This window comes from Triticum urartu, chromosome 6, assembly GCF_003073215.2.
Source record: "Triticum urartu cultivar G1812 chromosome 6, Tu2.1, whole genome shotgun sequence".
Taxonomy (NCBI): domain Eukaryota; kingdom Viridiplantae; phylum Streptophyta; class Magnoliopsida; order Poales; family Poaceae; genus Triticum; species Triticum urartu.
In genome coordinates this window covers 64,484,881-64,556,969 of record NC_053027.1, presented here as the reverse complement: position 1 = coordinate 64,556,969, position 72,089 = coordinate 64,484,881, and the positions used below count along the sequence as shown (strand labels likewise).

The window sequence follows — 72,089 nt, the reverse complement described above, 5'->3', positions numbered from 1 at the left end:
GAAAAAACAGCGCATGACAAATCTTGTTTCATGTCGCTGAAAAAATAGCTCACGATACTGAATATGATTCAAGCTGTCGCAGCGTAGACACTACATATTAGACACGCCCCCACTGGCGTCAACGATTTAGGGAGAATATTCCGACACAAACTCACTGTAGTTTTCTTGGTCCAGGAACCGGATTCATAATGGAGTTGTGGCTAGAGCAACCCCGAGCAAACTAAGCTCGATTGAAAGATGTCTCCTAATCTCTGAAGGGAAGCACGCATCTGACACTTTGGCTCCCATAGAAGGCATGTCGTTTGATTCATGCCAAGAAGCGTATGAACAATATAACCTATTCCCTTGGGAGAATGGTTTCGGAATTCGTCATGGAAAATCCAGACGGGGAGATGGGCGGCGTTACCAGCTGATGCACGAAATTGTTTGCAACTGCCGGGTCAGCTACATAGCGTTATGCTTGAAGGTTCAGTAGAATTACATACCTCTTGTTGCCCCATTTCGTGATGAGAAAATTCAGATGGTCCGAGTTAATATGAGCCATCAATTTTTCCCAATCCAATGGGTCTAATATGTATTACCTCTTGGGAGGTAAGAATCTATTATTTCCTTTATTACAAGGTCAATATAGACTTTGCATACACACATGTAAACCGGATAGCATATTTGTCAAATTACTAATAATCTTTACTGGGTTTCTCAACCTTTTTCAATGATCGTTTATTGAGCTGATACAAATAATATATTATAATGTAAACTGAAAATAATTTTCTGTATACGATGGTTCCAGAGAATGACAATTAACTAAACCTTTCAAGAAATAAGAGTTCTCCATGGAAGAGTATATTTTCTTCAAAAAAGAAAAAGACAAGTCTGCAGTATGTGATCAATAGTGAGAATTTATACAGATATGGGCGAAAGAATGATTGATCCATTCAAAAGATTTCCTTTTAGCAAGTAACTTGCCATAGTTGAGAAATTTTACAAGACCGTCACACGATGCAAGGAGGACAGCGAATGTACTAGTGGTGTTCAAGGCTTACAAATAACTTAAAATAATTAATTGTAGTTAGATGGGATTGTTCATTGTTTTGTATTCGGCTCTTTTTTTCTTCTTCACCAGCTTCTTAATAGCATTAGCGTACGCGACGTGGCGGAGTATGTCCATCTGCATGCGGCGCCATGCATAAGCCATCACATGCGTTCACCCCTCCACCCAGCTATAACAGACATATTTAGTCTGAATGCGTGGCATACACAGCGATATGATTATATGAACTTTACCTTATGCAATTTTTGGCACCTCGTGGCTTGACCGGACTTGGCTGTATCAAGAATCCTTAGTCTGGAATCTCTCCGCTGGAGTGACAAAGAAAACCATTTATCAGAGCTCTGCGGTGTCTCATATTGTTGTCGAGATGACCCATATAAGCCCGTGCAAGGATGCATGTTCTCGTGTATCTATATGTTGGAATCTATGTTATTTACTGTAATAAGGAGAAGGATGACTGTCATATGTACCTCGCTCAACATGCATCATGTATCTTTTTTTAGAGTCACGCACTTTCATGTGTGACACACATACCTGGCCCACATGTTCATGGCTCAGATATGTTGAGCATCATGTATCTTTTTTAGAATCACACATTTTCATGTGTGACACACGTACCCGGTCCACATGTTAATGGCTCAGATAAAGCGTGCTATCCGGCGAGCGCGGCCAAATGGACGTGGTACATGTTTCCTGACGGACGTGGTTCAGATGATATTCAATCATCTATGAATCTATATATTACGGTTGGGGCTTATAAGTCATGAATCACATAGACATTTGACCCGTACATGAATCTTTAATGTGCATGCTACATATAAAAACTGCCGCCGAACTGAAATGCCTAGGACCCGTGAAGCCGTGATGATCTAACCAGACTTAGAGCCACGTTCCCGTATATGATCTACTCCCTCCCTCTCGAATTACTTGTCGCATAAATGAATAAAAATGATGTATCTAAAACTAAATTACGTCTAAATACATCTATTTCTGCTACTGTCCTACCCGTGACCTACTAGCATGCCTACACTGACTGCCACAGCCTAGCACCGGCCCTATTTGCCTCTGCAAATTGTCCATGTTATTACCATGACACAGCAAGTGAACTACTGCTAACAATTCCACGTCACGAATCTTGGAATCATTGAATGCATTGGATAAGGGGGTGTCGGGGCACCTAGGTTCTATCCATGGTTTTGGGTACCGCCCGAGAAAACCGGTTACCGGGCGGTTACCGCGTTTCCCAGTACCCCACGAGAAATCAACTTGCGAGGCGAAAAATTCTGAAATTTACAATTTGAATGAATTTTGAATGGATTTTTGACGAATTTTGTTTGGATTAAAAAAATCAAAAAAAATTGTCCGAAATTTGCTCGGAATTTCTCGGTAACCATGGTAACCAAGTTTCTCGGTGACCCACGAGAAAAAAAGTGCCCCTTGGTAGCCAATGTTAGAGTTATAATATAAGTCATGTACCCCTTTGTATTTATCCCGTTGTATAAGGGGTTTCCTGCATATGTTCCACACCTGTACATGTATATATATATATCGGCCTATGTGTAACACCCCGGATGTAACTTTCCCAATTTGTACTCCAACTCTTGCCGTTTCCGGCGTTAAGTTATATTTATTTCTCGGGTTCGGGTTTTTGTCTCCGTGTGTTGTTGTCGTTGTCATGCATCTCATATCATGTCATCATGTGCATTGCATTTGCATACGTGTTCGTCTCGTGCATTCGAGTTTTTTCCCCGTTGTCCGTTTTGCATTCCGGCGCTTCGTTCTCCTCCGATGGTCATTTCTAGCTTTCTTTCGTGTGTGGGGATTAAACATTTCCGGATTGGACCGAGACTTGCCATGCGGCCTTGGTTTACTACCGGTAGACCGCCTGTCAAGTTTCGTATCATTTGGACTTCGTTTGATACTCCAACGGTTAACCGAGGGACCGAAAAGGTCTCGTGTGTGTTGCAGCCCAACACCCCTCAAATTTGGCCCAAAACCCACCAAACTCTGCTCCATGTCCTAGAGCGTTCGATCATGATCGCGTGGCCGAAAAGCGCACCTCATTTGGACTCTCCTAGCTCCACTTATGCCTATATATACACCCCCCGTTTTTCGGATCTTCCCCTACCTCCGAACCCTAAAAAAATCATCCCCGCCAGATCCGCCGCCGACGGACGTGTCCGGCCGCACCGGACAACGTCCGACTTACCCCGCCGCCGCCACGTGTCCGCCTCCCGTTGGCCCGCGCCTCAGGCCCACTTCGCCGCCACCGCCAGCCCGTGGAGCCCGGGGCGGGCCCTCCCGGCCCGCGTCATCGCCCCGCCGCCTCACGCCCGCAGCCGCCGCCGCCCGTCCCCGGCTGCTCGCCGCCGCCTGCGTCGCCGGCGCCCCGCCACCGCACCAGCCACCGCCTCCCCGAGCGTCCCTCGCCGCGCCGCCCCGCGAGCCGAGCCGGAGCTCGCGCCGCCCGGGCCGGCCACCGCCGCCAACGCCGCCCCGTCCTCCTCCGGCCCCGGCGAGCCTCCACGCCGGCCAGCCCAGCCCGGCCTCTCCTCCATCTCCGGCCACCTCCCTCGACGCCGGCGTCCTCGACTTCCGTGCCCTGGCGTGAACAGTGTCGCGCCGATCCAGATCTGACCCGGGATGAACAGTAAACCCTAGGTGAAATTCTTCCAAGTCCTAGGATTTTTAGTCCAAGTTGCTACGTTCGAGGCCCCGTAACTTTGCATCCGTAGCTCCGTTTTGGGCATATAATATATCAAAATGTTCGCCTCGACGAGTACATCATTTCATTACATTGCATCATTTTCATTTGAGCTCATCTTGATGCCCTAAACACTGTTAGAAGGAGGCTTCATGAGTTAATTGTCAGATCTGCTAGTTCATCTTAGACTTTTGTCATTTTTGCCATGATTCTTGTGTGCATGCTATGCCTGTGAGTCCTCATATGTTTTGTTAAGCATTTTGTCTTCTTTCCAGAGGTGCAACCCATGCATTTTTAGGATGTGTGTGGTGACTTGTGCAAGCTTGCAAAGTGAGGCACCCGGGAAATCTGTTTTCAGGGACTTAGTTGTTTTCAGTAAGTCTGGGATATTTTAGTTCATGATGCCATATGTTCAGCTTGTTTCCTACTGATCCGTGCCTATTTTGAGGATGATCAGTAAGGGACTTTTGTTATTCATGTTATGATCTATCCATCCATGTCTTTGTTTGCAATTATGGAGCACCATAGCTTGAGTCAATCGAGCTCTACTTTTGCTTCAGGGTGAATCTGGGCAGATCGTCAACTCGTTTGCGATTTTGCCGGCGTTGTTGTAGTTGATCCGTGCATGCTATGCCATTGTTATTGCCATGTCTAGCTTGTATTTTGTGCCTTCTTAATGGATGTATGCTTGCCTTGCTGTGACTTGCACCATGGTGAGTGCATCAAGCTCGTTTACATGCCTTCGTGAGTTATATTTCAGCATGTCTCAGTTTTCACTAAGTCTGAAAACTGATTGTGTTTTAGCTATGTTCGTGTGCCCGTTAATATATTTTGTGATCCCTTATGGCCCCAGGTCACTTTGGGACTTTTGTTAAGCTTGTTGAGTAGCTCCATACCATGTTCTTACTTGTCATGTTCAGGTAATTTATCATGTTGTTTTGCTGCTCCGAAGAGGGCTTCGTGATCTGAAATTTCAGACTAGTGTTAATTTCACTAAGTCTGGAATCTGTTTTGCATTTGCGTTTTTGCCATGCTTGTTTGAACCTCTTAATGGATGAATTGGCCGTGGCTCAGTGCTAGTCTTTTGATAAGCATCTTGTGTGCATCCCTGCCATGTATTTTTTTGTCATGTTTGGTGGCTGTAGCATGTTCATTTCGTTGCGTTTAGATGCCTACTTGCTGTAAATCGCAGACCGGTGTCATATCTTAAAACGCTTGCCATTTCCAAACCGTAACTCCGATTCCAGTGATCTTTATATCGTTTTCAAGCAATTTCATCCCCTCTATCCAGTGGCACACTTGGAATTCCAAGATGAGGCCAGGTTCATGCTTTTCCTGTTATATCTTGCATTTTGCATCCCGCATCGCATCCCGCATAGCATATCATCATTTCATCATATTGCTTGGTCTTGCACGTGGTTGATTGTATCCTTGTTGCTTGTTTGTCTTTTTTGGTAGAGCCGGGAGACGAGTTCGCTACCGAGGAGCCCGTTGAGTTTGCTTGTGAGGATCCAGTCAACTCTGACAACTGTGCAGGCAAGATGATCATACCCTCGAAATCACTACTATCTTTGCTATGCTAGTTTGCTCGCTCTTGCTATGCCAATGCTACGATGCCTACCATTTGCTTGTCAGCCTCCCAATTGCCATGTCAACCTCTAACCCACCATGTCCTAGCAAACCGTTGATTGGCTATGTTACCGCTTTGCTCAGCCCTTCTTATACGTTGCTAGTTGCAGGTGAAGTTTGGAGGCCGTTCCTTGTTGGAACGTCATTTATTTTTCTTGTTGGGGATATCATTATATTGCTATGTTATCTTAATGCATCTATACACTTGGTGAAGGGTGGAAGGCTCGGCCTCTCGCCTAGTATTTTGTTCCACTCTTGCCGCCCTAGTTTCCGTCATATCGGTGTCATGTTCCCGGATTTTGTGTTCCTTACGCGGTTGGGTTATAATGGGAACCCCTTGATAGTTCGCCTTGATTAAAGCTTTTCCAGCAATGCCCAACCTTGGTTTTACCATTTGCCACCTAGCCTTTTCTTTCTCTTGGGTTCTGCAGACTCAAGGGTCATCTTATTTTAACCCCCCCGGGCCAGTGCTCCTCTGAGTGTTGGTCCAAACTGTCAGCCGCCGGTGGCTACCAGGGGCAACTCTGGGCTGGCCTACCGGAAGTTTAGACAATCTGAGTGTGCCCTGAGAAAGAGATATGTGCAGCTCCTATCGGGATTTGTCGGCACATTCGGGCGGTGTTGCTGGTCTTGTTTTAACCTGTCGAAGTGTCTTGAGTTACCGAGATACCGAGTCTGATCGGAACGTCTTGGGAGGAGGTCTATGTTGGGGAACGTAGCAGAAAACAAAAAATTTCCTACGGTTACACCAAGATCCATCTAGGAGTTCATCTAGCAACGAGTGATTAGATGCATCTACGTACCTTGTAGATGGCGAGCGGAAGCGTTCAAAGAACGGGGATGATGTAGTCGAACACGACGTGATTCAAATCACCGATGATCTTAGCACCGAACGGACGGTGCCTCCGCGTTCAACACACGTACGGAACGGATGACGTCTCCTCCTTTCTTGATCCAGCAAGGGGGGAAGAGAGGTTGATGAAGATCCAGTAGCACGACGGCGTGGTGGTGGATGCAGGGCGTCACAGTAGCAGGGCTTCGCCTATACTACGAGAGAGAGACGTAACGGGGAGAGAGGGAAGCACCAAAGGCTGAGGTATGAAGTCCTCCCTCTCCCCCACTATATATAGGAGGGCCAAGGGGGGGTGGTGCGCAGCCTAGGAGATCTGATCTCCTAGGTGCGGCGGCCAGGGGAGGGTTTCCCTCCCCCCCAAGGCACCTCGGGGTGCCTTCCACCACTTGGACTCCTCCTTGGTGGAAACCCTAGGCGCATGGGCCTAGTAGGGCTGGTGCCCTTGGCCCATGTAGGCCAAGGCGCACCCCCTACAGCCCATGTGGCCCCCCGGGACAGGTGGCCCGACCCGGTGGGCCCACGGGACCCCTCCGGTGGTCCCGGTACAATACCGATAACCCCGAAACATGTCCCGATGGCCGAAACAGCACTTCCTATATATAATTCTTTACCTCCGGACCATTCCGGAACTCCTCGTGACGTCCGGGATCTCATCCGGGACTCCGAACAACATTCGGGTTACTGCATACACATATCTTCATAACCCTAGCGTCACCGAACCTTAAGTGTGTAGACCCTACGGGTTCGGGAGACAAGCAGACATGACCGAGACGACTCTCCGGTCAATAACCAACAGCGGGATCTGGATACCCATGATGGCTCCCACATGCTCCACGATGATCTCATCGGATGAACCACGATGTTGAGGATTAATCAACCCCGTAAACAATTCCCTTTGTCAATCGGTATGTTACTTGCCCGAGACTCGATCGTTGGTATCCCAATACCTTGTTCAATCTCGTTACCGGCAAGTCACTTTACTCGTACCGCAATACATGATCCCGTGATCAACCACTTGGTCACCTTGAGCTCATAATGATGATGCATTACCGAGTGGGCCCAGTGATACCTCTCCGTTATCCGGAGTGACAAATCCCAGTCTCGATCCGTGTCAACCCAACAGACACTTTCGGAGATACCTGTAATGCACCTTTATAGTCACCCAGTTACGTTGTGACGTTTGATACACCCAAAGCACTCCTACGGTATCCGGGAGTTACACGATCTCATGGTCAAAGGAAAAGATACTTGACATTGGAAAAGCTCTAGCAAACGAACTACACGATCTTTGTACTATGCTTAGGATTGGGTCTTGTCCATCACATCATTCTCCTAATGATGTGATCCCGTTATCAATGACATCCAATGTCCATAGCCAGGAAATCATGACTATCTGTTGATCAACGAGCTAGTCAACTAGAGGCTTACTAGGGACATATTATGGTATATGTATTCACACGTGTATTACGATTTCCGGATAATACAGTTATAGCATGAATAAAGACAATTATCATGAACAAAGAAATATAATAATAATACTTTTATTATTGCCTCTAGGGCATATTTCCAACAGTCTCCCACTTGCACTAGAGTCAATAATCTAGTTACATTGTGATGAATCGAACACCCATGGAATTCTGGTGTTGATCATGTTTTGCCCTAGGGAGAGGTTTAGTCAACGGATCTGCTATATTCAGGTCCGTATGTACTTTACAAATCTCTATGTCTCCATTTTGAACATTTTCACGAATGGAGTTGAAGCGACGCTTGATGTGCCTTGTCTTTTTGTGAAACCTGGGCTCCTTGGCAAGTGCAATAGCCCCAATGTTGTCACAAAAGAGTTTGATTGGCCCCGACGCATTGGGTATGACTCCTAGGTCGGTGATGAACTCCTTCACCCATATTGCTTCATGTGCTGCCTCCGAGGCTGCCATGTACTCCACTTCGCATGTAGATCCCGCCACGACGCTCTGCTTGCAGCTGCACCAGCTCACTGCTCCACCATTCAACATATACACGTATCCGGTTTGTGACTTAGAGTCATCCAGATCTGTGTCGAAGCTAGCGTCGACGTAACCCTTTACGACGAGCTCTTCGTCACCTCCATAAACGAGAAACATTTCCTTAGTCCTTTTCAGGTACTTCAGGATATTCTTGACCGCTGTCCAGTGTTCCTTGCCGGGATTACTTTGGTACCTTCCTACCAAACTTACGGCAAGGTTTACATCAGGTCTGGTACACAGCATGGCATACATAATAGAACCTATGGCTGAGGCATAGGGGATGACACTCATCTCTTCTATCTCTTCTGCCGTGGTCGGACATTGAGCTGAGCTCAATTTCATACCTTGCAAAACAGGCAAGAACCCTTTCTTGGACTGATCCATTTTGAACTTCTTCAAAATCTTATCAAGGTATGTGCTTTGTGAAAGTCCAATTAAGCGTCTTGATCTATCTCTATAGATCTTGATGCCCAATATATAAGCAGCTTCAACGAGGTCTTTCATTGAAAAATTCTTATTCAAGTATCCTTTTATGCCATTCAGAAATTCAGTATCATTTCCAATCAACAATATGTCATCTACATATAATATCAGAAATTCTACAGAGCTCCCACTCACTTTCTTGTAAACGCAGGCTTCTCCATAAGTCTGCGTAAACCCAAACGCTTTGATCATCTCATCAAAGCGAATGTTCCAACTCCGAGATGCTTGCACTAGCCCATAAATCGAGCGTTGGAGCTTGCACACCTTGTCAGCATTCTTAGGATCGACAAAACCTTCCGGCTGCATCATATACAATTCTTCCTTAAGGAAACCATTAAGGAATGCCGTTTTGACGTCCATTTGCCATATTTCATAATCGTAGAATGCGGCAACTGCTAACATGATTCGGACGGACTTCAGCTTCGCTACCGGTGAGAAAGTCTCATCGTAGTCAACCCCTTGAACTTGTCGATAACCCTTAGCGACAAGTCGAGCTTTATAGATGGTCACATTACCATCCGCGTCTGTCTTCTTCTTAAAGATCCATTTATTTTCTATGGCTCGCCGTTCAATGGGCAAGTCAGTCAAAGTCCATACTTCGTTTTCATACATGGATCCTATCTCGGATTTCATGGCTTCTAGCCATTTGTCGGAATCCGGGCCCGCCATCGCTTCTTCATAGTTCGAAGGTTCACTGTTGTCTAACAACATGATTTCCAAGACAGGGTTGCCGTACCACTCTGGTGCGGAACGTGTCCTTGTGGACCTTCGAATTTCAGTAGGAGCTTGATCAGAAGTATCTTGATCATCATTAATAACTTCCTCTCTAGTCGGTGCAGGTGCCTCAGGAACATTTTTTTTGAGTTGCGCCATTTATCGGTTCAAGAGGCAATACTTCATCAAGTTCTACTTTCCTCCCACTTACTTCTTTCGAGAGAAACTCTTTCTCTAGAAAGGATCCATTCCTGGCAACAAAGATCTTGCCTTCGGATCTGAGGTAGAAGGTATACCCATAAGTTTCTTTAGGGTATCCTATGAAGACGCATTTTTCCGACTTGGGTTCGAGCTTTTCAGGTTGAAGTTTCTTGAAATAAGCATCGCATCCCCAAACTTTTAGAAACGACAGCTTAGGTTTCTTCCCAAACCATAATTCATACGGTGTCGTCTCAACGGATTTCGATGGTGCCCTATTTAAAGTGAATGCGGCAGTCTCTAAAGCATAGCCCCAAAAAGATAGCGGTAAATCGGCAAGAGACATCATAGATCACACTATATCTAATAAAGTGTGATTACGACGTTCGGACACACCATTACGCTGAGGTGTTCCAGGCGGCGTGAGTTGTGAAACTATTCCACATTTTCTTAAGTGTGTGCCAAATTCGTGACTCAAGTATTCTCCTCGACGATCTGATCGTAGAAACTTGATTTTCCTGTCACGTTAATTCTCAACTTCACTCTGAAATTCCTTGAACTTTTCAAAGGTTTCAGACTTGTGTTTCATTAAGTAGACATACCCATATCTACTTAAGTCATCAGTGAGGGTGAGAACATAATGATAGCCACCGCGAGCCTCAACACTCATTGGACCGCACACATCAGTATGTATGATTTCCAACAAGTTGGTTGCTCGCTCCATTGTTCCTGAGAACGGAGTCTTGGTCATTTTACCCATGAGGCATGGTTCTCACGTGTCAAATGATTCATAATCAAGAGACTCTAAAAGTCCATCTGCATGGAGCTTCTTCATGCGTTTGACACCTATGTGACCAAGGCGGCAGTGCCACAAGTATGTGGGACTATCATTATCAACTTTACATCTTTTGGTATTCACACTATGAATATGTGTAGTAATACGCTCGAGATTCATTAAGAATAAACCATTGACTATCGGAGCATGACCATAAAATATATCTCTCATATAAATAGAACAACCATTATTCTCGGATTTAAATGAGTAGCCATCTCGTATTAAACGAGATCCTGATACAATGTTCATGCTCAAACATGGCACTAAATAACAATTATTGAGGTTTATCACTAATCCCGTAGGTAAATGTAGAGGTAGCGTGCCGACGGCGATCACATCGACCTTGGAACCATTCCCGACGCGCATCGTCACCTCGTCCTTCTCCAGTTTTCGTTTATTCCGCAGCTCCTGCGGTGAGTTACAAATATGAGCAACAGCACCGGTATCAAATACCCAGGAGTTACTACGAGTACTGGTAAGGTACACATCAATCACATGTATATCAAATATACCTTTGGTGTTGCCGGCCTTCTTATCCGCTAAGTATTTGGGGCAGTTCCGCTTCCAGTGACCCTTCCCTTTGCAATAAAAGCACTCTGTCTCAGGCTTGGGTCCATTCTTTGACTTCTTCCCGACAGCTTGCTTGCCGGGCGCAGCAACTTCCTTGCCGTCCTTCTTGAAGTTCTTTTTACCCTTGCCCTTTTTGAACTTAGTGGTTTTATTCATCATCAACACTTGATGTTCCTTCTTGACTTCTACCTCTGCTGATTTCAGCATTGCAAATACTTCAGGAATGGTCTTTACCATCCCCTGCATATTGAAGTTCATCACAAAGCTCTTGTAGCTTGGTGGAAGCGACTGGAGGATTCTGTCAATGACCGCGTCATCCGGGAGATTAACTCCCAGCTGAGTCAAGCAGTTATGTAACCCAGACATAGTGAGTATGTGCTCACTGACAGAACTATTTTCCTCCATCTTACAGCTAAAGAACTTATCGGAGACTTCATATCTCTCGATCCGGGCATGAGCTTGAAAAACCATTTTTAGCTCTTCGAACATCTCATATGCTCCATGTCTCTCAAAACGCTTTTGGAGCCCCGGTTCTAAGCTGTAAAGCATGCCGCACTGAACGAGGGAGTAGTCATCAGTACGTGTCTGCCAAGCGTTCATAGCGTTTTGGTTTTGTGGGACGGGTGGATCACCTAGCGGTGCTTGTAGGACATAATGTTTCTTGGCAGCTATGAGGATGATCCTCAGGTTCCGGACCCAGTCCGTATAGTTGCTGCCATCGTCTTTCAGCTTGGTTTTCTCTAGGAACGCGTTGAAATTGAATAGAACGTTGGCCATTTGATCTACAAGACATATTGTAAAGGTTTTAGACTAAGTTCATGATAATTAAGTTCATCTAATCAAATTATTAATGAACTCCCACTCAGATTAGACATCCCTCTAGTCATCTAAGTGTTACACGATCCGAGTCGACTAGGCCATGTCCGATTAACACGTGAGACGGACTAGTCATCGCCGGTGAACATCTTCATGTTGATCGTATCTTCCATACGACTCGTGTTCAACCTTTCGGTCTCTGTGTTCCGAGGCCATGTCTTCACATGCTAGGCTCGTCAAGTTAACCCTAAGTGTTTTTGCATGTGTAAAACTTCTTACACCCGTTGTATGTGAACGTAAGGATCTATCACACCCGATTAACACGTGATGCTTCGAAACGACGAACTGTAGCAACGGTGCACAGTTAGGGGAGAACACTTCTTGAAATTGTTGTAAGGGATCATCTTATTTACTACCGTCGTACTAAGTAAACAAGATGCAAAACATGATAAACATCACATGCAATCAAATAATAATAGTGACATGATATGGCCAATATCACATAGCTCCTTTGATCTCCATCTTGGGGCTCTATGATCATCCTGTCACCGTCATACTCATCGACATGTAAGTTGTGATTCCTATTACAACAGTATGAACATCTCATACATCACATATGGATCATTCATCATTCATCACAACTTTGGCCATATCACATCACATAGCATACCCTGCAAAAACAAGTTAGACATCCTCTAATTGTTGTTTGCATGTTTTACGTGGCTGCTATGGGTTTCTAGCAAGAACGTTTCTTACCTACGCAAAGACCACAACGTGATATGCCAATTGCTATTTACCCTTCATAAGGACCCTTTTCATCGAATCCGATCCGACTAAAGTAGGAGAGACAGACACCCGCTGGCCACCTTATGCAACTAGTGCATGTCAGTCGGTGGAACCTGTCTCACGTAAGAGTACGTGTAAGGTCGGTCCGGGCCGCTTCATCCCACGATGCCGCCGAATCAAGATAAGACTAGTAACGGCAAGCATATTGAACAAAATCAACGCCCACAACTACTTTGTGTTCTACTCGCGCAAGAGAACTACGCATAGACCTAGCTCATGATGCCACTGTTGGGGAACGTTGCAGAAAACAAAAATTTTCCTACGGTTTCACCAAGATCCATCTAGGAGTTCATCTAGCAACGAGTGATTAGATGCATCTACGTACCTTGTAGATCGCGAGCGGAAGCGTTCAAAGAACGGGGATGATGTAGTCGAACACGACGTGATTCAAATCACCGATGATCTTAGCACCGAACGGACGGTGCCTCCGCGTTCAACACACGTACGGAACGGATGACGTCTCCTCCTTTCTTGATCCAGCAAGGGGGGAAGAGAGGTTGATGAAGATCCAGAGCACGACGGCGTGGTGGTGGATGCAGGGCGTCACAGTAGCAGGGCTTCGCCTATACTACGAGAGAGAGACGTAACGGGGAGAGAGGGAAGCACCAAAGGCTGAGGTATGAAGTCCTCCCTCTCCCCCACTATATATAGGAGGGCCAAGGGGGGGTGGTGCGCAGCCTAGGAGATCTGATCTCCTAGGTGCGGCGGCCAGGGGAGGGTTTCCCTCCCCCCCAAGGCACCTCGGGGTGCCTTCCACCACTTGGACTCCTCCTTGGTGGAAACCCTAGGCGCATGGGCCTAGTAGGGCTGGTGCCCTTGGCCCATGTAGGCCAAGGCGCACCCCCTACAGCCCATGTGGCCCCCCGGGACAGGTGGCCCCACCCGGTGGGCCCACGGGACCCCTCTGGTGGTCCCGGTACAATACTGATAACCCCGAAACTTGTCCCGATGGCCGAAACAGCACTTCCTATATATAATTCTTTACCTCCGGACCATTCCGGAACTCCTCGTGACGTCCGGGATCTCATCCGGGACTCCGAACAACATTCGGGTTACTGCATACACATATCTTCATAACCCTAGCGTCACCGAACCTTAAGTGTGTAGACCCTACGGGTTCGGGAGACAAGCAGACATGACCGAGATGACTCTCCGGTCAATAACCAACAGCGGGATCTGGATACCCATGATGGCTCCCACATGCTCCACGATGATCTCATCGGATGAACCACGATGTTGAGGATTAATCAACCCCGTAAACAATTCCCTTTGTCAATCGGTATGTTACTTGCCCGAGACTCGATCGTTGGTATCCCAATACCTTGTTCAATCTCGTTACCGGCAAGTCACTTTACTCGTACCGCAATACATGATCCCGTGATCAACCACTTGGTCACCTTGAGCTCATAATGATGATGCATTACCGAGTGGGCCCAGTGATACCTCTCCGTTATCCGGAGTGACAAATCCCAGTCTCGATCCGTGTCAACCCAACAGACACTTTCGGAGATACCTGTAATGCACCTTTATAGTCACCCAGTTACGTTGTGACGTTTGATACACCCAAAGCACTCCTACGGTATCCGGGAGTTACACGATCTCATGGTCAAAGGAAAAGATACTTGACATTGGAAAAGCTCTAGCAAACGAACTACACGATCTTTGTACTATGCTTAGGATTGGGTCTTGTCCATCACATCATTCTCCTAATGATGTGATCCCGTTATCAATGACATCCAATGTCCATAGCCAGGAAATCATGACTATCTGTTGATCAACGAGCTAGTCAACTAGAGGCTTACTAGGGACATATTATGGTATATGTATTCACACGTGTATTACGATTTCCGGATAATACAGTTATAGCATGAATAAAGACAATTATCATGAACAAAGAAATATAATAATAATACTTTTATTATTGCCTCTAGGGCATATTTCCAACAGTCTATTCCTTCGTTGACCGTGAGAGCTTGTCATGGGCTAAGTTGGGACCCCCCTGCAGGGATTGAACTTTCGAAAGCCGTGCCCGCGGTTATGGGCAGATGGGAATTTGTTAATGTCCGGTTGTAGATAACTTAAACCTTAATTGTTTTAAAATGAATCAACCGTGTGTGTTGCCGTGATGGTCTCTTCTCGGCGGAGTCCGGGAAGTGGACACGGTGTTGGAGTTATGTTTGCGCAGGTTGTTCCTTCTAGCTTCTCGCTCTCCTTTGCGAATAAGTTAGCCACCATATATGCTAGTCGCTTGCTGCAGCTCCACATATATTTGCCTTATCCATTCCTATAAGCTTAAATAGTCTTGATCGCGAGGGTGTGAGATTGCTGAGTCCCTGTGGCTCACAGATACTATAATTCCAGATGCAGGTCCAGGTGATTTCGCTCCAGGTGACGAGTACGAGCTCAAGTGGGAGTTCGACGAGGACTCTCAGCGTTATTATGTTTCCTTTCCCGATGATCAGTAGTGGTGCCTAGTTGGGGTTTGATTCAGGGCCTTGTCGCATGTTGGGTTCTTTTCCATTTTGGCGCCGTAGTCGGGCCTTGAGTGTTTGTCTGATGGATGTTATTTATGTACTTTGATGTGACGTGGCGAGTGTAAGCCAACTATGTTCTTCCCCCTTTTATTATATATTACATGGGTTGTTGTAATGATTGCCTGACTTGCGACATTGCTTTCAATGCGGTTATGTCTCTAAGTCGTGCCTCGACACGTGGGAGCTATAGCCGCATCGAGGGTGTTACACTATGGCCTCATGGGAATACAAGTTGCCTATTCCTAACATGGTATTAGAGCTAGGTTAATTTTTCGCACGCTGCAACTCGTGCGTTCGATCCCTCCTCTCCAGATCGATCTTCTCTCTCGATCTCTCACCTCTCCCGATCGGCGATCGAAGCAGCAGGCCGCAGGGGGCGATCTCTCTCCTCTCCCGATCGGTGATCAAGCTGCTGCTCCCGCTCGATCTCTGAATCACATCGCAGGACTCCATCGATCGCTCGAAGGCCGCCTCAGCATCGCTCGATCTCAGCATCGCTCGAAGGCCGCCTCTGCGTGATCGCTCCGCAGGCCCAGCAGGGGTTCGTCCCGCAGGAAGGATTCCCTCTCGCACTGCCACCTCCGCCTGATCGCTCGATCTCATCTCTCGCTCGCAGGCCCAACTTCGGATTCCTAAAAAAATGTCTGCTGCATCGGGCTATGTTGCTGTCGCTCGCTGTCCGGTGATCTTTGATGGTACTAACTACACCGAGTTTACTGGCTTCATGCGCATTCACATGCGTGGCATCCGTCTTTGGGGTGTTCTTTCTGGCGAGGTCTGCTGTCCGCCACGTCCAGTTCCTCCGGTGGCCCCTACTCCGCCAACTCCATCGGTTCTTCCTACGGATGCTAATCAGGCCGCCAAGGATGCGGCTAAGGTTGCTAATGAGGCTGCTGATCGTGCTTATGATGAGAGGGTTTTGGCTTATGAGGAGGCTCTTCAGACGTATCATGGTGCTCTGTCTGTTTACACCCAGTGGCTTGATGATGATGCTCGTGCTGCAGCTGTTCTCACTGCTAGTGTTCTGCCTCAGTTTGCTTCTGAATTTCTGGGTCTTTCTACTGTCTTTGAGATGTGGACCCGTCTTCGTGAGCGCTATCAGCCCTCTGGTGATGCCTTATACCTCTCTGTGATCCGTCAGGAGCATGCTCTTCAGCAGGGTGACTCTACTATTGATGACTTCTATGCACAGAGTTCTGCTATCTGGCGCCAGCTTGATTCTCTCCGTAGTGCTGGGTGTCGTACCTGCCCCTGTTGCCAGACTGTCCAGGCCAATTTGGAGTTTCATCGCGTCTATGAGTTCCTGTCTCGGCTCCGTAAGGAGTTTGAGCCCCGGCGTGCTCAGTTGTTTGCTCGTGGCCGTATTTCTCTCATGGAGGCGCTTTCTGAGATTCGTGCTGAGGAGACTCGCTTACGTGGTGCTGGTTTGCTGGAGGTTCCCTCTGTGCTCGCTACTCGTGCTCCTACGCCACCTGCTCCACCGACCCCTTCTCGCTCGAGTGCTCCGCCGCTCTTGCCCACTCCTTCTGGAGGCTCAGGTCGCCCCCGTCCACATTGCGCCTATTGCAACAATGATGGTCATCTTGAGTCTCAGTGCTACACGAAGAAGAAACACCTGCGCAAGGCTCGATCATCATCTTCAGGGACTTCGTCATCTACCTCGACAGCTTCAGCCATTGCTTTGACTGAGCAGGATATTCTGAGACTTAAGTGTCTGCTCGCGGCTTCAGGTTCTTCCTCGACGGGTACTGCCGGTTCTGTGACTGATGCTTCCCGCACTGAGCAATCACCCTCTACACAGTCAGGTACATCCCCATGGGTTCTGGACTTTGGAGCTTCTTTTCATATCTCTTCTCATTCTTCCACTTTGTCCTCTCTTCGATCACTGGATTCTCCTATTCATGTCTTCACTGCTGATGGTACTCCACTTTCTGTTGCTAGTAGAGGCAATCTTACTACTCCTTCTTATTCTGTTCCTGATGTTGCTCATGTTCCTCGACTTACCATGAATTTGTTTTCTGCTGGTCAACTTACGGATTCTGGTTGTCGCGTCATCCTTGACGTTGACTCTTGTTCTATCCAGGACCGTCACACGCACACTCTGGTTGGGGCTGGCCCTCGCCGCCGTGATTCTCAGGGTCTTTGGGAGTTGGACTGGGTTCATGTTCCTTCTGCTGCCACCACCATCGCCAGTTCTTCCGCTTCTGTCGCCTCCGTCACTGGTTCCTTCCAGCAGCGGCATCATCGACTTGGTCATCTGTGTGGTTCTCGGTTGTCTTCTTTAGTTCGTCGAGGTCTTCTGGGGTCTGTCTCAGGAGATGTCTCTTTAGAGTGTCAGGGTTGTCGTCTTGGCAAGCAGATTCAGTTACCATATTCACATAGTGAGTCAGTGTCTAAGCGTCCTTTCGATTTAGTCCATTCTGATGTATGGGGTCCGGCCCCTTTCGCTTCGAAAGGTGGTCATAAATACTATATTATTTTCATAGATGATTTCTCTCGTTACACATGGCTTTATTTCATGACTTCTCGTTCTGAGGTGTTGTCTATTTATAAGCGTTTTGCTGCCATGGTTCATACTTAGTTCTCTTCACCCATTCGTGTTTTTCGTGCTAACTCCGCTAGCGAGTATATCTCTAAGATGTTGCGTGGTGTTCTTGCTGAGCACAGGACTCTCTCTCAATTCTCTTGTCCTGGTGCTCATGCTCAGAATGGTGTGGCTGAGCGAAAGCATCGACATCTTCTTGAGACGGCTCGTGCATTGATGATTGCTGCCTCTCTCCCGCCTCATTTTTGGGCTGAGGCCATCTCCACATCCACCTATCTTATCAATATACAGCCTTCCGCTGCTCTACAGGGTGGTGTTCCTTTCGAGCGACTTTTTGATCGTTCTCCCGATTATTCGATGCTTCGCTCGTTTGGTTGTGTTTGCTATGTTCTTCTTGCCTCTCGCGAACGCACCAAACTGACCGCTCAGTCTGTTGAGTGTGTCTTCTTAGACTACAGTGATGAGCATAAGGGCTATCGTTGTTGGGATCCTATTGGTCGTCGGATGCGTGTCTCTCGAGATGTGACTTTTGAAGAGTCTCGTCCCTTCTACCCACGCCCATCTTCCTCGACTTTTTCAGTGCAGGATATCTCTTTCCTCACTTTTCCTCACTCACCTATCACCCCCGCCGAGACTGTACCTCCCCGTTCCACTTCCTCTCCTTCTCCACATCTAGTTGATTTGCAGCCACCATCCTCCCCGGTCTCCTCGCCTAGCATGTCACCGGGTTCTCCACCTTCATCTCCGGTGACTTCCTCCCCGGTCTCCTCTCCCAGCCTGTCACCGGATTCTACACCTTCATCTCCGGTGACTTCTTCGTCGCCACCCCTTGATTCTACCTTGCCGATTCCTCCTTCTATTATTCCATCTTTTCCTCAGCATTACACTCGTCGTCCACGACCAGTCGATGCCTCTGTGGATGGGTCGTCATCTTCCTCTCAGCCTACTTATGGCTTGCGTTCTCGTCCTCGTCCGCCTGTTGATCGCTTTGGATTTCCCACCGCTGGTGCTGCTGTTCTTGAGCCGACTTCTTACCGTCGGGCTGTTGTTCATCCTGAATGGCAGTTTGCGATGGCAGAGGAGATTGCTGCTCTTGAACGCACTGGTACCTGGGATCTTGTTTCTCTTCCTCCCGGAGTCCGTCCGATCACTTGTAAGTGGGTCTACAAGGTTAAGACTCGCTCCGATGGTTCTCTTGAGCATCACAAAGCTCGTCTTGTGGCTCGTGGTTTTCAGCAGGAGCATGGTCGTGATTATGACGAGACTTTTGCTCCTGTGGCTCATATGACCACTGTTCGTACACTTCTTGCTGTTGCCTCTGCACGCCACTGGTCTATATCTCAGCTTGATGTTAAGAATGCCTTTCTTAATGGTGAGCTGCGTGAGGAGGTGTACATGCAGCCACCACCTGGGTATTCTGTTCCTGATGGCATGGTATGTCGTCTTCGTCGCTCTCTCTATGGCCTTAAGCAAGCCCCCCGCGCCTGGTTTGAGCGCTTTGCCTCTATGATCACTGCTGCTGGTCTTTTAGCAAGTGCTCATGATCCAGCATTGTTTATTCACCTTTCTCCTCGTGGTCGGACTCTTCTTCTTCTTTATGTTGATGACATGGTCATCACGGGGGATGACCCCGAGTATATTGCCTTTGTAAAGGCCCGTCTTAGTGAGCAGTTTCTTATGTCTGATCTTGGACCTCTTCGCTACTTTCTTGGGATTGAAGTCTCTTCTACCTCTGATGGCTTTTTTATATCCCAGGAAAAGTATATCCAGGATCTTCTTGCTCGTGCTGCTCTTACTGACGAGCGCGTTGTTGAGACTCCTATGGAGCTCAATGTTCACCTCCGTGCTACTGATGGTGATCCTCTCCCTGACCCGACGCGTTATCGTCATCTTGTTGGCAGTCTTGTCTATCTAGCTGTCACTCGTCCGAACATCTCTTATCCGGTTCATATTCTGAGTCAGTTTGTCTCTGCCCCCACCTCGGTTCACTATAGTCATCTCATTCGTGTTCTTCGATATCTTCGAGGCACGATCTCTCACCGTCTATTCTTTCCTCGCTCCAGTTCTTCACAGCTCCAGGCCTATTCAGATGCTACGTGGGCTAGTGATCCTTCCGATCGCCGTTCACTTTCTGCTTACTGTGTTTTTCTTGGTGGTTCTCTCATTGCCTGGAAGACGAAGAAACAGCTTGCAGTTTCCCGTTCGAGTGCCGAGGCTGAGTTGCGAGCAATGGCTCTTTTGACGGCAGAGGTGACTTGGTTACGGTGGTTACTTCAGGATTTTGGTGTTTCTGTCACTACACCGACTCTGCTTTTATCTGATAGTACAGGTGCTATCAGCATTGCACGCGATCCTGTGAAGCATGAGCTCACCAAGCATATTGGTGTTGATGCTTTCTATGTGCGCGCTGGTGTGCAGGATCAGGTCATTGCTCTTCAGTATGTGCCTTCCGAGTTACAGTTCGCGGATTTCCTGACGAAGGCTCAGACTAGAGCACAACATGGCTTTTATCTCTCCAAACTCAGTGTTGTTCATCCACCATGAGTTTGAGGGGGGGTGTTAGAGTTATAATATGAGTCATGTACCCCTTTGTATTTATCCTGTTGTATAAGGGGTTTCCTGCATATGTTCCACACCTGTACATGTATATATATATCGGCCTATGGCCTCATGGGAATACAAGTTGCCTATTCCTAACAGCCAAAACCTTGGTTCTATCACACCTTTACTGGAAAATGGCTTTCGCCCCGCTTTATAAATAAAGCAAACCATCACTGCCAAAGGATACATCAAGGTTCACACCCACACACACAGAGAGAGTATCAACACGACAAAAAGTACGGATTTCTGCTGAGGGCATAGCTCAACAAGACGACAACGCGGACAAGCTGCGGCAAGACGAGATCTAATCCGGCTCAGGTGGTGGTGAAGGAAGCGGCGGCGCCAAGCGAAGAGCCATCGCACGCAGATCAACAATGATGTTGTTGATGGCGTCATGACCTGGGGGCGGCTAAGCGGCCGCCAAAGCTGCAAGTAACCACACATTTTAAATATTGTGTTAGTCGCACGCCGAAGGAGGGCACATTGGATCACAAGCTTATTGCGGACCATCCACAACGTCCAGGTAAGGACCCCAATCGCCAGCCACCTAATGTGGCGGCTAGAAGGGGGCGATGCCTGAATCTCGGCGGAGAGGTCCGGGAAGTTGGTGTTACACCAACGACTGCCGACCGCCTCGCGGAGGCAGCTCCAGAGGAACTGGGCTAGGACGCAGGAGAAGAAGATATGGTTGGAGTCCTCGACCGTCCCACGGAGAGGGCACATCCCGTCTTCGGGGCCATTTCGTTTTAACACTTCCACGCCAGACGACATTCGTCCATGGATCCATTGCCACAAGAAGATCCTGACCTTTAGAGGAAGTCTGACCGCCCAGACCGCCACAAGTGGCTCAGGGGCTGGAGTGGGGGCGATGGCCCGGTATAGGGATTTGGTGGAGAAGATGTCCGAAGGCTCTAAGCTCCAGGAAAGGAGATTGTGGGGGGCGCGCAAGGTGTGGCTCGTGAAGAGCAACGATGTCCAAGAGTTCATGTCACGCAATCGTTTCGGGGGGGGGGGGGGGGGGGGGGGGGGGGGGGCAAACGGTCGTCTGAACGCGAGGCGCCCTAAGTCAATAAGGGTCGTCTCCACGGACCTGAGGGTCTAAAGCAATGGCGAACAATTGCGGGAAGTGAGACGCAAAGGGAGATTCACCCGCCCATCTATCGAACCAAAATAATGTGGTTGATCCCGTTCCCACAGTGATGGAGAAGTCCCAATCCGGAGGACCGGGAGCAGCTGGATGATGAATTGCCAGAACTGGGAGCCTCCCGCCCTCTGACAAAAGGCTAGAGGTTGTCCGCGCAGGTATTTGTTCCAAATGATCTGTAGCCAAAGACCGCCCTCGCCATTGGCAATCCGCCATAGCCAACGCATCAGGAGGGCAATTAATGTTCATGCGTTTGGAGGACATAATACCGAGGCCGCCTTGGTTGCGAGGTTTGCAGATCTCAGGCCAGCGGACCATGTGATATTTCTGCTTGTCCCCCTCGCCTGCCCAGAAGAAGTGTGCCTGGATCGAACCAATCTCATGGTGCAGAGTCTCAGGCAGGATGTAGAAGCTCATGATGAACAGGAGGAGGCTGGATAGGGAGGAGTTGATGAGGATTGTCCGAGCCGCCTTAGAGAGCCATCTACCCTGCCAGGGCTCAATGCGATGCTGGAGCTTAAGCACCGAGGGTCGCAAATCCGCAACGGACAACCGAGAGTCACTGATGGGATCCCCAGACCCCAGGTAGGTAGTGGGAAATGAGCCTTTTTCGTTTCGTGAAGCAAATGAAGTGCCTCATGAATTATCACAAAATTCTTTTAGTCAAAAAACCTCCATGTTCTGGGAATCTACTATCCTTGGCTTTATTTCTCATGCTACTGTAAACTAGTAAATGTGCACGTGCAACGCACGTCTCAACTAAAATACATATAAAATATAATAACTCTATCACTATCACTATTTAACCATGGTACATAGATGTTCGTCTTGTATCAAAGACATCACTATCATTATTTGTTCTATATCACAGACATAACTTCATAGCATGTTCTGTCTAAGATTTGTCATCATTGTATCCAATTTTAACTAAATATGAGTTATATTATTTCTAATCAAAAAATATATCAAGCTTATTTCCTTCTATTTGGTTCCTATGAATGGGTCATTACAGTAGCCACTGGAAAATAAGTAAAAATTGATATGCAAGTGTGTGTATAAAGGTAATGGAAATAAGTGGTTTCCAACTAAGCTGATCTAATGACATAATTCATCAAAGTTCTAAGATATAAGCTTGTGCATCTAAGGAACACAAACATTGCTGTCATGACCTTTGACTTTTATGAAGGTGTCGTAGGCCGATGATCCTTGGTTATAAAGATGACAAAATATACATGAAAATATGTATATCATTTGAAACTTGCACTTTGTAATTGACTGGAGTTTCAAGTTGCGCTAGCATTGACTGAATTTTACCCATTGAAGGAAAAAAACTGGGACAATACTACATACCACGTTGTGTTGCCATTGTGAAGCAATCTTCAGTGGCATCACAGAAAATCCATCACTTCAACAAGGAGAAATAAAATCACAAAATGTAAGTATGTAGTATTACTATGGCCATGAGGTGAGGTGAGTCTTGTTGAGCAGCTAAAAGCAAATAATGCCGTCCTGCCTTGCAACCTCGAAGATCATCCTCCTCCACTTGGCCAACCGCTCGCCGTCCATGTCGTCGACATTGACCGCAGCTTCGCCTTCCACACACCCAATCAACTCTGGCAGCCATGAAGGCCGCGGCCGCGGCGCCGGCTTCTTCCTTGTGTGTTGTGTGTGGTACCAAGCCGAGTTGCATTCTTCCCCATCCATAAAGGCAACCACATGTTGCGGTGAATAATGGCCACTCTGCAATAAAACTAAGCAATAATAGTTCAAACCATAAACAAAAGAAGAATTATGAATAATGTTGGTACCAGGGCTGAAGATGTCAATCTGATGAACTATTTCACCATCAATTTGATAGGTCGTAATATCAACTATCAAGAACCATCAAGTAAATAGAGTCATGACTAACCTGAATACGTTTTCTTAACTCTAAGATGAGCATTGAACACAAGCTTTGGAAATGAATTGACTCTTCAAAATAAAAGCAACGTTGCCAATTATTGATATGACAATCATCTAGTTGATGTATACAACCAAAATTCAAAACAATTTGGTGTAGCCTATTCTACAGTATGCCAATAAAAGAGAAGACAAATTTCTATGTACACCAACAGAAGGTAGACATATGTTTATTCCATTTGAGATTACAACAGGGATGGTCTTTATAATCATGTCTCCACTTGAGAACAGTAGTTTATAAGAAAAGAAGTACAGCAAATATAGATTTAGTGAGGAAGCAATGCATTAGAACTGAATCAATTGATAACAACATATAGTGAATGCTTGGAAATGCATGTGGACATAACTATTGACAGGAACAAATCCAATTTTATGGCTTAAAATCTATTAAAATAAAAACACTCCCTTTGCTCTGGCAAGATACTCCAGATATCCATTAAAATAATCATATATCGACTATAAGTCGCCTACAAAGAGAAACATCCGGATAGCTATTAGAAAGAACAAAGTAGTCTTGAAACACAGGGTAGCTTACAACCACAAGCACTACAGATAAAAAATCTATTTGGTTTCTATGTCGGGGACAAATGGAAGGGATATATCTCATAGAATTTTGAATATATATATATATATATATATATATATATATATATATATTTGTAGCAAAATTCAGTACAGGTCAAATTTAGTAGCTTCAGAAAAATATACGATTGATACACATAATTTTTGCTTGTGCTTACAAACAATACAAATTGGCAATGTACGTCAGACTGCAAGTACATTACAGACAGGTAAAAGCATCTTACATAGTTGTGTATGTTAACAGGAACTTATTTTGTGAAGCGTTTGTCAAGCGCCCAAGAAAATAACATGAAAATAGATCGAAGCACACATATCATCGAGGCTGGGTGGAATCTTGTCAGTGATGAACACGACCGTCAACACACAATAGACTGTTCGAAGGACTTGAATATGTACAATATCCATAATACCTGAATCTTGCTGGAGATATACGACATGCCTCTAAAGTATCAAAATGTGTTTCTGGACAGAAATACAATGAGATAGCACGCAGATCAGGAAACATACATCATACTATCACCCAATCCGATGTAGATGAGTGATGAGTTCACTGGATCTTCTCGTCCGCCGACTTTGATGTAGTTTCCGCACAATAACACATTCTATGAAGAAATATATTTTGCACAATAAAAAACATTCTCTGAAGAAATATTCTGCACAATAACACATTTTCTGAAGAAATATTCTGCACAGTAGATTATAGTTTCTGCACGATAGCTAAAAAATGCACAGTGGCTAAAAACATCAGCACAACAACACATTCTCCACGATATCACTGCATATGTCGTGTGCATATATCAGGCCAATGGCCTTTTTTTTGTTGCGAACTGTATCAACCTTCTTTTCTTTGCAGAGTGCATCAAGTAGAACATCATCTTCTGTGTGCTTGTAATTGCCACTTGACTGTGCCCAGTGAGAGTCCAAATACACAAAGAAGGATTGAGAGGGAGAAAGATGGCATGGTCGCTACCTTCTAGGCACCGATGGATGGAGCGGCCCCTTTGCCGAGGAGATAGTGGTGGAGGAGGGCGGACTGGCAGCAGGGAGCATGACGACGGCGGTGAAGAGACCGGTGTGGATCTCGAACTGGCAGGGGCGCCGCACCGCGGGCACACACGTAGCGTACGTTGTTCGCTGGCGGCCACGCCGTGTGCGTCCATGTCCCCAGTGGCGGCCGACAACATGACGCGCCATTGCAGGTCCATCATGGACGCGAACGCCGGGTGGCCGACGATGGCCGGCCTCCACCGGCAGGCCGGACGCCGCGGAGCATGCCGAGGACATCGTCCCGCAGCTGCGGCTGCAACACGCCCCCGTGAAGCCGCATGGTGTTCGGCGTCGAGTCCGGGCCATGGCCGCGGAGGAGGCGACGTTGACAACGACCGTGCCCAGCCGGCGCGTCATTAGCGGGCCGTACCATTCGGCGAGGCGTCCTAGGGATCCGTGCAGCAGATGTCGAGGAGCTTGCCGATGAGCGGCCACACCCCAGGACACCAGATGGAAAGTGGCATCGGGATCAGAAACAAATCTGCGCAATGTTTGGACTCAAGGGCTGCATGCATATCTCCGTTAACGTCAAGGCTTTAATTGATTTTTTTTGAAGGGGCTTTAATTGATTTCCTTGCATGCAGGATCATCAGTTAATCACCGTCAATAGAAAAAGGAAACTGCTTGAAATTTGCTCCTGGGATGTAGAGATCGTGGGGGTTGGGTTGTCTGGCATGATGTGAGAGGGTAAGTCTGCTGGCAGAACATTCCATCCCAACCGTTGAACTCACCGATGTAACGTGGGCAGTTGGATGTGATTTAGCCTGCTAGATCGGACGTTCGTGGTTTCTCTGTGTGTACTTCGCGGTGTGTCTATAGGAAAACTCATGTTTGCTTTTTTAATAGTAGTAGAGATAGAGATGACCTGTCTATTATTTGAGGAATAAAGTCTTATTGGTTCAAAAGAAAAAACACACACATTCAAGGGCATTCAGGTAGGTAGTGATGGTTAATTCCCGGACATTGCATGTCAGGCGAGATTATCGCACTAGGCAGCATGCACGCTTGTGGGTGGGTGGGGGGGGGGGGGGGGGGGGGGGGGGGGGGGGGGTTAATCCGCTTATTATGGGCTGGTGATTAAAGCGCGTGATTTGGGGGATATTATTGCAGTTAAAAAAGGGTAAGGAGCATTCGTGGCGAGATATTATTCCAGCTAGAATATAACCATTTTCTATCCTTATGGTTTGTTTCCAAACCACAGCGTACATAGTAAATAAATAGAGAAAATTGCGGATTTTGTTTGCTACCACCGCTTTTTTTCCACTACAAATAGGCGCCTAGACCATCCCTTCTTCCTCGCCCAACGGAATTCAATTTCGTAGTTGATCTAAACATGACGACCAAGCTTACGGCAATAGCCTTTTTCCTGCTCCTGCTCACCTTTGGTGAGTCCAGCGACAGGGTTGAACCTCCATCTTCTCGTAAGTACCAGTGCTAGATTTACCAAGTTGAGACTGTTTCATGTCTGAATCACCTCATATAGTTTGTTATTTCCTGCAGAAGAGAACGCTTTTGATACGAGTGCTTATGCGGTTCATTGGGACCCAGATCATGCACCATCTGGTAATTAAGGACGACTTGAGCTACCTTATCAAGTAGCAGAATGTGCTAATTCTCAGTCGAACTCACGTTTTGTTATTTCCTGTAGAAGAAAAAGGTTTCGGTGAAAGTTCTTATGCGGTACACTGGGATCCAGATCACACACCTTCAAGTAAGTGCTCGTGCTGCCTTATCAAGTTGACAATGTCGTATGTCTGAATCATCTCATAGTGTGTTATTTCCTATAGAAGAAAACGGTTTTGGTGCGAGTGCTTATGCGGTACATTGGGATCCAGATCACTCACCTTCAAGTAAGTACCTATGCTATCCTGTACAAGTCGAGAATCTGTTGATTTAGAATCAGCTAATATTTTGTTATTTCCTGCAGAAGAAAATGGATTCGGTGAAAGTGCTTATGCGGTACATTGGGATCCAGATCACTCACCTTCAAGTAAGTACCTATGCTATCTGTACAAGTCGAGAATATGTTGATTTAGAATCAGCTAATATTTTGTTATTTTCTGTAGAAGAAAATGGATTCGGTGAAAGTGCTTATGCGGTGCATTGGGATCCAGATCACGCTCCTTCAAGTAAGTACATATATATGCTATCTGTATCAAGTCAAGTCAAGGATTATTGTGAATGAACTTGTTATAGTAATTAGGTGCAAGCTAGCTGGCAAGCGTGTAGTAGTACTAGATAGTTTGCTCTGAGGTACGTTTTGCCCGTGTCAGTTTCAAAGATAATTGAGTAGAATTTGTACTAGCAGATATCAAGTCCGGTCAGGTTTTGTTAGACGTGTCCAACACTAGTACACTACCTGTGTCTATAGCTTGATGAGTAACACACGTCATGCTGTGAGACTGAATCGTGGAGAATAAAAAGAAGAAATAAAGAGAAATTTTAGGGTGTGAGTTGTTCCCTTGGCCAAAGTTTTGTGTGCGTGTCCGCGTGCAATTTTATTTGATCGATCATATATGTGAAACCCAACAGAACTCATATGTGTGTCTATATGCAGAAGAAAACGGGTTTGGTGAAAGTGCGTATGCAGTACATTGGGATCCAGATCATGCACCTTCAAGTAAGTACCAGTGCTAGCTTTACCAAGTTGAGATTGTGCGAAGTCTGAATCACCTCAAATAGCTTTTTATTTCCTGCAGAAAATGGTTTCGATGAGAGTGCTTATGCGGTTCATTGGGATCCAGATCATGCACCTTCAAGTAAGTACCTATATCTAACAAGTCGAGCATGTGTTAATTATATGAATCAACTCATAGTTTGTTATTTCACGCAGAAGGAAATGGGTTTGCTGAAAGTTCTTATGCGGTGCATTGGGATCCAGATCGTGCCCCTTCAAGTAAGTACTTGTACTACCTTACCAAGTTTCGAATATGGCAAGTCTAAATCATATATCACACATGTGTTATTTCCTACAGAAGACAAGGGTTTTGGTGAAAGTGCTTATGCAGTACATTGGGATCCAGATCATGCACCTTCTAGTAAGTACTTATGCAATCTTTACCAGTTCAAGATGATGTCAATTGTGAATCCACTCATGGTTTATTATTTTCTGTAGAAGAAAATGGTTTTGGTGCAAGTGCGTATGCGGTACATTGGGATCCAGATCACACACCTTGAAGTAAGTACCTATGCTATCTGAACCAAGTCGCAAATTTGTTAATTGTGAATCAATTCATAGTTTGTTATTTTCTGCAGAAGAAAATGGTTTTGGTGCAAGTGCTTATGCGGTACATTGGGATCCAGATCACTCACCTTCAAGTAAGTACTAATCTAATGCAATCTTTACCAATTCAAGATGGTGTCAACTGTGAATCAACACATGGTTTATTATTTTTCTGTAGAAGAAAATGGTTTTGGTGCAAGTGCTTATGCGGTACACTGGGATCCAGATCACTCACCTTCAAGTAAGTACATATGCTATCTGAACCTAGTCGCAAAAGTGTTAGTTGTGAATGAACTCATAGATGGTTATTTTCTGCAGAAGAAAATGGTTTTGATGCAAGTTCTTATGCGGTACATTGGGATCCAGATCATGCTCCTTCTCGTAAGTACTATTGCTAGCTTAACCAAGTTGAGATTGGGTGAAGTCTGAATCACCTCATGTAGCTTGTTATTGCTTGCAGAACAAAACGGTTTTGGTGAGGGTGCTTATGCAGTGCACTGGGATCCAGATCATTCACCTTCAAGTAAATGAATCAACACATAGTTTGTTATTTGGGAATCAACACATAGTTTGTTATTTCCTGCAGAAGGAAATGGGTTTGGTGAAAGTGCTTATGCGGTTCATTGGGATCCAGATCGTGCCCCTTCAAGTAAGTACTTGTGCTACCTTATCAAATTTTGCGTATGGCAAGTCTGAATCATATATAACATATGTGTTATTTCCTATAGAAGACAAGGCTTTTGGTGAAAGTGCTTATGCAGTACATTGGGATCCAGATCATGCCCCTTCAAGTAAGTACTTATGCAATCTTTACCATTTCAAGATTGTGTCAATTGTGAATCAACTCATCGTTTATTATTTTCTGTAGAAGAAAATGGTTTTGGTGCAAGTGCTTATGCGGTACATTGGGATCCAGATCACTCACCTTCAAGTAAGTGCATATGCTATCTGAAACAAGCCGCAAAAATGTTAGTTGTGAATCACCTCATAGTTTGTTATTTTCTGCAGAAGAAAATGGTTTTGATGCAAGTGCTTATGCGGTACATTGGGATCCAGATCACTCACCTTCAAGTAAGCACATGTGTTACCCTTACCAAACTTAATTAATGTGTTCGAACTGAATCATCACACAGTGTTTTATTTCCTAGAAAATGGTTTTGGTGATAGTACTTATGCGGTACATTGGGATCCAGACCATGAACATTCAAGTAAGTACTTGCGCTACCTAACCAATTTTGGCAAGGGTTCAGGCCGGATAAAAGCTCTTAATTTGTTGATATTTTTGCATGTTTTTGAGTATTATTTTTTAATTATAACTATGCAGCTTCTGCTGTTCCTGAAGCACAAGCCAAACGCCACCAGATAAAAGTTCAAACTGGCATGTTGTTCTTGAAGAAGAATCTGCGCGTTGGCACTGTACTGCCGCAAGGGACCATGTTTGCACGAGGTGGTTCACCAAAGTCTGTCAATTCTGTCAATACTCCATTGGAGTCAAAGTACTTGGCAACCATCCTTTCACATTACAAGATACCTCACAGCTAGATAAAGGCCAAGCAGGTTGCTGACACCCTTCATTCATGCGGCAAACCGGCTGACAAGGAGGAGCCTCACATGTGCTTCTCATCTCGCGAAGCAATGGCCAGATTCGCTACCAAATCTTTGGGAGTCAGCGGCGCACGAGCAGCCATTACAAGAATTCATGGGCATGAAACCCCCAACACCATGTATGTTGTGGCACAGATTGCCCAATTCAGCAATAATTCGGTCCCATGCCACCCTATGGATTTCCCCTATGAGGTTTTTTATTGCCATAGGCCAAGAGAGGTGCAGTCTTTGACGGTGCAACTCAAGGGCTTGAAAGATGGAACACCAGGTGTGACGGCAACAGCCATGTGCCACATGAACACATCTGATTGGGACCAGCAGTACTTTGAGCTGTTAGGCGGAGAGCGTGGTGAACCTATTTGCCACTACATGCCTACCAATTACATCATGTTCTATTAGATATATGTAAAGTTCCGGCTAAACGATATAATCATGTTATCTGATCAATAAAGTGTTCTGAGTGGCCGGCTTTTTGTTAAAAATTCCAAATTCTGGGTTAATTACGGGTGATGATGCACTAGAGCATTATTATTTTTGCATGTTCAATAGTTGTGCTGTATTACTTCTTGATGATGAAACTATCCTACTCTCAAAAGGGAAAAAATGTAACATGTTTGGAGAAAATTATTACCACGACAGTCGCAAACTATCTTGTTGTCAAGCAGCCTAGAATTTCTCTCTCTCTCCATATTGGCCCAAATTACCAGGATGCAAATGCAGTCGACGTGTTTTTAATCCTTGCCCTGATAGGCACTTCTGTGACTTCTGGCTCAGAATTGCAAATGGTCCACACCTCAACAAGCTCAGGGGTGATCATGTCCAGCCACCAACAAAGTAACCACCATCAGTCTAGAAGTGTCTTCCGTTACAAATCTGAACCCTGGCGGCAAGTGTTTCTTCCGTTATCAACCTGAACCCTAAGTTCTGATGGCTGTCTTAGTGACAGAATATTCCTTCGTGGTCCACTGGACAGAGTTATCTATGAACCGAGCATCCTCGATTAACACAATATCTTATTTCTCATACCGAGTAAGTTGTTCATATGTATGTACTCTACCTCACCGAGACTTCTGCAATATTATTCCTGTTTGTAAAATTCTCCTTTTCTGAAGGTATAATGGACGACGACGATCTGTATTGTATACGACTGAAATGGGTTAGATGTGCAAACACGAAAACAGAGATTCATGTTATCACAGGTCATTATATCAAGAATAATATTGTATTTTTATCACAGGTAATAACACTGTATTTTTATCACAGGTAATAATACTGTATCCAAGAAAAAACAGAGAAAAAAATATTACTGTATTCAAGAATCACAGGTTGCTCTATTTGATGACAATCCATCCTTCCTCGGTTTTTATCACATATAGCAAATAGGTATGTTTATCTCATAATATTTGTGAGTATCACAGAGAACTTCAAGTATTTATAGCAAAACAAGAGATGATATATGGGCAAAAACTGGACCAAATGAGATGTCCTTCGGTGAGATCTACTTTCAAACCTGTGATGTACAGAGACCATATGTCGCTAGACAACAAATTAAGTCAAAAAGCTCCCCGTATATATGTATATATGTGTTAATTACCTATCACTCGCGAAGAAAATCAAGTTGTAATCTGCTTTCAGAACCATTTCTTTTATTCAGAACTACATAAACATTCCACTTATAGAAAATGGTTACTGGAACAAGATACATGTAAAAAATGATTAGTGACATTCAGAAGTGCTCATTGGGCAGGATCATAAGTGGAAATCGAGGAAATTGCATAAACATGCCCGCAAAAAAAGTACAGCAACTTTGATACGTAAGCAATAAACATCTTCGTAAACATAAAAATTGCATAAACATGTGCTCTGAACTGGAAGCAATGCTTCACTTGGGCTTAGAATAAATTCATATATTGGCTATACATGAAACCCATTGGCTATTCATTGGCATGTTTACAGTTCGATTCTTGTCAATTTAATTGCTAGGTATGCATTTCCCAGAAAATGCACAGACTGGCAAGTCGCTTTCTTGTGAAGCGTCTCTTGCTCTCTTAGAATCGGAAGATTTGGCTGTGCGATCTCAGCCCACACTCAAAAGAGGTTGTAAAGGGCGCAGATGATGTACCATTGCCTGTGACCGCAATTGTCGGCCACAAGTTCCAGTTTGAGCGGCTTGGTAATCTCTGAATTAACCTCTCTCTGTAACATGTTGGCTGTATATGTTGATGCAGCTCGCTGTGCTTGAATGTAATGTAATTTCAGGCTACTTTCCTGTGGGCACGGCCTTGACGCCCGAGAAGCTCGTGTTCAGGCTGGACTGTTGCTCTGAGTGACTCTTATGGGAAGGCTGGACCCAAGTGACTGCTAAGTGCAGTTTTGATTTACTTTGCTTGGTGATTAACATGGTATTGTATTGTGATGTAATACTATGTTTCAATCCATCTAATTTTGGCAGAATTGTTATTCATAAAACATGGACTGCAAGTACATATCTAAAACACCATTCATTGATATGAAAAAAAAAGCATATTCGGACAGAGTTGTTATTCACAAAGCAATGATCTAAAATTCAACATCCACTTTTCACATAATCACTTGTTGATTCCTTACTAGTCACAACTTAACATAAATGCAAGTTAAGACAGCAGCCAAGGTAATGCCAACACTGCCGGAGGGATGCCACTGAAAATCTGATCATCTTATCTCCGCGACTTTGAGCTCTTGTTGCGCATCATCCTTCTTATCATGTTCTTCAACCTCCCCTTCCAGCTCTTCTATCCTCCCATCCCTAAATGCTAGCTTGGCCTCCAGTTGAATCTTATTCTTACATGACTACTGTGCAATCTTCTCCTCTTCGTACACTTGCACTTGCAATTCATCTATCAAATGGTGCTGACTGGCTCCCCTCCAACTCTTCTAACTTGAGCTTTGCCCCCTCCATGAAAATTTATTTGGAGCTGAAGAAGATTGCAGAGGTCATCATATATGAATTTATTTGGGACTGTGTATTAAACATGTGTGATGACTTAGAAGACTAAGGATCAAGGTGACCTTCTAATGATACGAGGAAGTTAGTAGAACATGGCAAAAGTGCATCACTGAAGTTTGTATTGAATATGAATAAACATTGCAAGTCGACATGAACAAAAAATTCCTTGACCGATAAACGATAATTGCTCCATCCCTAAACTACACTAGGTTTTTCTTTACTACTGCTAACTGGGAAAGCAATACAAAAACATTAAGATTTCAGTCAAGAGCCATACTAAATGCAGAACAAATGGAAAACTATCAGAATATGAATGGATTTGCACACACAGGTACATAGACCAGATGCTGGAATAAGTTTACTTTTGATTTCAGAAACTATTTCACTGATCTTGCTCTCATCGACACAGACAATAACTAACAAATTGCTACGGTAGGATAAAAGGGTTTAAAAACAAAGGGAGTATTTATACCATCAAAATGCATGGTTTTATAAATATATAAATGAGCTGACAGGTTGTTTCAGAACGAATCACCGCAAAAGAACAACATATTTAACATGACAGCCACAAACTACTACTTCCAGTGATTCATGTAGTGGTAAATAAAAGGCAGATATCTGGTTACGAGAATATGTACAGCTAAGTGACGGAACTGAATAAAAACAACATCCGGGACTGAAACTAACTACTAACAAAACTGAAACTGAAGCAGAGTAAATGGGGATCATGTTGTACATATCATTCTATAAAGATGTGGAGTTGTTTCAACTGAAACTTTTGCAACCCTTTTGTGTATACTGAATGTAGCAGCTACCTCATAATCAAGTCACTATCAGCCGGCAACATGCACCTGATTAGCAACTATGCCATGATAATTGGAGTGCCTAAACCCACATAATCAAGTCCCCTTTTTTTAGACGATATGGAGTTAGCAGCTAATTATACTTTGTGAGTATGTATGTTCGTGATTAGGTGTTAAGAGCTGTAGACAAAAGCATCGGGATAGAGTAGAGTTAATTCAGCATCACAATAGCATTTTTATTATCATTCATTTTATTTTTCAAAAACTCCAACCTGTAAGCTTAAATGCCCTCATATTCCAGTCTGACATGTTTCCATTTCATAGTTGCATTCCACGGTTCATGCATAAACTACCCAAAGATCCAAAGAGAAAGATGTGATTCACACACAAGCACAAACTACCCAAAGTATAAAACGAACTTTCACGGTTCATGCATAAGATGAATCATACCTGACCATGTAAAATCAACAACCACTTGTGTCAAGAAAAAATAAAATCCACTAAGTGACATTCTTAAAAAAAATAAGTATTAACAATCTCATGCATAAGTTTCAGAATAAAACAATCGCATACATAAGTTCAGCGAAAATGTCTCATAAGCTTGAGGTTCACAGCACAAAGGTAGGCAGTGAAAAATTACACCAAAATTTAAGAAATGGGAAGCTAAAATTTCAGGTTTGCGATAATATTTCAGGACAATGAAGTGGTCAACATGATAACAAGGCTATGCACTTTCAACTCTTATATACACGTTTTGTACTTTTGACATAGTACACCATGTAATATTACACCACTAACACCATCTTAATGCACAAGTGACAAGACATCTTAATGCAAGCATTATCTATGTCGCTAAACTAGTATACTGTAAAAATGGCCTAAAGAATCAATCATATACTAACACCATCCCGCAGCTATACCAAACAGTCAATGAGTAGTGCACCTTGCAAAACTATGTAACCCGAACAAAAGCAATATACAAATCATCCGAAGGCCAAAAGGCAAACCTTGCAGGATTATCCTTGAGCGCAGGGAACATGGGCGGCCAAATCATCTTAAGAGGATGGATATCACCCAATTGCACTTCTTCTTCTGCCATGATATACACTTTACGCAACTGCATGCACTTGACATCTAATTGAAGTGCGCATCGACCCATCTCCAAGAACATAAACTCAGCATAGTCCCCCACATGCTTTATCCGGAGAGGAGCGTAGGACTCATCCTCAACCCTGTAACCTGGAATCCACATATTAGCAACCATCTCACGCAAACAAATGGTGTCCACCAGCAGCCAGTTGTCCCCCTTGTGGAGCCAAATGTGAAGCTGAAGCTTCTTTGCATGGATGAGATACACACCAGAAGCATCCTGAGCCCGTGCCAACATGGTATCTCTATCTCCATACTCCACCCCTTGTGGGAGCTGAAACATAGATATGCTCGAGGCAGTCAAATCAAAGACAACAATGTCGCTCTGGGCGCTTGCTATGTAGATTTTATTGTTGGCGAGCACAGCTTTTGGTTCCCGTCGCGGATCAAGGAGCTGGTCTGTGTCCAAGGTAAGATACGTGCGCCACACACCATCACCATGTCGCCACATATGTACGTGCACCGTAGATTTTGTTCTCTGCATGTTAGACACCACCGACACATGCAACAAGGACAAGTCATTGACTTCTTCTACCGAGAAGAGATCATTCATCGTGCCGGAATAGCCATCCTGGATTTCAATGTGTGGGAATGGTGGGACAACAGTCAGGCCTCTCTCAGGACATAATGGACTGTGCGCCCCAACTGTAAATTTGCTACGGTTGACCTGGTCGTACAAGCTGATGAAGACTCTGCCATTCCGGGAGCAGAGAAAGTTGGCCGGCGCGCCGCGGTAGGCGTCCCAACTGTAGCCCAGCAGAGAGCGGACGACGGCAGCAAGCTCTTGGGGCTTATTTAGCAAACTGAAGAAGCGAATAGAAGCCATTTTATGATCTTCCCTGTCCTCGACGTAGAAGCCGAGGAGGCAGGGCGGGTGGCGCTTGCAGAAACGGCGGAGGAAGGCGGGTTCAGAGGCATGATGGTACCAGCGCTTGCAGACAAGGGCAGCACGGACAAGGGTGGTGGGGAAGCCGACGCGGATAATGATCTCCCTGAGGAGGTCATCGTCGTCGAGCACCTTTGATACCTTTCCAGCACATGCAGACATCACATAAGAATTATTCTTGGAGATCAACAAAGGTCTGTGATAAGAAGTACAAACAAACAATCAAGAATAAGATGGGCCGAACCTTGCTGGCTTGGTCAGTTTCTAGCATTGTATCAAGACGAAATTTCTGGGGATTTAGAACTTCCTTCAGATCCCAAGGTTTCCCTTTATCAGACTTTTCTTCTGAAATTCTTCGCTTTTTATCTATGCTTCCAGATGCTGGATCACCGCCATTCTATCATTATCATGATTAAGTTAGATGATGCTTAGATTGTTGTTTATAAGATTTACATAGAGGCATTAACACATATGAAACTAGTCAAAGTCTTTTTTTACTTCTAGATCGGCATGGATCAGCATACCAGTACAGGAGATGGCTTTGCACGATAGTTTCTGTCTAAGTGATCAGTTCGGCCAATGTTAGGAGAGATGCCCGAGACAACAGGAGCACCTGAGACCTATTAATTTAATAGAAAATTGCTGAAACTATACCCGCAACCTGTCCTGACAATAGAAGGCCGGAAAATATGTGCTTACCTTCACCGTAGAAGCTTCATATGGCGATCTGAACACTTCGGAAGGCAGGTTACCAAAAGACAGTAAAGATTTGAGCCCATCATTATTTGCAATTATCTTAAAGCCACTGTCTACTGTAGTAACAGCAAGAAGATTGCCTTCTTTATTGAATCTTAATCTTGGAAAGCTCTATTAAAATGTACAGAGGTTAGATTGCTACAAATGCAGAAAAAAGGTTGATAATATAATAGGGAACAGACACTAACTGGCAAGGCTCCGCCAGCTTCAATGCAGGCCAGCATGTTGGTGTTATCAACATCCCAAAACTTAATTTGATTATCTTCGCCAGCAGCTAAAATGTGATTCCGAGCTATATCAAACTGCACGACACCCTGTACTACACCAGATGTTTTTTTACGAAATCCAGAATATGACCTCTTGACAGATCCTTCACTTTGGTTCCACTCGACCAAATGTGAGTCTCCCTGTTTGCTTGTTCCGCATGAGAACAACCTTCAAATCGACATCAAGTAAATATTACATCGACAATACATTGAAACGCTTCTAGTGAGCAAAATACCACATCTATGTTTACCTAGTTCCATCGGCACTATAGAGCATTGTAGTACACCATTTTCCTGGAACATCAAAGTCCACCCTAGATCCCACATTGTCATAAAACCATGCCTTCATTTTCCCGTCAAGGGAAAATGAGAAAATAAACTGCAAGGAACACAATAAAACCATGTATCAAATCATGTATCAGTACACCAGATAAAGGCTGATGTGCTTGAAAAAACTATGCACTCATAAATTTCTCCCGGAACACAAAATACAGTCATCGCCCTCATGATGGCTCATACTGCCTCAATTCAAATTATAGTTGAGTAGACTTTTGAAGCATACAGACCAAGGAGCAACCGTCGATATTCATTGCATTCTGAGATGTTAATGCCTAAATACTGTATTCAGACAACACATACCTGAATATCGTCTATGTGATGAGGGCAAATAGAATACACAGGTGCCTCATGCCCTTCAAACGAATATATTTTCTGTCCATGCATATCCCAAACCTACAAAATAGAAAGTAAGTTACAGAGGACCATGCTAGGGGAAAATGAAATAGATGATAACCATTTAAGATGTGTTAGGTACCCTAATAAGCTTGTCATCTCCGCAAGTGACAACACATAGTTGCTTATTTGGCTGGGAGAAAGCTATGTCATTAACTTCTCCAGAATGAGCCTCAATCTGGCATGAAGAATAAATGGGTTAGTAACAAAAGTCAATTCATATAATGAAATATAACATCTATACACTTGAAGTTCGATGAACAATTAGAAGATCATACCTCTACCACTTCACGTGTTTTATTTCGATGCTCGTATACATACAGATGGATCAAATGTTTTGTAAATGCAACTCCTATAAAAGCAAAAGAAAGGAAGCTTAGCAACAATGGAGCACAATACGAAGAATTTACCAAGTGCAATACAGAGTTACCGGCTAAAGATTGAAATATTGACACTAACCAATCATGTATCCATCAGGGCTCCATGTAACTTGACTAACGGCCATGGAGGGATCTTTAGCCACGACACGCTTTTCTCATAGAAAATAATTAGTGAGCCACATATATAATATCAAACCATGTAGGTGCTTGCAAACAAGGTACAAGACTACAAGTAAAAGCAACAGGAGCAAATTACATATATAATTTGTTACCTGAAATTGTGCTGAACATGCTTGCATGTTCCAAATTTGGAAGGGCTCTGAGACCAGCCTCTCACGCGTACCGATCTCCCAGATTGTAAATTCACCATTAGCAGATCCAACTATGTGAGCAGTAAACATGACAAGAAAATCAATAAGGGTGTTAAAATCCAAACATTCACCCAAATTACATGAAACACATTTTGTACTTGCAAATTTATGACTGCATCTATATATATTTTTAGATATTAAATTAGCAACCTTGATCATACCTAGTAATAGTGTATGACAAGGATGAAAGTCCATGCTAGTTACATTAGATCCCTGTGATAGCGTGCAAGCTACTTTCGTAGGAATGATATCCAATGACCATGAGGGTTGAGGAACAGGTCCACTGGGACTCAGTTGCTCCATCAAATGCTCAGATTCTGCAATTTGATAGTGTGTTATAGCTGGGTGTTCCCGTCATGGAAACAGATAGAGAAATAATGCAATATAAGTACAGAACTGAGGTCATAAATCACATTGACACATATTAGGCTCCCTTTGGTTCATCGGATAGGAAAAATGCAGGAATAGAAAAAACACGGGAATAGAAAAGGAATCAAGGTCAAAAACAGAGGAATGAAAAACACAGGATTTTTTCCACGTTGGTCATTTGGTTTGCAGAAAAGGAAAAAAAATAAAGGAATCTAACTAAAATTAATAAATTGGCTTAACAACTTTTTTCCATAAACAAACTTGCCTAACAACATAATAAGAACATGTCGTATTTGCTTAATAAATTGACCCATCTAATTCATGTCAACCATATACGGAAGTGGATTGAACCAAAAGCACCAACAACTCACAGGTCCTTTGATATAAAATGGGAAAAAAATAACTTAGGCACCCACACAAACGGTCAAATACCCCCTAAAAAACGATCAAACACAAATCAGTATCCAACCATGCCACTTCTCTCGTATCCCACGCCGTGAACAGCCCAGTCGCAACGATGAGCGGCTGTGGTTGGCTGGGGTGATGAGTTTGTTTGTCTAATTAATTTGATGAAGCTCGATTTGCCTCGGGCATCCGCAAATTTTAAGAAAAAAAGAGATGCTAGTAGATGTTTGGAACGCTGTACGATTCTTGTGAAAGCAAAGGAATTTCTTCCCTATCATCCAAAATTCCTACAACGATTCCTATGAACCAAACTGCAGGAAAGGAAATATTCATGTGTGTGTAGTATTCCTGCACTTCTCCTTTGGTTACAGGAAAATCAAAGTTGTCTAAATGAGCCTCCTGTAAATTGCGGTGCACCTTTGTATTTGTAACCAACTGTTTGTGTTTAGAATGACTTCTAGCAATTGAGGTTTTGTAGTTGGTAGATGGTGTATATAAATTCCAAAAAACACCCATGACATCAACAAAGCGAAGGCATAAAATTATTCTTGCATATATCCATACAATGATAATCAACAAAGAGTTGAGCAAAATTCATTCTGGCACTGCAGTGTAAAGCAAATTTTGTAACCATAGCTCTTGCTTACGACTCAACCTGGGATTGGGGTGGGTTCGTGTAGGGTCCAAATGGTTGGTTTTCGTGTAGTTCTCAAATGGCGCGGGTTCAAACGGGTTCAGCAAGAAGCGGATAACCGATCTGGTGCGGTGCGAGCCATGCGGCCTGATTTCAAATCACAGCGGCTCATAATGGTTCTGGTCCATGGGCCGAACCCACTAGTTCCTGACAAACAGAAGCGCTCCAACCCTTGGCTCCACTCCCCCGTTCCCCCACCCGAGTCTCTCTCCTCTAGGGTTCCTATGGCCACCACCCTGCGCCGCCGCCGCTGCCACCACCACGCGATGCCGCCACCATTCTCCACCGCCAACGCTGCTTCTCCTCTCCTCTTCTCTCATACTATCCACCCCCTACCTCCTCTTTGCTGCCGGCGACGGCATCTTCTTGGTCGCCATCGTCGTCTTGGTCGTCGGCTTTTTCTCCCACTCCGCTGGCCGCCGGCACTGATGAGCCCACCGGCGACCTCCACCACCGTATTACAACGTTGCCCGTTACCCTACGATGTTGCTCCTCCATGAGACCACGATCGGTAAATCCCCTTCCCCTCCTCCTTTCTTCGCCGGATATGGAATGTTTAGACAAAGTCTCTACTGAATTGTAGCATATGGAATATTCAGACATAATGCATATGGAAATGTACGATATCTGAACTAAAGATGGTAACAGCACAAAAGATAAAAGAAATTGTAAGATTGTCCATTTGATAAATAAACCAATCTGGCTGTGTTGTACAGTTGCTACTCGTCTGACTGTGTTGTCGCTAGTTGGAAAAAGAAAGCTTGCAAACACTCACTAGCAATTAGTATGAAGAGAATGCAGGTGTTACTATTATTTGTCCTTTAATTTAATCTTCTTCTTTGGTACTGATGGGGACAATAATACCTTAGATCTCACCTGCTACCTATCTCTGACTTTTTTCACACCCCTGCCTGTATGTACTTCACAAGTTTCCGTGTGCTATAAATCTATATATAGCCTTGGGTTGATCCCTGCGCTCCATGATTCAGTTTCTACTAGATTAGGTAATCAGTCTAGTGTTATGTGTCTTTGTTCAGTGCTCCATGGTTGGTTGCACTCGGCGGTAGCAATGTAGTAGGCTCCAGGTCAATCAGTTCAGTACTTTAATTGTCTGTTCTTTAGCAAAGTTATGTATCTTTGAGTGGGTAGTAACCAGCACCAGATTTACACATTTAGTTTTATCCAGGACAAGGCAGGCAAGAATTGGATCGTCCAATTGTCTGCTGGTGAGCAATTGGTAAAATGTTTATGTGCTTTTCTGTGGAGATGTGTAGATATTCGAGTTCCATTTGAGGTCATCTTGTATCCTGCTGGTACTATGATGAAATGACTAGTATGATGTTGCTACCATTCTGAAATGCAATTCTTTGACTTTGTATGGTGACGCTATCTTGTATGGGTAGCTTGTGCTTCTGTTGTCCCTAGGAAAATAATGAAATTGCTACTGGCACTAAATTCTGATGCACTTGATCGATCATGTGCTATTAGTTTCATGAGTTTCTAACCATCTTTAGAGACTTCCTTCCTTACTGGAACATGTGGAATGCTCGTATGTGTAGAAATAAAATATAATTTTGTTTGCTATGTCAAGAAAATAATTGTTCTTCTATGCCGAACATATCTCTTCAGCAGATTTGTTGATTGTCAACAGATCTATGCTTACCAACATGTAGTACTACTGACTGTGTACATTGGTAATTTTAAGGTGCCTTTCATTGTGTCCATCGATCTCTGTTTTTGATTATTATTATTTTTGAAAGAGCAACTGTTAAATAAGGAAAAGGGAGATTGGTTCGGATCCTGGCGTGGTGGAGGAGAGACCCGTGACCTTGGTCAGCGATCAGCGCGGGGGCAGGAGCATACATTCTCTTGCAAAGGCTGTTTCAGTCTTTCTATTGTTATTTGCTTGTGAAGATGTCTTTGGAGGTCATTTATTCTTTTCAATATCTAAGTTGCTCCTAGCTGGAAATAGATTGAAGCAGCTCCAAGGGAAGCATACGAAGTCAGGCAACTCCTTAAACTATTATGAGGAGGAGGAGGCCAGGCGACACCGCGGCACATGCAGGAGAGGTGGAGGGTGTGGCATCGGTGCATGTGAAAGGGGAGGAGGAGACTCCAACGCAATGATGCAAGCCCATGTCCTGTCGTGTCCCAATCCATGGATGGCGTAGCTGTCTCAGATCCGATGTTAGTGCAGATGGAACCCCCGTCTCTTCTCGGTGCAAAGAAGCTAACTTACCAAGTCTTGGCAGTGTGTTGGACACTTCCTTTCCCCATGCCTCCCATGCCTACAAGGCTCAGAATTGTTCCCCTTCCGGAGAAACAAGCATAGAACACCATGATCTGGACATATAGCTTAGTCTAGTCACAGTTGACACCATCACAAGAGCAGCTACGTCCATCATCAAGGGCTCATCCTTTGAGGTAGAGATCCGTGCTCCCCAACTTCTTTTGGTTATATTCCTTCATGAACGGCTCGCTCAATTTCTGGTGGAGGGTGTCCAATGCACTCATGCCAGCTCCATGTCCATGACCTCCCACTCTCCCTGCTTGCTTGTTTGCTCGCTTTTTCCCCTCCCACCTATCACGCCGCAAGGAGATGCCTATCACAGTCTGAGGAGGGGTCTAGATCCCTCACATGCACTGCATCAATGCAAACACGAGTATGCATATATGCTCAGTTCTCGCACATGCACATAGTGCAACTCCACGCAGCTCGATCCCATCTATCATCCTCAGCCAACATTAATCAATCCTGCTATGCAACCGGCTCTTCTGTTATGTTTGCTTAGCCCGAACGATACCATGCTCTCCATTACTTTGTTAATGGTTCTTCAACCATCGCACTACTTGGTTGAAATTTGGGTAGGCATATGATAGGTTCTGTGGGCCATTTTATTTTCTCAAGAACCTCAAAGGTGTAGGAGCATTCAATTCCATTAGAAGAAGAGTGTGTGCTTGTTTCTCAAATCGTTGGGACATCCTACAAGTTATTAGTTGAGCATAATTTGAGATGCTTTCTGCCAGATGATTTGTGAACACTACAATTTGTTATGTGGCTTTGACCTTTTCTGTTTCGGAATGTAGAAGAAAAAATAAGTCAGTTTGGGATATAAAGCATTTGATCCACATCGCTCGAATGTACTAATATAAATTTAGAGTGCGCTCTACATTTGCCTGCCATTGTACACCTACATGTCTTGCCAATCCGCTTTATTCATTTATATTTATATTTATTTACCTTGCTTCCATCTTATCCTTGTTATGATTTTCCTTTTTACTTGGAACAGAGATGCCATGTGAAGAATAAGCATATCAAGTTTGTTGGGTCGTATCCATGTCAGTGATAACCTAGGGTGCCATCATATAGTTAAGTTGAGTTGTAGTGAGCTACACTTCGTTCACATCTGGTAGCGGAAACTACCTTATGTGGGAGCCCATCACAACAAGCCTTTACTTGTGTGTCTATTAGTTCAAGTTATGCACCTGGAGCAGGTTCTTCTATGTTATTGTTGATATTTGCGATAATTCTTGATGTTTATTTTCTACTCAGAGTAGTTTTTCTTTCTTTCTAATTGTTGAGTTACTGCTGGCCTTTTTATTTCACTACTAGACTACTGACTAGAAATTGAAATATGCCCAGTCAGGTACACGAGGGCGTCTATTTCTTAGAATTAATGAAGGGATATTAAGGTATCTAAGCTATATAGCTGTAACGGGTGTATTGCTTTATCTGAATATTCACTCTGTCTTTCGAGTGGAGCACAAACTAGTTATACTCTGCACTGGACTAAGATATGCTCCTGGTATCAGTGGAACATCATTGTTTCATTGTTGTTTGCCATCTGTATAAGTTGAGTAATGTACTTCTGTTGCAGGCCTAATTGCGGTTCCACTTGCTCTGCAGATGGATGCTTGTTATGGCATTTGCAGAACTGGAATATCCAGTTCATCATTGCTAATTCAGTTTCAATGAACCGAAACCCCGTGCAATTGCCGGAAAATTTTAGCACAGAAATGATGCATTTGTTGGATGGAAGGTTTGTAGTGCAAGAAAGATTTTGGCCCTTCTATTTCCATTGAGGAAACCAACATGAGTGCTTACAGAAAAGTAAAGAAACACAGAACGAACAGAACCTGTCTAGCCCAACTCTGTCCCCTAAGGTGAGATAAAAAAATGCTCAGTAAAACTGCAAGCATCCCACGGAGAGGCAATCTGTTGAATCAACATCAGGTAGGGATGCAGGGGGACGCGTCCGCACCTGTCTGCGCAGCCAAAATTGAACAGGGGCGGGGGCGGGAGGAGGGCGACTCTTACCTGGCCGATGACCCGACGCGGAGGGATCGGCGATGGGGTCGAGAGATGGCCACCTCCTCGCACGATTTTGGCGGCAGGATGGAGACGCGCGCGCGGCGTCCCCGCCTTCCGACCGGACACGGGCGCCGACGAGCTAGGGGAGAAGAGAGAAGAGAAAAAATCAGTAGGATATGGAGAAGGAGAGGAAGGCAAGGTGGTGGACTGACCTCGATTCGTGGGTGTCTGCCGGGGACGGGGCCGATTGAGGTCGCCGGCGGCGCCGCTCCGCTCCGGCAGCCGCCGCTGTCTTTTTTTGATCTGCTGTGGGGAGACTGCGGACTGAACGAGTGAAGAATTGCCTTTTTGGAGAGAGACAGAGAGAGAGAGAAAAGTGCACGGGTCCCTATGTAGTAGCGGCCTACCAGCATGTAATATTGGCCCATGCAAGTCCAGCCCATTTGTCAATTGGAGAAAAAAACACTGGCTTTCTATTCTTTTCTCTCTCTTTTCTGCGAGGAAAACTTTCTAATTCATTTGATATGGCTTTTCTATTTAAAAAGAGCCAACCTTTATAAATCCGGAATACGAAAGAATTCAAGTCTTACATGATGTCCTGGTGGTTGCCGAACGACCTCTCGAATTTTTTCAGCAGCATGTACTAGTGTGTAGTCATGTACATATTGTGGAACTTTAGATTGTCCATGCGCCACCTGACTTGAGCATATTTTTGCGGACACTCCCAACATAAAAGAGAAAAGAAAGCCATTAATTATAGTGGTAGCCTATCAATGTAGTACTCCGTCAGTCCAAAAAAGGTTGTCCCAAACTTGTTCCTCAAATGGATGTATCTAGCACTAACTTGGTGCTAGATACATCAATTTGAGGGACAAGTTTTTCCGGACAGAGGGAGTGTATCGTAATACTAGTATTAGAGGCATCAATTCACGGCAACAAATGTATAAGAGGGCTCAAGGGCTACATCTCGAAGCCTCATTCATCACTGGGACCCGCACCCTCTCTTCTTGTGTCACGACTCTTTAAATTCTCTAGTTAATATGATAATATCTACCTCTAAACTACGTGAGAAACACGGTGCCACAATGTTCTCTTCTTGTTTCTCTCTAATGGGAAACCGGTACAAGCTGCATAATTGGGAAACCATTAAGTATATGTTGGAACAATCCTTCACTAGCATTTACTGACCGGTAAAACGGTTCATCTTAATGACGGACTTTACCTCTATGAGGGCATTGTGAATAGAACTTCCTTATATGCACAATGTTCCAACTCCTGGGTAATGACTCTCCTCTTGTCTATGTAATGTTGTAGCACCGAAGAAAAATTTGACGAGCACCTCATATGGTCCTTCATACATCGGAGAGGACTTGTTGCTATCGCTAGCTTCAGTCTTTGTATGAGTTGAAGGATCAGATTGACTTTCCAAAAAAAATTCTTTGGGCAACCCATTTCTCATGATGCCCTTGTAGCAATAGCTAGTACCTTGTGGATCGGATGAGAACATGGTCCCTCCATTCTTTGAGGGAATTTAGGTTATCTTTTCACCTTTCAATCACTTTTTCCTCGTCGTACAAGTCTATACGAGATGAGCCAACTCTTGTTTAGCAAGGCAGCATGGCTCTAGCAGCATATACCACAAACAAGGAGTGTCCCCAAGGGATGTGTCTATAGTTTTCTCCTTCCCACGGGATTGTTGGTAGCTTTGTGAGATGCATTTTCTCCTTAGCATAAAAGCGCCTCTTCAAACTAGATAGCATGTGTCCATTATCCTAGTTAACTTGCATATTGCTCTCAGGGCGCACAATGGAGGCAAATCACATCTAGGTCCCCAATTTGTTGCAGATGTCGTGAAAAGCTCTAATGAAAATTTGGGTATCATTGGCAGTGGTGGTCCTTTTAGGAACACCAAAACGAGTCATCACATTCTTGTGGGTGAAGCACACTATGGCCGTAGTCATCAAGTTGATGTTGGGTTCAGCGTAAATCCATTTAGTGAATGTATTCACCACCGTTAGAAGAAAATTATGCCCTCGGGTGGTGTTGAAAAGGCTACCAGATGATCAAGCCCCTAGGCCATGAAGGTCCGTCATAAGGGTATCTCTAGTGCTTTGGCGAGTTAGTATTTTCGGCTGTGATATTGGCACGCATTACATTTTCACAAGTTCTCTCTCGTCAAGGAGGAATGTAGACCAACAGAACACTTAGTTAAAGGTCTTTTCGACCAGATTTAGAAGTAAGATTGTGCCCTTCATACGCCTACATGTAACTATTTGAGTAGATCTCAACCCTGGACTTGGGGGGTGCACCGCATAAGCACTCCTCAACCCCTTACGATAGAGGGTGTCATCCGTTAGGAATTTTTTGGCACATCGAGAAGTATATTTGGAAAGCATAGAGCCCTAGGACGGAACTCGATTATGAGTCCCAGTGACACCTTTGGCGTGTTAATCCTTAGTGACAACCCATGTCATTTATAGATCTCAATGGCCCCAACATCTTCATCTACATCACTAACTTGTTGTATTGATGGCTTTAGGGGCTTCTCAACAAAGACCACAAAACTCATGGAGATCAAGAGGAAGCTAGTTAGGCGAGTTCATCGTCCCGTGATTTTCCACGTGCATGCATTTTTCTTTTTTGAAGAAAATATGCATCAAACTTTTGCTTGACAGTGAAAATGGTCAAAGTATTTTGTAGAAAATGCTAAAGGAAATATACCCTAGAGGCAATAATAAAGTTGTTATTTATATTTCCTTATATCATGATAAATGTTTATTATTCATGCTAGAATTGTATTAACCAGAAACTTAGTACATGTGTGAATACATAGACAAACAGAGTGTCACTAGTATGCCTCTATTTGACTAGCTTGTTGATCAAAGATGGTTAAGTTTCCTAGCCATAGACATGAGTTGTCATTTGATGAACGGGATCACATCATTAGAGAATGATGTGATTGACTTGACCCATCCGTTAGCTTAGCACGATGATCGTTTAGTTTGTTGCTATTGCTTTCTTCATAACTTATACATGTTCCTATGACTATGAGATTATGCAACTCCCGAATACCGGAGGAACACTTAGTGTGCTATCAAATGTCACAACGTAATTGGTTGAATATAAAGATGCTCTACAGGTGTCTCCGATGGTGTTTGTTGAGTTGGCATAGATCGAGATTAGGATTTGTCACTCCGTGTATCGGAGAGGTATCTCTGGGGCCTCTCGGTAATGCACATCACTATAAGCCTTGCAAGCAATGTGACTAATGAGTTAATTATGGGATGTTGCATTACGGAATGAGTAAAGAGACTTGCCGGTAACGAGATTGAACTAGGTATTGAGATACATCGAATCTTGGGTCAGTAACATACCGATAACAAAGGGAACAACGTATGTTGTTATGCGGTTTGACCGATAAAGATCTTCATAGAATATGTAGGAAACCAATATGAGCATCCAGGTTCCTCTATTGATTATTGACCGAAAGTGAGTCTCGGTCATTTCTATATAGTTCTCGAACCGTAGGGTCCGCACGGTTAACGTTCGGTGACGATCGGTATTATGAGTTTATGTGTTTTCATGTACCGAAGGTAGTTCGGAGTCCCGGATATGATCACGGACATGACGAGGAGTCTCGAAATGGTTGAGACATAAGATTGATATATTGGAAGGCTATGTTTGGACATCGGAATGGTTCCGGGTGAGTTCGGGCATTTACCGGAGTACCGGGGAGTTACCGGAACCCCCCGGGGAGTCAACGGACCTTATTGGGCCTTAGTCGGAGAGAGGAGGAGGCGGCCAAGGTGGAGGGTGCGCCCCCCCCCAAGCCCAATCCGAATTGGGTGGGGGGGGCGGCCCCCTCTTTCCTTCCCTCTCTCTCCCCCTTCCTTCCTCTCCTACTCCAACTAGGGAAGGGGAAATCCTACTCCCACCGGGAGTAGGACTCCCCCATTGGGCGCGCCATGAGAGGGTCGGCCCTCCCTCCTCCACTCCTTTATATACGGGGGAGGGGCACCCCATAGACACACAAGTTGATTGTTTAGCCATGTGCGGTGCCCCCCTCCACAGATTTCCACCTCGGTCATATCGTTGTAGTTCTTAGGCGAAGCCCTGCATCGGTAACTTCATCATCACCGTCATCACGCTGTCATGCTAATGAAACTCTCCCTCGACCTCAGCTGGATCTAGAGTTCGTGGGACGTCACCGAGCTAAACATGTGCAGATCGCGGAGGTGCCGTACTTTCGGTGCTAGGATCGGTCGGATCGTGAAGACGTACGACTACATCAACCGCATTGTCATAACGCTTCCGCTTACGGTCTACGAGGGTACGTGGACAACACTCTCCCCTCTCGTTGTTATGCATCACCTAGATGGATCTTGCGTGTGCGTAGGAATTTTTTTGAAATTACTGTGTTCCCCAACAGTGGTATCAGAACTAGGTCTATGCGTAGATGTTATATGCATGAGTAGAACACAAAGGAGTTGTGGGCGTGGGTATATACACATTGCTTGCCATCACGAGTTGATTCTTGATTCAGCGGTATTTTTGGATGATTCGGCTCAGACCGATATTACGCGTACGCTTACGCAAGACTGGATCTACCGGCGTGCTTCTCACACAGGTGGCTAGTGGGTGTCTGTTTCTCCAACTTTGGTTGAATCGGTTTCAATGAACATGGTTCTTTCTGAAGATGAAAAATCAATCACTATACTACGTTGTGGTTTGATGCGTAGGTAAGAATGGTTCTTGCTAGAAGCCCGTAGCAGCCACGTAAAACTTGCAACAACAAAGTAGAGGACGTCTAACTTGTTTTTGTAGGGCATGTTGTGATGTGATATGGTCAAGACATGATTATGTAAATTGTTGTATGAGATGATCATGTTTTGTAACACTGTTATCGGCAACTGACAGGAGCCATATGGTTGTTGCATATTGTATGAAATGCAATCGCCATGTAATTGCTTTACTTTATCACTAAGCGGTAGCGATAGTCGTAGAAGCAATAGTTGGCGAGACGAAAATGATGCTACGATGGAGATCAAGGTGTCAAGCCGGTGACGATGGTGACCATGACGGTGCTTTGGAGATGGAGATCAAAGGCACAAGATGATGATGGCCATATCATATCACCTATATTGATTGCATCTGATGTTTATCCTTTATGCATCTTATTTTGCTTAGTACGACGGTAGCATTATAAGATGATCTCTCACTAAATTTCAAGGTACAAGTGTTCTCCCTGAGTATGCATCGTTGCTACAGTTCGTCGTGTCGAGACACCACATGATGATCGGGTGTGATAAGCTCTACGTTCACATACAACGGGTGCAAGCCAGTTTTGCACAAGCAGAATACTCGGGTTAAACTTGATGATCCTAGCATATGCAGATATGGCCTCGGAACACTGAGACCAAAAGATCGAGCATGAATCATATAGTAGATATGATCAACATAGTGATGTTCACCATTCAAAACTAGTCCATCTCACGTGATGATCGGACATGGTTTAGTTGATATGGATCACATGATCACTTAGATGATTAGCGGGATGTCTATCTAAGTGAAAGTTCTTAAGTAATATGATTAATTAAACTTTAATTTATCATGAACTTAGTACCTGCTAGTATTTTGCATGTCTATGTTGTTGTAGATAAATGGCCCGTGTTATTGTTCCGTTGAATTTTAATGCGTTCCTAGGGAAAGCTAAGTTGAAAGATGATGATAGCAATTACACGGACTGGGTCCGTAACTTGAGGATTATCCTCATTGCTGCACAGAAGAATTACGTCCTGGAAGCACCGCTAGGTGCCAAACCCGCTGCATGAGCAACGCCAGATGTTATGAACACCTGGAAGAGAAAAGCTGATGACTACTCGATAGTTCAGTGTGCCATGCTTTACGGCTTAGAACCGGGACTTCAACGACGTTTTGAACATCATGGAGCATATGAGATGTTCCAGGAGTTGAAGTTAATATTTCAAGCAAATGCCTGGATTGAGAGATATGAAGTCTCCAATAAGTTCTACAGCTGCAAGATGGAGGAGAATAGTTCTGTCAGTGAACATATACTCAGAATGTCTGGGTACCACAACCACTTGACCCAGCTGGGAGTTAATCTTCCTGATGATAGTGTCATTGACAGAGTTCTTCAATCACTGCCACCAAGCTAACGATTGAAGAACTTTGTCAATGACACTATCATCAGGAAGATTAACTCCGAGCTGAGTCAAGTGGTTGTGGTACCCAGACATTCTGAGTATATGTTCACTAACATAACTATTCTCCTCCATCTTGCAGTTGTAGAACTTATTGGAGACTTCATATGCATTTTCTTGAAATATTAACTTCAACTCCTGGAACATCTCATATGCTCCATGACGTTCAAAACGTCGTTGAAGTCCCGGTTCTAAGCCGTAAAGCATGGCACGCTGAACTATTGAGTAGTCATCAGCTTTGCTCTGCCAGGTGTTCACAACATCTCGCGTTGCTCCTGCAGCGGGTTTGTCACCTAGCGGTGCTTTCAGGACGCAATTCTTCTGTGCAGCAATAAGGATAATCCTCAAGTTACGGACCCATTCCGTGTAGTTGCTACCATCATCTTTTAACTTAGCTTTCTCTAGGAACGCATTAAAATTCAATGAAACAACAGCACGAGCCATCTATCTACAACAACATAGACATGCAAAATACTATCAGGTACTAAGTTCATGATAAATTAAAGTTCAATTAATCAAATTACTTTAAGAACTCCCACTTAGATAGACATCTCTCTAATCATCTAAGTGATCACGTGATCCATATCAACTAAACCATATCGGATCATCACGTGAGATGGAGTAGTTTTCAATGGTGAACATCACTATGTTGATCATATCTACTATATGATTCACGCTCGACCTTTCAGTCTCAGTGTTCCGTGGCCATATCTGCATATGCTAGGCTCGTCAAGTTTAACCCGAGTATTCTGCTTGTGCAAAACTGGCTTGCACCCGTTGTATGTGAACGTAGAGCTTATCACACCCGATCATCACGTGGTGTCTCGACACGACGAACTGTAGCAACGATGCATACTCAGGGAGAACACTTGTACCTTGAAATTTAGTGAGAGATCATCTTATAATGCTACCGTCGTACTAAGCAAAATAAGATGCATAAAGGATAAACATCAGATGCAATCAATATAGGTGATATGATATGGTCATCATCATCTTGTGCCTTTGATCTCCATCTCCAAAGCACCGTTATGATCACCATCGTCACCCACTTGACACCTTGATCTCCATCGAAGCATCGTTGTTGTCTCACCAACTATTGCTTCTACGACTATCGCTACCTCTTAGTGATAAAGTAAAGCAATTACATGGCGATTGCATTTCATACAATAAAGCGACAACCATATGGCTCCTGCCAGTTGCCGATAACTGTGTTACAAAACATGATCATCCCATACAATAAAATTTAGCATCATGTCTTGACCATATCACATCACAACATGCCATGCAAAAACAAGTTACACGTCCTCTACTTTGTTGTTGCAAGTTTTACGTGGCTGCTACGGGCTAAATAAGAACCGTTCTTACCTACGCATCAAAAACCACAACGCGGTATAGTGATTGCTTTTTGATCTTCAGAAAGTACCCTGTTCATTGAATCCGATTCAACTAAAGTTGGAGAAACTGACACCCACCAGCCACCTGTGTGCGAAGAACGTCGGTAGAACCAATCTCGTGTAAGCGTACGCGTAATGCCGGTCTGGGCCGCTTCATCCAGCAATACCGCCGAATCAAGAATCAACTAGTGACGGCAAGCAATATGTATATACCCACGCCCACAACTCCTCTGTGTTCTACTCGTGCATATAACATCTATGCATAAACCTGGCTCTGATACCAGTGTTGGGGAACGCAGTAATTTGAAAAAAAATCCTACGCACACGCAAGATCATGGTGATGCATAGCAACAAGAGGGAAGAGTGTTGCCCACGTACCCTCATAGACCGTAAGCGGAAGCGTTATGACAACGCGGTTGATGTAGTCGTACGTCTTCATGATCGATCGATCATAGCACCGAAGGTACGGCACCTCCCGCGATCTGCACACGTTCGGCTCGGTGACGTCCCACGAACTCACGATCCAGTAGAGCTTTGAGGGAGAGCTTTGTTAGCACGACGGCGTGATGATAATGATGATGATGCTACTAAAACAGGGCTTCTCCTAAGCACCGTTACGATATGACCGATGTGGATTATGGTGGAGGGGGGCACCGCACACGGCTGGAAACAGTCAACTTGTGTGTTCTAGGGTGCCCCCTGCCCCCGTATATAAAGGAGCAAGGGGAAGGCCGGCCGTCCTAGAGGCGCGCCAAGGAGAGGGGAGTCCTCCTCCTAGTAGGAGTAGGACTCACCTTTTTCTAATCCAACTAGGAAGGGGAAAGGAAGGAGAGGAGAGAGGGAGCAAAGAGGGGGCGCCGCCCCCCTCCTTGTCCAATTTGGACTCCCAATGGGGGGTGGCCAGCCCTAGGCCCTCTCCTCTCTCTCGCACAAGGCCCATGTTGGCCCATTAGTTTTCCCGGGGGTTCCGATAAGCCCCCGGCACTCCGATAAATATCCGGTGACCCCCGGAACTCATCCAGTGTCCGAATATAGTCGTCCAATATATCAATATTTATGTCTCAACCATTTCGAGACTCCTCGTCATGTCCGTTATCACATCCGGGACTCCGCACTATCTTCGGTACATCAAAGGACATAAACTCATAATACCGATTGTCACCGAACGTTAAGCATGCGGACCCTACGGGTTCGAGAACTATGTAGACATGACCGAGACATGTCTCCGGTCAATAACCAATAGTGTAACCTGGATGCTCATATTGGTTCCTACATATTCTACGAAGATCTTTATTGGTCAAACCGCATAACAACATATGTTGTTCCCTTTGTCATCGGTATGTTACTTGCCCGAGATTCGATCGTCGGTATCTCAATACCTAGTTCAATCTCGTTACCGGCAAGTCTCTTTACTCGTTCCGTAATGCATCATACCACAACTAACTCATTACTCACATTTCTTGCAAGGCTTATAGTGATGTGCATTGCCGAGAGGGCCCAGAGATACCTCTCCGACAATCGGAGTGACAAATCCTAATCTCGATCTATGCCAACTCAACAAACACCATCGGAGACACCTGTAGAGCACCTTTATAATCACCCAGTTATGTTGTGACGTTTGGTAGCACACAAAGTGTTCCTCCGGTATTCGGGAGTTGCATGATCTCATAGTCATAGGAACATGTATAAGTTATGGAGAAAGCAATAGCAACAAACTAAACGATCATCGTGCTAAGCTAACGGATGGGTCAAGTCAATCACATCATTCTCTAATGATGTGATCCCGTTAATCAAATGACAACTCATGTCTATGGTTAGGAAACATAACCATCATTGATTCAACGAGCTAGTCAAGTAGAGGCAAACTAGTGACACTTTGTTTGTCTATGTATTCGCACATGTACTAAGTTTCCGGTTAATACAATTCTAGCATGAATAATAAACATTTATCATGATATAAGGAAATATAAATAACAACTTTATTATTGCCTCTAGGGCATATTTCCTTCAAGTAGGCCAAACCAAACTGATAATTCAAAGAGACTTGCAAAGATATCAAATCATGCATATAAGAATTAAGAGAAGAATCAAATATTGTTCATAGATAAACTTGATCATAAACCCACAATTCATCGGATCTCGACAAACACACCGCAAAAAGAATTACATCGAATAGATCTCCAAGAACATCGAGGAGAACTTTGTATTGAGATCCAAAAAGAGACAAGAAGCCATCTACCTATTAAATATGGACCCGAAGGTCTGTGGTAAACTACTTACACATCATCGAAGAGGCTATGGTGTTGATGTAGAAGCCCCCCGTGATCGAATCCTCCTCCGGCAGATCGCCGGAAAAGGTCCCCAGATGGGATCTCACGGATACAGAAGGTTGCGGCGGTGGAAAAGTGGTTTCGTGGCTCCCCTTGATGTTTTTAGGGTATAAGAGTATATATAGGCGAAAGAAGTAGGTCGGTGGAGCTACAAGGGGCCCACGAGGGTGGGGGCGCACCGCCCTACCTCGTGGCCGCCTTGTTGCTTCCTTGACCTCCACTCCAAGTCTCCTGAATTGTGTTTGTTCCAAAAAAGATCCTCGCGAAGGTTTCATTCCGTTTGATATTCCTTTTTTGCGGAACACTGAAATAGGAAAAAAACAACAATTTGCACTAGGCCTTCGGTTAATAGGTTAGTCCCAAAAATAATATAAAAGTGCATAATAAAGCCCATTAAACATCCAAAACAGATAATATAATAGCATGGAACAATAAAAAATTATATATATGTTGGAGACGTATCAAGCATCCCCAAGCTTAATTCCTGCTTGTCCTCGAGTAGGTAAATGATAAAAACAGAATTTTTGATGTGGAATGCTACCTAAAATAATTTTCAATGTAATTCTCTTTATTGCTGCATGAATGTTTAGATCCAAAAGATTCTAGACAGAAGTTTAATATTGACATAAAAATAATAATACTTCAAGCATGCTAACCAAGCAATTATGTCTTATCAAAATAACATAGCCAAAAAAAGCTCATCCCTACAAAATCATATAGTATGGCCATGCTTCATTTTAGTCACACAAAATGCTCCCATCATGCACAACCCTGATGACAAGCCAAGCAATTGTTTCATACTTAGCCTTTTCAAACTCTTTCAACTTTCACGCAATATATGAGTGCGAGCCATGGACATAGCACTATGGGTGGAATAGAATATGATGATGGAGGTTGTGTGAGAAGACAAAAAGGGAGAAAGTCTCACATTGACGCGGCTAATCAACGGGCTATGGAGATGCCCATCAATTGATGTCAATGCAAGGAGTAGGGATTGCCATGCAATGGATGCACTAGAGCTATAAATATATGAAAGCTCAACAAAGGAAACTAAGTGGGTATGCATCCAACTTTCTTGCTCACGAAGACCTAGGGCATTTTGAGGAAGCCCATCATTGGAATATACAAGCCAAGTTCTATAATGAAAAATTCCCACTAGTATATGAAAGTGACAACATAAGAGACTCTCTATCATGAAGATCATGGTGCTACTTTGAAGCACAAGTGTGGAAAAAGGATAGTAACATTGCCCCTTCTCTCTTTTTCTCTCATTTTTTTTCTTTTCTTTACTTTTTTATTTGGGCCTTTTTTCTTTTTTATGGCCTCTTTTTTTTTCGTCCGGATTCTCATCCTGACTTGTGAGGGAATCATAGTCTCCATCATCCTTTCCTCCCATGGGACAATGCTCTAATAATGAAAATCATCACACTTTAATTTACTTACAACTCAAGAATTACAACTCGATACTTAGAACAAAATATGACTCTATGTGAATGCCTCCGGCGGTGTACCGGGATGTCCGATGAATCTAGAGTGACATGTATGAAAGAATTATGAAGGTGGCTTTGCCACAAATACGATGTCAACTACATGATCATGCAAAGCAATATGACAATGATGGAGCGTGTCATAATAAACAGAATGGTGGAAAGTTGCATGGCAATATATCTCAGAATGGCTATGGAAATGCCATAATAGGTAGGTATGGTGGCTGTTTTGAGGAAGATATAAGGAGGCTTATGTGTGATAGAGCGTATCATATCACGGGGTTTGGATGCACCGACGAAGTTTGCACCAACTCTCGAGGTGAGAAAGGGCAATGCACGGTACTAAAGAGGCTAGCAATGATGGAAGGGTGAGAGTGCGTATAATCCATGGACTCAACATTAGTCATAAAGAACTCACATACTTATTGCAAAAATCTAAAAGTCATCAAAACCAAGCACTACGCGCATGCTCCTAGGGGGATATATTGGTAGGAAAAGACCATCGCTCGTCCCCAACCACCACTCATAAGGAAAGCAATCAAAGAACACCTCATGCTTCAAATTTGTCACACAACGTTTACCATACGTGCATGCTACGGGACTTGCCAACTTCAACACAAGTATTTCTCGATTCCACAATTACTAAACTAGCATGACTCTAATATTACCACATATATATCTCAAAACAACTATCAAGTATCAAACTTCTCATAATATTTAATGCACTCTATATGAAAGTTTTTATTATACCCATCCTGGATGCCTATCATATTAGGACTAATTTTATAGCCAAAGCAAATTACCATGCTGTTCTAAAAGACTCTCAAAATAATTTAAAGTGAAGCATGAGAGATCAATAATTTCTATAAAATAAAACCAACACCGTGCTCTAAAAAGATATAAGTAAAGCACTAGAGCAAAATTTCTCTAGCTCAAAAGATATAAGTGAAGCACATAGAGTATTCTAATAAATTCTGATTCATGTGTGTCTCTCCAAAAGGTGTGTACATCAAGGATGATTGTGGTAAACTAAAAAGCAAAGACTCAAATCATACAAGATGCTCCAAGCAAAACACATATCATGAGGTAAATAAAAATATAGCCTCAAGTAAAGTTACCGATAGATGAAGACGAAAGAGGGGATGCCTTCTGGGGCATCCCCAATTTTAGGTTTTGGTTGTCCTTGGATTCTACCTTGGGTTTCCTTGGGAATCCCCAAGTTTAGGCTCTTGCAACTCCTTGTTCCAAAATCCATCAAATCTTTACCCCAAAACTTGAAAACTTCACAACACAAAACTCAACGGAAAATCTCATGAGCTCCGTTAGTATAAGAAAACAAACCACCACTTTAATTTACTGCAATTAACTCATTATTTATTTATATTGGTGTTAAACTTACTGTATTACAACTTCTCTATGGTCCATACCCCCCGATACTAGCCATAGATTCATCAAAATAAGTAAACAACACACGAAAAACAGAATCTGTCAAAAACAGAACGGTCTGTAGTAATCTGGAAGTTTCGAATACTTATGTAACTCCAAAAATCCTGAGAAATTAGGACAACCTAAATAATTTGTATATTGATCTACTTTAGTTGGAATTGGTATTTTATCGCTCCCTGGTAAAAAATGAAAATTATTCTTGTGAGCGCATACTTTCTGTTTTTTCAGCAAGATCAAATAACAATCACCCAAGAAGATCCTAAAGGCTTTACTTGTCACAAACACAATCATAACAGAGGATAGATGATTTATTTATTACTAAACAAGAACAAAAATCAAGGAATAAAAATAAAATTGGGTTGCCTCCCAACAAGCGCTATCGTTTAACGCCCCTAGCTAGGCATAAAAACAAGAATAGATCTAGGTATTGCCATCTTTGGTAGGCAATTCTTCAATTGAACACTTATAACCCTTAGGAGGTTCTTTTTTTTGCAAATGATCAAACTCCTAGGTATGAAATCAAGAAATTCATTTGTAGCAATAGGTTCCTTAATGATATCTAAAAAGTTGGGGTGAACACTTATTGATTTGAGACCTTGATTTTTCTTACTAGAAGATTCACCCTTATTTTTACGAACATAGATAAATTTGGCAAATTTGGTAGGAGGAGGATTTGAGGTATTTTAACGGCAGAAAAAGCGGACCCCAAATTGGCAATAATTTCTTCAAGTTTATCAATTCTAGTGGAATCTTGATCTATCTTTTCATTGACTATGGATTCCTTTTCCTTAAGATTTTTCAGAGTAACTACTACCTTAGATCCATATTGAGTAATTTGGTTGTGGGTCTTTTTATCCAAATTTTCAATTAACTCTATAGTGGAAATTTTATTTTCAATAATATCAAGCCTTTGCATCACATGTTACAAAGTTAAAATAGTTCCATTGACCAAAATAGGTGGTGGGCCTAACAAATCTATCATAGCATTATAAGAATCAAAAGTATGGCTTCCCAAGAAATTCCCTCCGGTGATGGTGTCAAGAACATATCTATACCAAGGAGTGATGCCTACGTAAAAATTGCGAGGAAGGACGGAAGTAGATTGCTTTTTGATAGATCTATTTTGAGCATTGCAAATTCTATACCAAGCATCTTTTAGGTTTTCTCCCTCCCTTTGTTTAAAATTAAGAACTTCATTATCGGGAGTGTTAACAATGATAGGAGAGCTAGCCATGAGGACAAATAAACGATCTAACACACGGACACACAAGAGGCAAGCGAAAAGAGGCGAATGGAAAAAGGGTGAACCGAAAAGAGGCGAATAAAACAGCAAGGGTGAAGTGGGGGAGAGGAAAACGAGAGGCGAATGGCAAATAATGTAATGCGAGCGATAAGATTTTGTGATAGGTACTTGGTATGTCTTGACTTGAGTGTAGATCTCCCCGGCAACGGCGCCAGAAATCCATCTTGCTACCTCTTGAGCATGCGTTGGTTTTCCCTTGAAGAGAAAAGTGTGATGCAACAAAGTAGCATAAGTATTTCCCTCAGTTTTTGAGAACCACGATATCAATCCAGTAGGAGACAACACGCAAGTCGCCTAGTACCTGCACAAACAAACAAGAACATTGCAACCAACGCGATAAAGGGGTTGTCAATCCCTTCGCGGTCACTTACGAAAGTGAGATATGATAAAGATAATAAGATAAATATTTTTGGTATTTCTGTTGTATAGATTGGAAAATAAAGATTGCAAAATAAACGGCGACAGAAATGGCTAGTTGACGGGAAACTAATATGATGTAAAGTAGGCCCAGGGGCAATAGGTTTCACTAGTGGCTTCTCTCAAGATAACATAAATTACGGTGGGTGAACAAATTACTACTGAGCAATTGATAGAAAAGCGCATAGTTATGAGAATATCTAGGCATGATCATAAACATAGGCATCACTTCTGTGTCAAGTAGACCGAAACGATTCTGCATCTACTACAATTAATCCACACATCGACCGCTATCTAGCATGCATCTAGAGTATTAAGTTCATAAGAACAGAGTAACGCATTAGGCAAGATGACATGATGTAGAGGGATAAACTCAAGAAATATGATATAAACCCCATCTTTTTATCCTCGACGGCAACAATACAATACGTGCCTAGCTGCCCCTGCTGTCATTGGGAAAGGACACCGCAAGATTGAACCCAAAGCTAAGCACTTCTCCCATTGTAAGAAAGATCAATCTAGTAGGCCAAACCAAACTGATAATTCAAAGAGACTTGCAAAGATATCAAATCATGCATATAAGAATTCAGAGAAGAATCAAATATTTTTCATAGATAAACTTTATCATAAACCCACAATTCGTCGGATCTCGACAAACACACCGCAAAAAGAATTACATCGAATATATCTCCAAGAACATCGAGGAGAACTTTGTATTGAGATCCAAAGAGAGAGAAGAAGCCATCTAGCTAATAACTATGAAACCGAAGGTTTGTGGTAAACTACTCATGCATCATCGGAGAGGATGGTGTTGATGTAGAAGCCCTCCATGATCGAATCCCCCTCCGGCAGATCGCGGGAAAAGGTCTCCAGATGGGATCTCATGGGTACAGAAGGTTGCAACGGTGGAAAAGTGGTTTCGTGACTACCCTTGATGTTTTCAGGGTCTAAGAGTATATATAGGAGAAAGAAGTAGGTCGATGGAGCTACGAGGGGCCCATGAGGGTGGGGACGCGCCACCCTACCTCGTGGCCGCCTCGTTGCTTCCTTGACCTCCACTCCAAGTCTCTTGGATTGCGTTTGTTCCAAAAAAGATCCTCGCGAAGGTTTCATTTTGTTTGGATTCTGTTTGATATTCCTTTTCTGCGAAACACTGAAATAGGCAAAAAAACAGCAATTTGCACTGGGCCTTCGATTAATAGGTTAGTCCCCAAAATAATATAAAGTTCTTAATAAAGCCCATTAAACATCCAAAACAGATAATATAATAGCATGGAACAATCAAAAAATATAGATACGTTGGAGATGTACCAACGCTTACGGTAATGTTACTGTCTACAAAGCTCGAAGGTTTTCGACAAGTTCAAGGATTTGACTACGATGAGACCTTCTCACCCGTAGTGATGCTTAAGTCCATCCGAATCATGTTAGCAATTTCCGCATTTTTATGATTGTGAAATTTGGCAAATGGATGTCAAAACTGCATTCCTTAATGGATATCTTAAAGAAGAATTGTATATGATGCAACCAGAAGGTTTTGTCGATCCAAAAGGTGCTAACAAAGCGTGCAAGCTCCGGCGATCCATTTATGGACTGGTGCAAGCCTCTCGGAGTTGGAATATACGCTTTGATAGTGTGATCAAAGCATATGGTTTTATTGAAACTTTTGGAGAAGCCTATATTTACAAGAAAGTGAGTGGGAGCTCTGTAGAATTTCTGATATTATATGTAGATGACATATTGTTGATTGGAAATGATACTGAATTTCTGAATGGCATAAAAGGATACTTGAATAAGAATTTTTCAATGAAAGACCTCGTTGAAGCTGCTTATATATTGGGCATCAAGATCTATAGAGATAGATCAAGACGCTTAATTGGACTTTCACAAAGCACATACCTTGATAAAGTTTTGAAGAAGTTCAAAATGGATCAAGCAAAGAAAGGGTTCTTGCTTGTGTTACAAGGTGTGAAGTTGAGTCAGACTCAATGCCTGACCACTGCAGACGATAGAGAGAAAATGAAAGTCATTCCCTATGCTTCAGCCATTGGTTCTATCATGTATGCAATGATGTGTACCAGATGATACGTCTCCAACGTATCTATAATTTTTGATTGTTCCATGCTATTATATTATCTATTTTGGATGTTTAATGGGCTTTACTAAGCACTTTTATATTATTATTGGGACTAACCTACTAACCGAAGGGCTAGTGCAAATTGCTGCCTTTTTTGCCTATTTCAGTGTTTCACAGAAAAAGGAATATCAAACGGAATGAAACCTTCGGGAGAGTTATTTTTGGAACAAACATTACCCAGGGGACTTGGAGTGGACGTCAAGAAACAAATGTGGCGGCCACGAGGGAGGGGCGCGCCCTCCACCCTCATGGGCCCCTCGTAGCTCCACCGACCTACTTCTTCCTCCTATATATACCCATATACCCCGAAAACATCCAGGAGCACCACGAAACCCTATTTCCACCGCCGCAAACTTCTGTACCCAAGAGATCCCATCTTGGGGCCTTTTCCGGAGCTCCGCTGGAGGGGGCATCGATCACGGAGGGCTTCTACATCAACACCACAGCCCCTCCGATGAAGTGTGAGTAGTTCACCTCAGACCTACGGGTCCATAGTTAGTAGCTAGATGGCTTCTTCTCTCTTTTTGGATGTCAATACAATGTTCTCCCCCTCTCTTGTGGAGATCTATTCGATGTAATCTTCTTTTTGCGGTGTGTTTGTTGAGACCGATGAATAGTGGGTTTATGATCAATTCTATCTATGAACAATATTTGAATCTTCTCTGAATTCTTTTATGTATGATTGGTTATCTTTGCAAGTCTCTTCGAATTAGCAGTTCGGTTTGGCCTACTAGATTGATCTTTCTTGCAATGGGAGAAGTGCTTCGCTTTGGGTTCAATCTTGCGGTGTCCTTTCCCAGTGACAGTAGGGGCAGCAAGGCATGTATTGTATTGTTGCCATCGAGGATAACAAGATGGGGTTTTCATCATATTGCATGAGTTTATCCCTCTACATCATGTCATCTTGCTTAAGGCGTTACTCTGTTTTCATTAACTTAATACTCTAGATGCATGTTGGATAGCGGTCGATGAGTGGAGTAATAGTAGTAGATGCAGGCAGGAGTCGGTCTACTTGTCTCGGACATGATGCCTATATACATGATCATACCTAGATATTCTCATAACTATGCTCAATTCTGTCAATTGCTCAACAGTAATTTGTTCACCCACCGTAGAATACTTATGCTCTCGAGAGAAGCCACTAGTGAAACCTATTGCCCCCGGGTCTATCTTCATCATATTAATCTCCCAATACTTATTTATTTCCTTTGCTTTTACTTTGCTTTTATTTTACTTTGCATCTTTATCATAAAAATACCAAAAATATTATCTTATAATATCTATCAGATCTCACTCTCGTAAGTGGCTGTGTAGGGATTGGCAACCCCTTATCGCGTTGGTTGCAAGGATTTATTTGTTTTGTGCAGGTGCGAGGGAATCACGCGTAGCCTCCTACTGGATTGATACCTTGGTTCTCAAAAACCGAGGGAAATACTTACGCTACTTTGCTGCATCATCCCTTCCTCTTCGGGGAAAACCAACGCAGTGCTCAAGAGGTAGCAAGAAGGATTTCTGGCGCCGTTGCCGGGGAGGTCTACGCAAAATTCAATATACCAAGTACCCATCACATACCCTTATCTCCCGCATTACATTATTTGCCATTTGCCTCGCGTTTTCCTCTCCCCCACTTCACCCTTGCCATTTTATTCGCCCTCTCTCTCTATCCTCCTTCTCTTTCCCGTTTGCCTCTTTTTGCTCGCTTGCTTTTTATTTGCTCGTGTGTTAGTTTGCTTGCTTGCCACTATGGCTCTACCTAAATTTGGTGATCTTCACCTTAAAAGGTTAGAAGAGATCGAAAGCAATGTTAGGAGTTTTATGGTTTTGCAATTTGAACATAATAGTTTCTTCAGAAACGAGCTTAAGGAACAGAAAAGTTTTATGAGTTTTATGAATAAATAGCTTGATGATATGTCTAAAGAATTCGATGGTTTAAGATCCCGGATTGCTCGTCTTGAGAAATTGACTGCTGAAATTTCGGATAGGCAGGCTACCTTAGTTAATAGGATGGCCGCTAAACCGGATTGCTATGAAAATAAAGATGAAGATCTAAAAATTATTGATGTGTCCCCTGTTAAATCTTTGTTTTGCAATATGAATCTTGATAATGATGGGACTGAATATGATCCACCTTTACCTAGAAGGCGTTCCAAGAATTCGGAAATTTTTGATCTTGATGCTAAAATTGATAAAAGTGGGATTGAAGAAATTAAAACCCTAGATGTTGCTAAACCCACTATTATGGATTTCAAGGAATTTAACTATGAAAATTGCTCTTTGATTGATTGTATTTCCTTGTTGCAATCCATGCTAAATTCTCCTCACGCTTATAGTCAAAATAAAGCGTTTACTAAACATATCGTTGATGCCTTGATGCAATCTTATGAAGAAAAACTTGAATTGGAAGTTTATATCCCTAGAAAACTCTATGATGAGTGGGAACCAACTATTAAAATTAAAATTAAAGATCATGAATGCTATGCTTTATGTGATTTGGGTGCTAGTGTTTCCACGATTCCAAAGACTTTGTGTGATTTGTTAGGTTTCCGTGATTTTGATGATTGCTCTCTAAACTTGCACCTTGCGGATTCCACTATTAAGAAACCTATGAGAAGAATTAATGATGTTCTTATTGTTGCAAATAGGAATTATATGCCCGTAGATTTTATTGTTCTTGACATAGATTGCAATCCTTCATGTCCTATTATTCTTGGTAGACCTTTCCTTAGAACGATTGGTGCAATTATTGATATGAAGGAAGGAAATATTAGATTCCAATTTCCATTAAGGAAAGGAATGGAACACTTTCCTAGAAATGAAATTAAATTACCTTATGAATCTATTATGAGAGCCACTTATGGATTGCCTACCAAAGATGGCAATACCTAGATCTATCCTTGCTTGTTATGCCCAGCTAGGGGCGTTAAACGATAGCGCTTGTCGGGAGGCAACCCAATTTTATTTTTTATTCCTTGCTTATTGATCCTGTTTAGTAATAAATAATATATCTAGCCTCTGTTTTGGTTGTGTTTTTTGTGTTTAATTAGTGTTTGTGCCAAGTAGAACCGTTGGGAAGACTTGGGGAAAGTCTTGTTACACTTGCTGTCAAAAACAGAAACTTTAGCGCTCACGAGAACTGCTGCCATTTTTATTTGGAAAGTGCTATTTAGTTAATTCTTTTTGAATATGATTAATAGATAAGTTCCTCACGTACAGAAATTTATTTTAGAATTTTTGGAGTTCCAGATCTTGCGCTAGCTACAGATTACTACAGACTGTTATGTTTTTGACAGATTCTGTTTTTCGTGTGTTGTTTGCTTATTTTGATGAATCTATGGCTAGTAAAATAGTTTACAAACCATAGAGAAGTTGGAATACAGTAGGTTTAACACCAATATAAATAAAGAATGAGTTCATTACAGTACCTTGAAGCGGTCTTTTGTTTTCTTTCGCTAACGGAGCTCACGAGATTTTCTACTTTGAGTTTTGTGTTGTGAAGTTTTCAAGTTTTGGGTAAAGATTTGATGGATTATGGAACAAGGAGTGGCAAGAGCCTAAGCTTGGGGATGCCCATGGCACCCCCAAGATAATCTAAAGACACCTAAAATCCAAAGCTTGGGGATGCCCCGGAAGGCATCCCCTCTTTCGTCTACTTCTATCGGTAACTTTACTTGGAGCTATATTTTTATTCGCCACATGATATGCGTTTTGCTTGGAGCGTCTTGTATGATTTGAGTCTTTACTTTTTAGTTTACCACAATCATCCTTTCTGTACACACCTTTTGAGAGAGCCACACATGATTCAGAATTTGTTACAATACTCTATGTGCTTCGCTTATATCTTTTGAGTTATATAGTTTTGCTCTAGTACTTCACTTATATATTTTAGAGCACGGTGGTGGATTTGTTTTATAGAAACTATTGATATCTCATGCTTCACTTAGATTATTTTGAGAGTGTTAAATAGCATGGTAATTTGCTTGAAATCCTAATATGATAGGTACTCAAGATTAGTAAAATTTTCTTATGAGTGTTTTGAATACTAAGAGAAGTTTGATGCTTGATGATTGTTTTGAGATATGGAGGTAATAATATCAAAGTCGTGCTAGTTGAGTATTTGTGAAATTGAGAAATGCTTGTGTTGAAGTTTGCAAGTCCCGTAGCATGCACGTATGGTAAACGTTATGTAACAAATTTGAAACATGAGGTGTTATTTGATTGTCCTCCTTATGAGTGGCGGTCGGGGACGAGCGATGGTCTTTTCCTACCAATCTATCCCCCTAGGAGCATGCGCGTAGTGCCGATGTTTTGATGACTTGTAGATTTTTGCAATAAGTATGTGAGTTCTTTATGACTAATGTTGTGTCCATGGATTATACACACTCTCACCCTTCCATCTTTGCTAGCCTCTTCGGTACCGTGCATTGCCCTTTCTCACATTGAGAGTTGGCGCAAACTTCGCCGGTGCATCCAAACCCCGTGATATGATACACTCTTTCACACATAAACCTCCTTATATCTTCCTCAAAACAGCCACCATACCTACCTATTATGGCATTTCCATAGCCATTCCAAGATATATTGCCATGCAACTTTCCACCATTCCGTTTATCATGACACATTCATTATTGTCATATTGCTTAGCATGATCATGTAGTTGACATAGTATTTGTGGCAAAGCCACCGTTCATAATTCTTTCATACATGTCACTCTTGGTTCATTGCATATCCCGGTACACCGCCGGAGGCATTCATATATAGTCATCTTTTGTTCTAGTATCGAGTTGTAATCATTGAGTTGTAAATAAATAGAAGTGTGATGATCATCATTTTCTAGAGCATTGTCCCAAGTGAGGAATTAAAAAAAAGAAAGGCCATAAAAAAGAGAAGGCCCAAAAAAATGAGAGAAAAAGAGAGAAAAGGGACAATGTTACTATCCTTTGCCACACTTGTGCTTCAAAGTAGCACCATAATCTTCATGATAGAGAGTCTCTTGTTTTGTCACTTTCATATACTAGTGGGAATTTTCATTATAGAACTTGGCTTGTATATTCCAACAATGGGCCTCCTCAAGTGCCCTAGGTCTTCGTGAGCAAGCAAGTTGGATGCACACCCACTTAGTTTCTTTTGTTGAGCTTTCATACATTTATAGCTCTAGTGCATCCGTTGCATGGCAATCCCTACTCCTTGCATTAACATCAATCAGTGGGCATCTCCATAGCCCATTGATTAGCCTCGTTGATGTGATACTTTCTCCTTTTTGTCTTCTCCAGATAACCCCCCTCATTATATTCTATTCCACCCATAGTGCTATGTCCATGGCTCGCGCTCATATATTGCGTGAAAGTTTATAGGTTTGAGATTACTGAAGTATGAAACAATTGCTTGGCTTGTTATCGGGGTTGTGCATGATGAGAGCATTCTTGTGTGACGAAAATGGAGCATGACTAAACTATATGATTTTGTAGGGATGAACTTTCTTTGGCCATGTTATTTTGAGAAGACATAATTGCTTTGTTAGTATGCTTGAAGTATTATTATTTGTATGTCAATATGAACTTTTGTCTTGAATCTTTTAGATCTGAATATTCATACCACAATTAAGAAGAATTACATTAAAATTATGCCAAGTAGCACTCCGCAACAAAAATTCTGTTTTTATCATTTACCTACTCGAGGACGAGCAGGAATTAAGATTGGGGATGCTTGATAACTCTCCAACGTATCTATAATTTTTGATTACTCCATGCTATATTATCTACTGTTTTGGACATCATTGGGCTTTATTATCCACTTTTATATTATTTTTGGGACTAACCTATTAACCGGAGGCCCAGCCCAGAATTGCTATTTTTTTGCCTGTTTTGGGGTTTGAAGAAAAGGAATATCAAACGGAGTCCAAATGGAATGAAACCTTCGGGAACGTGATTTTTCTCAACGAACAAGACCCGAGAGACTTGGACCCTAGGTCAAGACACAAAAGAGGAGGCCACAAGGTAGGGGGGCGCGCCTACCCCCCAGGCGCGCAATCCACCCTCATGGGCCCCCTATTGCTCCACCGACGTACTCCTTCCTCCTATATATACCTACATACCCCCAAACGATCAGATACGGAGCCAAAACCCTAATTCCACCGCCGCAAATTTCTATATCCACGAGATCCCATGTTGGGGCCTGTTCCGGAGCTCCACCGGAGGGGGCATCGATCACGGAGGGCTTCTACATCAACACCATAGCCCCTCCGATGAAGTGTGAGTAGTTCACCTCAGACCTACGGGTCCATAGTTAGTAGCTAGATGGCTTCTTCTCTCTTTTTGGATCTCAATACAATGTCCCCCCCTCTCTTCTGGAGATCTATTCGATGTAATCTTCTTTTTTGCGGTGTGTTTGTTGAGACCGATGAATTGTGTGTTTATGATCAAGTCTATCTATGAACAATATTTGAATCTTCTCTGAATTCTTTTATGTATGATTGGTTATCTTTGCAAGTCTCTTCGAATTATCAGTTTGGTTTGGCTTACTAGATTGATCTTTCTTGCAATGGGAGAAGTTCTTAGCTTTGGGTTCAATCTTGTGGTGTCCTTTCCCAGTGACAGTAGGGGCAGCAAGGCACATATTGTATTGTTGCCATCGAGGATAACAAGATGGGGTTTTCATCATATTGCATGAGTTTATCCCTCTACATCATGTCATCTTGCTTAAGGCGTTACTCTGTTTTCATTAACTTAATACTCTAGATGCATGATGGATAGCGGTCGATGAGTGGAGTAATAGTAGTAGATGCAGGCAGGAGTCGGTCTACTTGGTCTCGGACGTGATGCCTATATACATGATCATACCTAGATATTCTCATAACTATGCTCAATTCTGTCAATTGCTCAACAGTAATTTGTTCACCCACCGTAGAATACTTATGCTCTCGAGAGAAGCCACTAGTGAAACCTATGGCCCCCGGGTCTATCTTCATCATATTAATCTCCAATACTTAGTTATTTCTTGCTTTTACTTTGCTTTTATTTTACTTTGCATCTTTATCATAAAAATACCAAAAATATTATCTTATCATATCTATCAGATCTCACTCTCGTAAGTGGCCGTGTAGGGATTGACAACCCCTTATCGCGTTGGTTGCGAGGATTTATTTGTTTTGTGCAGGTGCGAGGGACTCGCGCGTAGCCTCCTACTGGATTGATACCTTGGTTCTCAAAAACTGAGGGAATACTTACGCTACTTTGGCTGCATCATCTTCCTCTTCGGGGAAAACCAACGCAGTGCTCACAGAGGTAGCAACAGCAGGGGCAGCAAGGCGTATTGTATTGTTGCCATCGAGGATAAAAAGATGGGGTTTATATCATATTAGCTTGAGTTTATCCCTCTACATCATGTCATCTTGCTTAAGTCGTTACTCTGTTTTGATTAACTTAATACTCTAGATGCATTGCTGATAGCGTCGATGAGTGGAATAATAGTAGTAGATGCAGGCAGGAGTCGGTCTACTTGTCTCGACGTGATGCCTATATACATGATCATACCTAGATATTCTCATAACTATGCTCAATTCTATCAATTGCTCAACAGTAATTTGTTCACCCATCGTAGAATACTTATGCTCTCGAGAGAAGCCACTAGTGAAACCTATGGCCCCGGGTCTATCTTCATCATATTAATCTCCCAATACTTAGTTATTTCCTTTGCTTTTACTTTGCTTTTATTTTACCTTGCCTCTTTATCACAAAAATACCACAAATATTATCTTATCATATCTATCAGATCTCACTCTCGTAAGTGGCCGTGGAGGGATTGACAAACCCTTATCGCGTTGGTTGTGAGGATTTATTTGTTTTGTGCAGGTGCGAGGGACTCGCGCGTAGCCTCCTACTGGATTGATACCTTGGTTCTCAAAAACTAAGGGAGATACTTACGCTACTTTGCTGCATCATCCCTTCCTCTTCGGGGAAAACCAACGCAGTGCTCAGTAGACAGCAGGGCAGCAAGGCACGTATTGTATTGTTGCCATCTGAGGATAAAAAGATGGGGTTTATATCATATTGCTTGAGTTTATCCCTCTACATCATGTCATCTTTCTTAATGCGTTACTCTGTTCTTATGAACTTAATACTCTAGATGCATGCTGGATAGCGGTCGATGTGTGGAGTAATAGTAGTAGATGCAGAATCGTTTCGGTCTACTTGTCGCGGACGTGATGCCTATATGCATGATCATGCCTAGATATTCTCATAATTATGCACTTTTCTATCAATTGCTCGACAGTATGTAGCGACCAGACCTCAAACGGTCCAATCTCTATGCTCCGGTGTCATCCCTGGATCAGTAATGTTGACACCACACAGTACTTGAAGGATTTATAATAGAGTAGCAATCACACACTTGTTACATCGAGTGTCTCAAAAGAGAACTATTACAATAAATATGGCTCAAGGCCATCTAATAACGATAACAGCGGAAGGCTTGGAAGATAAGTGAGTCCATCAACTCCAATGGCATCACTGAGTATAGAACCACGACATAAAAGGCTCCTTACTCGTCGTCTGAAAAGTCTGCAACATGAACGTTGCAACCCGAAACGGGCCAACACATGGAATATGCTGGCAATGTAACACATAGAGAGCAATGAAAGAATAAGGCTATATTACAAGCATATTTGGCTGGTGGAAAGCTCTATGGTTACATTTTTGTGTAAAGCCAATTTTTCCCTACTGCAAAGGAATAAATTTTATTTAACTATCATGGTAGTTGTTAAACATTGAGAGTGTAGACACCCTCTCAATCCCAATTAAGCATCATCATTAAAAACCCAACAAAATTAATTAGAGTAACATGATGAGATTCACATGATAATCCAACTACTATATACTCAAGATGTCCATAACCAGGGACACGGCTAACCATGATTAGTTTATACACTCTGTAGAGGTTTGCGCACTTTTCCCCAGAAGACTCGATCTCCTCCGTTGGGATTCTCGCACTACATGGTGTTTGAGAAACGGATGACCGAGACATAGTCTTTTAGAAGCGCTCACACCTTACGAACGGGTAGACCGTTACACCTACTTTCCCCTACATTTGCTAGTCTACCACTGTAAGAGTTCGCACAACTTAGTCAACTATGCTAGAGCCCATAGTATCTTGTGGCTGCACATGGAAGTTTCTAGTATGAATAATCTCATGATCCCTTTGAGGCTGGGTGGCAGTCCAAAAGAAAAACAAGCAATCGCTGGAATACCCAGGTGCCTCAATCCACCTAGATGTGTATTTAAGTTACCATCTTAGATAAACCATTAATTTAACAATCTCACATCTGTCATGGATACACTCACCCAATCCATGTCTACTAGCATAGCATGGCATAATAAGCAAACTTAGAAGTAACTCCCAAAGGTTTGATAATAAAACAGGTAATAGGTACTACCTCATCTACTTCGCAAACCCACAATTTAGTTTGATCCTAATCATGCAATGTGTGAGGATTGATCTAATGCAATAAAACTGGGTAGTAGGAGGTATGATCAAAGTGTTACTTGCCTTGCTGATGATCCGCAAAACCTAGCGATTCGAAGTAGCAAGCGGCGCACTCTGGGTACTCTATCGCAAACAAACAAGCATACAATAAGTACTCAACTAATGCACAGGTAAAACTCAAATAAGAGATCTAACCAGAAAGTTCAACTTAAGAATTCCGGTTGGCAAAAAGAATCAAATCGAATGAAGCAACGAAAGACAAACAGCAAAAGAAACAAGCTTCGTTTACTATTCTTGATCTAGGTCAAATTTTACAGAGGCAAAAACTTGTTTGAGTTGGTTAAACGGAAAGAGGGTTTCGAGACGAAACTCCAGGTGCTTGAATCGCGTGATTCCGATAAACGAGCGAAAAGTTATACTAAAACAAAAATCGGGTCAGAAATCGCGATCAGAAAAATCGCGGAATAAATCCGAGAAAAAGAAAAATGACGAACAGGTTAACGAACGAACGTTCGTTATCTGGGTCTAAACGATGAACGCGTTCGTTAAAACGAACGAACGAGCGAACGCTCGCTAATTAACCTAAACCGAAAAAACCGATCTACTAAGAAACGGAAACAAAAAAACCGAAAATAAACCGGACGATTTTTCAAGGAAAACCGGCGGCGGCGGCGGAGTCGACCTCGTCGGCGGCGGCGCGACTTAGGGTTAGGGTTTGGGCGCGGGTGGCGGCTTGGGCTGATTCGGCCCGGGTGGCGCGCTATATAAAGGCCTCCGGCCGGCGGAGTCCTGGCCGGACACGGCCCAAGGTCGGTTCGGACTTTTTTTTAAAAAATTATTACATGCAGAAAAACAAACAAAAGGAATACTAAACGGACTCCAAAAATCCCAAAATAAAATTTCCCCGGCTTCTAAAATCAAGCCGCACAGGATGAACATTTATTTGGGGCCTAAATGCAATTTTTAGAAACACACATTTTTCCTAAATTCAAATAAAATTGCAATTAAATCCAAAATAAAATCTTATTTTATTTTATTATTAAATCCTCAATATTTCTTTATTTTGGGAAAGTCATTTTATTCCCTCTCTCATATTTTTATAATAGAAATAATTGGAGGTAAAATAAATAAGATCAAATGATCCTATTTTTAAAATTTGAGAAAACTCAAATATGAAAATAACGAAATCCCCAACTCTCTCCGAGGGTCCTTGAGTTGCGTAGAATTTCCAGGATCAACCAAAATGGAATAAATATGCTATGCAAAAATGATCTGTTGTATAACATTCCAAATTGAAAATTTGGGATGTTACAAACCTACCCCCCTTAAGATGAATCTCGCCCTCAAGATTCGGGTTGGCTAGAAAATAGGTGAGGGTGGTCCTTCAGCAAATCTTCCCCTCGCTCCCAGGTGGCTTCATCCTCCATGTGGTGGCTCCACTGAACTTTCTAAAAGTTGATAACCTTGATGCGGGTGACTCGGCTGGCATATTCAAGAATCTTGACTGGTTTCTCCTCATAGGTCAAATCACTGTCCAACTGAATCGCTTCCAGCGGCACTATATCTCTTAGCGGTATATCAGCCATATCTGCGTGGCACTTCTTCAACTGGGAAACGTGGAATACATCATGAACTCCTGACAATCCTTCGGGCAATTTCAATTTATAGGCTACTTCTCCCATACGCTCCAAAACCTTGTATGGTCCTACAAAACGTGGCGCTAACTTTCCCTTAACTCCAAAGCGCTTAACTCCTCAAAGTGGAGATACTCGAAGATAGACTCGGTCTCCGACTTCGTAAACTGTCTCCTTGCGTTTAGAATCTGC

General features: G+C 43.2%; 1 protein-coding gene and 1 pseudogene across 1 annotated transcript; one reads left to right on the top strand and one right to left on the bottom strand.

The window, feature by feature from the left end:
- Positions 1–26,447: 26,447 nt before the first annotated feature.
- LOC125512921 lies at positions 26,448–30,341 on the top strand (annotated as a pseudogene).
- A 2,087-nt stretch (positions 30,342–32,428) lies between these two features.
- On the bottom strand, positions 32,429–44,479 carry LOC125516555 (protein TOPLESS-RELATED PROTEIN 2-like). The gene is made up of 15 exons (XM_048681957.1): positions 44,264–44,479; positions 44,058–44,190; positions 38,433–38,588; positions 38,173–38,282; positions 37,980–38,049; positions 37,799–37,872; positions 37,603–37,698; positions 37,428–37,520; positions 37,040–37,167; positions 36,711–36,957; positions 36,466–36,633; positions 36,291–36,386; positions 36,011–36,163; positions 34,739–35,907; positions 32,429–32,896 (listed from the first exon to the last, which is right to left on the bottom strand). Exons 1-15 carry the CDS (start codon positions 44,477–44,479, stop codon positions 32,887–32,889), a joined length of 2,919 nt encoding a protein of 972 aa, XP_048537914.1. The 3' UTR covers positions 32,429–32,886.
- Positions 44,480–72,089: the final 27,610 nt, after the last annotated feature.

Bases quoted from the DNA above. Each gene is read 5' to 3' on its own strand.
- LOC125516555 (XM_048681957.1), bottom strand. From the start codon at position 44,479: ATGGGCCAATATTACATGCTGGTAGGCCGCTACTACATAGGGACCCGT. The intron at 38,283-38,432 runs GTATGATCAAGG...CTGCTCACATAG, and splicing joins TTGTCATACACTATTACTAG to TTGGATCTGCTAATGGTGAA. The intron at 36,164-36,290 runs GTATGCTGATCC...TGATAATGATAG, and splicing joins CAAAGCCATCTCCTGTACTG to AATGGCGGTGATCCAGCATC.